Below are 71,331 nucleotides of genomic sequence, written 5' to 3' on the forward strand. Positions count from 1 at the left end.
AGGAAAGTCATTTTAAAGCATATTTTCCCTTTTATCTATAGGAACTAGGGAATTGTTTTGTTTTAGGTGCTGCTTAAATGCTTTTTGTATTTTACCACACTCAATTGTTACAAAATCTTCTGTGGTAACTACTCTTATTATTTGCATTTCAGAAAGACAAAAAAGAGAGGAACAGAGTTAAGTAACTTGCCAGAGGCCTCACTACTAACAAGTAGGAGAACCAGAATATGACCCTCTGGAAGCATAAGTCTTAAAAATTTTCAGTTTATTGTATCTGAGAGCCACATTTATTTAACATAAAGGCTAGAAATACCAGCTACCTAATTAAATAAAAACTTCTAATTAGCAAACATCTATTTAGATAAAACCATTTTGAGAATATAAAAATACAAAGAGATTTCTCTGTTATAATATCCAATCCATGAGAATAAGAACACATCTGGCTCCAATTACAAGCTAATATCTATTACAATCATTTGTATTTTTGTTTTCAAAAAGCAATCACATTAACTCTGTCCACAATCAGCTAAGAGTGAATTATGTTAATTCAGGCATATTGCTTATCACAACATATAACAAAAACAACTTTTCCTGTTTATTTTTATTTTATCAAAGTAATGAATGTAAATGGTAATAAGCCAGAAGGCACAGAAAATCCTATATCAAAAGGCCACAGATTGTGGCTCACTTCACCCTTCCTCAACCCTGAATGCACTACCGAAAAACAATATTTTTTTCATGTTTGGTTCTCTTTTTGACATCTCTGAAAGTATGGATAATATGTTTATACCCGTATTTCTTGATTTGCATCTGTTGGTGCCCTAATAGCCCTGATGTGAAAGATAATTCACATGATCTTTCTTTCATCTGCCTGATTTTTTATCTTTGTTATTTTTAGTCCCCTCTAGTTACCTAGGCAACTTTAAATACTGTACTTAAACTTCTATTTCTAGTTCTATCAACTTCTGATAGTATCTCTTGGACACAATGTAAATACCAGCAATACTGACAACATAGAAGGGTGGGGGATGTGAACAAGGCCAGTTTCTTAGGTATGTGACCTGTGCAGTTACAGAGCCCTGCACTTGGAAGGGTTGTGCAGATTAATGCTGTGTTGCTGTCTTCACAGCCACATGGTTCATAACAGCAAAAACTAAACAGGGATGAGAGGTGGGAGGGACAGGGAGAGAGAAGGGAAATTGCTTGGAAATGGAAGGAGACCTTCAGGGGTATACAAAATTACATGCAAGAGGAAGTGAGGGGAAAGGGAAAAAAATACAAGGGGCAGAAATGAATTACAGTAGAGGGGGTAGAGAGAGAAGAGGGGAGGGGAGGGGAGGGGAGGGGGGATAGTAGAGGATAGGAAAGGCAGCAGAATACAACAGACATGAGTATGTCAATAAGTAAATCAGTGGAAGTGTAACTGATGTGACTCTGCAATCTGTATGTGGGGTAAAAATGGGAGTTCATAACCCACTTGAATCAAAGTGTGAAATATGATATATCAAGAACTATGTAATGTTTTGAACAACCAATAAAAAAATACAAAAAATACAAAAAAAATAACAGCAAAAACTAAAAATTGATAAAAAAGTCCAAGAAGAGGTCAATACAGAAAAATTTTCACAATGATAAGTGAATATAATCTATAAAGGAACTAATTTTAAAATTCAGTTTCAACTTTCTTTGGGGGCCAACTCAGAACTGATGTTTTAAATGTTCCATTACTTCCTCCCTTCTCACAAAATTGGGATAATTGCCAGTTCACATATAGCTATTAACTCAAGTTTATTGATTATGTTATTCAAGTCTTCTATTTATCAGGCAGAAATTGTGTTCAGCTGCTTGAAAGAGAGCAAACAAAACAGTTGCCTAAACAAGATAGAGGTTTATTTTTTTTCTCTCACACACAAAAAAAAGCAATCATACTCCTGGGCATTTGCTCATGAGAAAAAAACAAAACAAAACAAAACAAAACCTTGTGTGTACCCATATATTCTTCACAAATGTTTATCCTATGTTTATTCATAATCTCCCCAAACAGAAAACAACACAGTGTTCCTCAAATAGTGAATGAAATACATAAACTGTGATACACACACATACATGTAATGCACTACTACTCAGCAATACAAATTAACAAACTGCTGATACATGCAACCATTTGGACGAAGCTAAAATGTACTTTGCTAAGTGCAAAAAAAGCTACATATTGTATATTCCAGTAATATGACACTCTGGAAAAGGCAAAACTGTGGGGAAAGAAAACAGATTAGTGGTTGCCAGGGAATGGGTGTGAGAGAAAGGGATTGTGGTTGTGCTACTATGACCATTCAAAACTCAATAAAACATATATTAAAAAAAACAGAAAAAATAAATTATGTAAACTATACCTCATTTTAAAAAAGATAAAGTAACCCAATTTTGCACTCTGTGCTTGTCTGCCTCATGAGCAACACAGTGATAAAGCACAAAGCCCATTACTTTTAAGTAACCTGGTGAATAGAGGCTATACATCGCCTCAAATGTGGATGGAATACAGTTTTGCCAGAATGATAAGAGGTCAATCAAAAGTTGACATTCCTACTCAGCCTTGGATGGGACCCAGGCCATTAATATATTCTTCAGGAATTTCACTGCTTCAGAAAAACCCTTTTCTTGAGGCTGGTAATACTAGCAGTTCACATCTTGCATGTCCAATCAGCACCTGTTTTTCAGTGGCAATCTGACTTGGGGGCAGGGCTCAGTCAAGTCTGTCTCCCAGAGTTCATTTTCTGAAAAGGTTTTTGTGTTGTTTTTCTTTTTCCTAATTATAAATCTCTGTGCTTGTGAGCTGGGCAGTACAGCTTTGCCTCCACCAGTTTTTATCTGACTTCTTTAGTCTTTCTGACTCATGACATCCTTCATTGCAGCCGGCTCTAGCTGTGCATGCAGGAGGAGCCTATTGTGACCTGGTAGGAGGAGGAAGGCAGGGGTTCTTGCATGCCTTGCTGAGTTTATTCCTCTCCTGTGTGTCCAGTGCCAGACTACTACTGCATTATCAATACAATAGATTTACCTCCTGTCCAATACTCTCCAGGTACCACTCTCCCATCTTTTATAATCTACATTTCCCCAAATTTTATTAAACTTTTATTAAAGAGGCAGTCCAAATTCTCCATATCCTGGCTCAGATACTACAGCCTAAAGCCAATATTTTAAATTATTCTAACAGGAAGAAAATAAAAGAAAAGTAAACTATTCCTTCCCCAAGACTATGACCTTGGAGAGGAACTACTCTGTAACAAATATCTGAACTTTTAGACAGCACTCCCATCCACAATCTCAGTTGCATCTCATTCCAGCAAGGTCATCTTCTCCCTTAAATAAAATCATGCCTGAATTAAAATAAATTAAGTATTTAATCTTCTCAAGTTATAAAATAAAGGAGCATTTTAATTCTTTAGTTAAATTGCCTCAAAGCCATTTCAGTTCATTATAATGGGGAAGCCTAGATCATTCTGGAAATGCTGAAACTTAGAGATTAATTTCTCAGGCCCATTAAAAGTCCAAACATTGTCTGATCTACCTGCCAGAACACTGCATACATTTATTCATCTTTTGATCAAAATTTCAGGCAAAAATTATATTTATATCATTAGCCAGTAGAAATTTCATATCTAATTTACATTTTTGGAGGGGTCCTAGTATATGAAGAAAATCATTTCTGAAATCATTTTCTCTATCATAAATAAACAAAAATCACTTATATAAATTAAAGAGCTCAAAGATTTAAGCTACTTTTAAAGGGGAAATTTTAAGACATATTTAAAAGATTTGCTCTTAACCAAAATCTTTAACTTGAAGCCAATTTCTTCCTTAGTCACGTTTTCAGGGAAAGTTTTTTTTAAAAGGTTTTTAAATTTTATTAGTATTACTATTATACTTTCCTGCATTTAAAACTCTGGCTATCTATTTAAATCCTTAGGTTTTGTGATCTCGTGCTTCACACCATTTCTACAAGGAGAGTCAGCTCTGTAAAATTTAAAGCATTTTCATCTCTGCTGTCACCACTTCTCACTTCTTAAAGCCCTAGCCACTGTCAAATCTCTCTGAAAGGGAAACAAGGAAAACTACCCCATTTATAATAGCCTCAAAAAAATACGTGGGAATCAACTTAATGAAAGAGGTGAAAGACCTCTACAATGCACACTACAGAACACTAAAGAAAGAAATTAAAGAGGACCTTAGAAGATGAAAGGTCTCCCTTGTTCTTGGATAGGCAGAATTAATACTGTCAAAGTGACCATACTACCAAAGGGCTATCCAGATTTATGCAATTCCAATCAAAATCCCAATGACATTCCTCATAGAAATAGAAAAAGAAGTCATGAAATTCATCTGGAAAAATAAAAGACCCAGAATACTAAAGCAATCCTTAGCAAGAAGAGTGAAGCAGGTGGCATCACTATACCAGACCTTAAACTACACTACAGAACAACAGTAACAAAACCAGCATGGTATTGGCACCAAAATAGACTTGTAGACCAATGTTACATAATAGAAGACACACAGACAAATCCACATATCTATGGTTATCTTATATTAGACAAACATGCCAAAAATATACATTGAAGCAAAGACAGCCTCTTCAACAAATGGTGCTGGGAAAACTGGAAAAATGAAATTAAACCCCTATCTCTCACCATGCACAAAACTCAACTCAAAGTGGATCAAGGACCTAGGAATTAAACCAGAGACACTGCGCCTAATAGAAGAAAAAGTAGGCCCAAATCTCCATCATGTCAGATTAGGCCCTGACTTCCTTAATAAGTGCAAGAATTAAAATCAAGAATCAATAAATGGGATAGATTCAAACTAAAAAGCTTCTTCTCAGCAAAACAAACAATAAGTGGGGTTAAACAGAGCATCTACATTTTTGGAGCAAATTTTTACCACATGCACATCAGATAGAGCACTATTCTCTAGGATATATAAAGAATTCAAAAATTTTAACACCAAAAAAATAACCTAATCAATAAATGGGCCAAGGAACTGAACAGACATTTCTCTTAGAAGAAGATATACAATCAATCAAGAAATATATGAAAAATGTTCAACATCTCTAGCAATTGGAGAAATGCAAATCAAAACTACTCTAAGATTCATCTCACTCCAGTCAGAATGGCATCTATTAAGAACACAAACAACAATAAGTGTTGGTGAGGATGTGGGTGGAGGGGAAGGCATACTCATACATTGCTGGTAGGACTGCAAATTGGTGCAGCCAATATGGAAAGCAGTATGGAGATTCCTTGGAAAAATGAGAATGGAACTACCATTTGACCCAGCTATCTCACTCCTTGGTATATACCAAAAGGACTTAAAAACTGCATACTACAGGGACACAGCCACATCAATGTTTATAGCAGCATAATTCACAATAGCTAAACTGTGGAACCAACCTAGATGCCCATCAGTTGATGAATGGATAACGAAAATGTGGTATATATATACATAATGGAATACTATTCAGCATTAAAATAAAATAAAATCATGGCATTTGTAGGTAAATGGATGGAGGTGGTAAATATAATGCTAAGTGAAGTTAGCCAATCCCCCAAAAACAAATTCTCTGATATAAGGGGGCTGATTCATAATGGGGTTGTGGGGGGAGCATGTGAGAATTAGATGAATTCTAGATAGAGCAAAGTGGAGGGAAAGGAAGGGAGGGGGTATGGGAGTAGGAAAGATGGTGGAATGAGATGGACCTCATTACCCTAAATACATATATGAAGACACAAATGGTGTGACTCTATGTTGTGTAGGCCAGAGAAATGAAAAATTGTGCTCTATAAGTGTAATATGAATTATAATGAATTCTGCTGTCATACATAACAAATTAGAATAAAAAATCACTTAAAAAGTTAGCAAATGCTCATTTGTTGGGGTCCTGAGGTAGTACTCACGACCTCCCTAATTTCCTTTCTACCATATTTGGTATCAGGCTATGAGGCATTTATTTGAGGTAGCTCTTTGGGGTTCTAAATCTTTTTTTTTTTAGTTGTTGATGGATCTGTGTTTTATGTATTTATATGTGGTGCTGAGAATTGAACCTAGTGCCTCACACATGCTAGGCAAGTGCTCTACCACTGAGCCACAACCCCAGCCCAGGCTTCCAACTCTTTTGCTTTTAAAAAATAGAAATAATAAAATATGAAATAGATTTTAAAAAGAGGACAAGGAAATAAGATACTACCATGTTTCTAGAATTGAGAAAACTAGAAATATTTGCTAAAGAGCACTAATGGTAATTACAGCATGGAAGCAGATGCTGGGGATGCAGATACCAGTAGTATTTTCCATGCAGAAAAAGAGTCTGAGTTGTTTCTACATACATACATCACTACCCTTCTAATTCTCAGGCTTACATCATTGCCTGGACTATTTGGATAGTATAGGTATTTTTCTTTAAGGCAGTGTTCACAAATATAGCCAATTGTTGGTTCTTAAATTAGCATCAATGATGGCCCAAGGCAGTCAGTGTCATAAGTAGTACCTTGTACCCCAACTTTTTGATGTTCTGGAAAGCCCATCTCTCCTCAATGACTCTTCTCACTAACCAACTAGGCACTTGGTAAGCTCCTTCAATCTACAGGCTCAGGTATGTATTCCTCTGAGATTGATTTTCTTCTGTTATTTCTTTACTATTGACTCTCCTTCATCTCTTCCTTTCTCTCCTCCTGGATTTCCCATCAATTTGAACACTATGTTTCCTATATCTGTCTTTCAAACATCCTTTCTTTTCTCTCCTGACTGCCATCTCCATCTTTTGTGCTTTCTGTTATGTTTCAAGTCACATGTTTGTGACTTGAAACATAACACAAAGAGTAATAGTTCTGTTCATAAGTTTATTCATTATAGTTTGGAAGTTAAGTTATATAGTTTCACATTTCTCATTTATGCTACTCTTAGATTTCTTCAAATGGTCTTGTTATTTTCTATTCAAGATGTCCTGTACTTCTAGAAGGTCAGTTTACCTGGATGTGTAGGATCTTCTTTTCTCTGGCTGTGGGGTCCCTGAACTGGAATTAATTTTGTTACGACAGTTTATCCTTTGGGGTTCAGTTCTGGATTTTAGAAATCCCTAAGTTAAGGCATATCTATAGGGTGAGTCAGGTGAAAAAGATTCCCTGCAGGTTAACAATATGGAAGCAGTTGGTTCCTTGTGAGCAGTCACTGAACATTTATCCCTTTTGTTATAACCACCAAACTTTTCCAGGTGTATGAACACCGTGTTCTCTCACTCAATGAAGGGCTCCTGGATGTTGATTTATAGGTATTCCTGTAGCCCATGGAGGAGAAAATCCTATACAAGTCCAAGGTTTCCTATGTATCCAACAGTTGGAGGCCCCATCATCTGCTTCACTCAATAGAGAGAAAATGAAATTGGATTGTATACATCCAAAGTTCTTCTCTTTACTTCAAAACTTTGTAATGCACTAATATTAACAATTTTTAAAATTCTAATCCACAAGTTGACTTAATTTTAAAACTCTTCCTGATTTCCCTCCAGGTTTATTACAAGCATTTTCAGAAACTTATTTTGATGGAGAAATTGATGATGATTATGATGGTGATTATTTCCTACTGGGGAATGAAGCCAGAGGGACGTTACCACTGAGCCACATCCCCATTCATTTTTATTTTTTATTTTTTTTTATTTTGGGACAAGGTTTTTCTAAGTTTATTTAGGGCCTTGATGAATTGCAAAGGCTGGTCTCAAACTTTTGATCTTCCTGCCTCAGCCTCCCCAGTCACTGGAATTACAGGTGTGTACCACTGCACCTGGCTAAGAAGTTTCTGATTTTAAAAAGCTACAAGATTTGCATCATTTTTAGGGTTTATATAGTCTTTTTATTAGAAGACTTAACTGTCAGTGGTCATATTAACACTAGTTCCAAATCTTAATTTTGAAGATTTTTTCTGAATAATTAATTAAACTCTTTCTATGAATAATAATGGACTGATCCAAATGTACTTTGTTATTTTCTTATTCATAAGACAAGGTCACCATTTACTTGAAGAAATTAACATTATCAAACACATCTATTTAAAGTCAAATTGACTTTCATTTCCTTTTTTACAATATTATACTTTGGTCAGCATTTATAAGTCACGTGTTTCAGTACTAAAAGAACCCAACAAGTAGATATAAGTTGTACATCAAGACTTTGCAAAATATATTTTTGTATAAACTGTAATTCTCAGGGTGTACCAACCTAGATGTAAAAAGGGAGTCACAATATTAGTCCAATATTAGTATTTCTCTGACCATGTCCCTGTATACTTCCAAGGAAATATTAGTCTCTCTTTTCTTAAAAATAATCCTGATAGTCTCCTGAAAATTCTTCATTTGTTCTACTAGAACCAGTCTTCTAAGCTCCTGTGACATTTTCTACTTCCCTTTTCCTCTACTGACTTCTCCTATTTCTAATACTTCAACCAGAAATACCACAGCAAATGTTTCTGCCCTGTAATTAGATCATTGGTACTACTAGTGTCCACCAATACCTGTGTAGATGCTCAGACCTGTTGCTGAAAGTATGCCATGAACAAATCAAAGATGCACACTCAACAGGTGGTGTTATCTCCATTGCTTGCAGAAGATCTTAGGCCAAGTACAAGGTGACTTATATCCTAAGTATTTTAGATTTATGATTTTTTTTTGTTTTCTTATATCTAGAACTTCAGCATAGGTTCTGAATCCAGAACAAAATCTAAATGACTAATATTACATTATAACTAGAATCAGTCCTCCTTTTCCATTCTGGCCTCTATACTTGAACCCATTTGTTTAATCTCTCTACTCTAAATACTATTTCCTAAAAGGCTCCTCCTTCCTTATGAAAAATAGATTTATGGTAGTTCTTTCTCCCATCAGACTCTTGGATATGCCTAAATTCCAGCTACAAAAATACATTAGGCTCATACCAGAACACTTGAATCTCATTCATTCTACTTTTAGTTGCCATGCTTTATTTGCAGTAGTGGAGACAGAACCCAGGACCTTTCACATGTTAGGCAAGCACTCTACCATTGAACTACATCCCTAGCCTCATCACTGTTATTTAAATATAAAAACTTATGTTGTCATATAATAAATTATTTCCTTAAGCATTTCCTTAATTTTTAGTATATTTTATATTTTGGTATGGTTTTCAATGGACAAAAAAAAGATACAAAAAGAACATAGAGTTCCTATATAACTCTCACCTACTTTCCCCTAATGTTAATATTTCACATTTTATTTTTCACAATTAAAAACCTACCTATTAACTAAACTAAAGGTTTTATTCAGACTTCACTACTTTCCAACTTACCTTCCTTTTTCTCTTACAAGATTCAATCCAGAATACCACATTGTATTTTTGTCATCATGTCTTTTTAGTTTCTTCTAATCTGCTATTATTTCTTGATATTTCCATGATGCCTTAATTTTTAAATGGTTGAAATATTTTTATACCAGTTATAAGAAAGGGTCTGAGGCCTACTCTGGCTAGGTACTATGAGTTATAGAAAACATTTCTCTGCATTAATATTGAAAAGTCTTATTTGTCAATATCAAGGAGAGCAAGAAAGCTTTACAATGTTGTGTCAACATATGATAGTCACAGATTATACTACTGAAATTAGACTTTCTTCCCTCAAAACTGGCAACATTTTCATAGAGACCAAGAGCAAATCACTCTAAGCTCAACCCACACCCTCTGCTCTATTGAGGAATTCACCATTGCGAGTCACTGGATATGTAGAATGTAGTACTCACAGCTAACTGCATATCCAACATTTGTCTTACCTTCTTCCCAAAGAAATTCAGTTCATTTAGGACAGCAACATGTCTGGCTATCATCTTCAGTCTTTCTTGCCATTATGTGTGGCCATGTAACATTATTCTAACTAATGAAATGTAAACAAAAGTCTACTAGATGGGCTTCTGTTAGAGACAATTATTTTCTTCATTTACAAAACAGGAGCAGCTGGCATGTGCTTTTTGCACCCTGTTCTTCCCCAGTTTTCCTGCATAAAATGTAACCTCAAGGCCTGGAGAAGGAATAATCAACTTGGGAATATGAGAACAGCAAGGAGTATGAGTTAGAAGCAGAAGGAGTATCCATACCAGCTCCTCACTTCCTGTCTCCAGAGTTTTTGTTATGTGAGAATAATAAATAGTATGAACTCTTTATGTAAGTAAATATTTGTCAGGTTTAAGTGGAATGTAATCAAATGTAACAATATTGACAAACAGAGTCACACTTTCAGTGCATCGTGACCCAGCATAAGCAGTAAACAGCCTTAATAACCACTTTAAATAATCTCTGAGAGACCAAGAAGGATGAGAAAAATACACTTATTGTGTGCAGACACAACACTCCTAATGAGGAACACACTTTTATCCCCATTATGTGGATACGGAAACTGAAGCCTAGAAACATCAAGCTGCTGGCAAATTTGAATTTACAATCAAAAACCCTTCCACATCTCATGTGCCATGTGGATAACAAGTAGCAATAAGCAAACCTCTAGTCCTTGGGATTTCAACAACTGTTTAGACTAATCTCTGCTTTAGTTCTTTGATTAGATGGGCCTCAGAATGAGTCTTCCATTCTAGCCAAGATTACTTCTGATTTTCCTAGTATTAGTCTGATTTCTTGGTTTTGTACCTCAGATTCCATATAGATTAGGTATTTCATCAGTCAGAAATGCATATGGGCTGCAGGTTACAGGAAAGGCAGCTTAGGAAGGCTTACTCAAACAAAAGTTTATTTTTTCACCCAAGAAGTCTGCTGGTAAGTGGCTGTTGGCAAAACTTCAGTGATGCTATGGTAATTCTCTTGGCCCCATCCTCAAAATTTCCCTACCTTTGGGCATCATTTCCATGATGAAAACAAGCATAACAGGGGAAAAGGTACCATAAGCCAAGTTTGACTCATATATCAAAGAAAAACAGCAAAAACTTTCCAGAAACTTTGCAGTCGATTTTTATTTACGTCTTATTTGAAAAAATAAAAAAAAGTTATTCGACCATTCTTACTGCAGAGTTGGTTGGAAACATGCACATTTACATTTTCTAGTCTCTTAGGTAAAAGAAAATGAGTCTGGGTATGGGAGTTGACTCAGGCAACTCAGTGTCTGCTACTGACTACATGCTTACCTGTCCTCAATGAATAAAGGGAAAATAATAAATTATCTTATAATTAAATAGATACACACACTTTTAAGATTAATACTTTTACTCTTTGGTAAAATGAAACTTGTTGAGGCTATGAACATGAGCCCTGGCACTCAACCCTAAGCTACAAAGAAAATTCCAACTCACATGTCAAATATCAAGCTCTGACACGTGGAGAGCTTTTAAGTTGTTTCTCCCATGCTCATAACAAGAAAAACATTGAAAAAAATCAATGTATTTTTTTAGACCCAGAGATTTTAGTTCACAGGACAAACCACCAGCCCAAAATCTAGAGACAGCTGAAAACAGAAAATCAGAACACAAATCAGATTACCTGAAGCAAAAGCTGCTGGAGCCAATTAGTGGTAGAAAAACCTAAACATTAGTTTTGATGACTTGTGTGAGGTTGTGGACTAAGTTAAAAATTCTTGGTGGGGGAGCCTGGGTGATAGGGCTACATTTTCATGGGTTTTGTCTCCAGGAACCCCACCAGGTTTTCACAGTGAAGACTGGAGAAAAACTCTCATTCTGGTTTCCAGAGGAGGAGGGGAAGAAACCATGTAAGACAGAAACCCAAGGATAGCAAAGGCAACAAAAATAAGGACACTAAATGAAACTGAAGCATCTGGTGCCCACAGATGCTACAAACATTAAACACAGTCCAGCTCCTATCCAGATTAACATACAACCTCAAAGTAAAAGCTTAATCACCTCAGTTCCTATTACCCAATATATCATGCTTGACTTTCAAGAAAAAATTGCATGCTAAAAAGCAAGAAAAAATATAAAGTCTGAAGAGACAAAGCAAGCATAGACTCCAGATTAATATGACACTGCTTTTGAAATTATTGAACAGGGAATTTAAAATAACTAAAATTAATATGTTAGGGATTCTAATGGAAAAAATAGACAACCTGCCAGAACAAATGGGTAATGTTAGCAGAGAGAGGGACTCTCCAAGAAAGAATCAAAAAGAAATGATATAAGGCTGGGGTTGTGACTCAATGGTAGGGTGCTTGCCTAGTATGTGTGGGGCAGTGGGTTCAATCCTCAGTACCACATAAGAATAAGTAAATAAGTAAGTAAATAATAAATAAATAAATAATGGTATAAAAAGTAAGGATACAAACAAACACACACTGTAAAAAATGAAGAATTTCTTTGATGGGGGCTCATTAGTAGAATGTATATGGCTAACAATATAAACTTCCCAAACTGAAATTCAAAAATTAAACATAATGGGGGAAAAAACAAAATATCCAATAACCATGGCACATTTAAAAAGGGTATATACAATATGCACAATAAAAATGCCAGAAGGCAAAAAAGGAGCAGTAGAAATCCTTGAAGTAATTAAGTCTGAGAATTTTCCAAAATTAACGACAGACACCAAACCATAGACCGACCCATGAAGCTCAGAAGATAAATACCAAAAAAAGTAAAAAGGTCCACACCTAGTGACATCATGTTTAAACTGAAGAAATATGAAGACAAAAACTTGAAAGATGCCAGAAGAGAGGAGAAATTTATTAATAGAGGGACAAAGATAGCTCATCAGAAACCGAGTAAGCAAGAGGAGGCTGGAATGAAATACTTAAAGTGATACTTGAAGAAAGAAAAAAAATCCCTAAAATTCTCTGTCTTGTGAAATTGTCTTTCAAAAGTAAGAAAGTACTGTCTCAAAAAAAAAAGAAAGAAAGAAAGAAAGAAAAAGAAAGTACTGTTGCAGGTGAAAGTAAGAGAATTTATTATCAGTAGATCTGCCTCAAAAGAAGAGTTAAAAGAAATTCTTCAGAGAGAAGGGAAATGACAGATAAAAATCTCAAATCTACCTAAATAAAGGAAGAATTTTCAATAAGGAATGAGTGAACATTAAAAACTCTTAATTTTCTTTACCTAATAGATACAGAGTAACTAATGGCAAACTAATGGCAAGAGTGTATTTGGATGATTATATTATATGAGGAGGTGAAATGACTGACAGCAAAGTTATGAGAGACAGGAGGTATGAATTGGAAATACTCTGTAATATGGTATTTGTTCTAACAATGATGTCATTTCAAGGGGGAATTAAATTATATACAAATATATATTGCAAAATCTAGAGAAACCTCTATTATCTAGACACATAAATAGAAAATAGAATAATTTAAAATATTCAATTAAAAGCAGAAAAGGCAATAAAGGAAACAAAGAAGTAAGATAAATAAAAAGTTACATACATGGTAGATATTGATCTAACTTTATTTATTATTACTATAAATGAGAATGGTCTAAATACATGAATTAAAAGATAGGGACTATAAGAATGGCTTAAAAAGGAAGACCCACAAATTCATTCCTTTTTTTATATTTATTTTTTGGTATCCGGGATTAAACCCAGAGGCTCTTAACCACCGAGCCACAATCCCAGCCTTTTTGTATTTTTTCACAGTTTGAGGCAGGTTCCCACTAAGTTGATTATTGCCTCACCATGTTGCTGAGACTGGCTTTGAATTTGTGACCTGTCTGCTTCAGCCTCAGGAGCCACTGGGATTACAGGTGTGTGCCACCACACCTGGCTCAAATTCATTCTTATGTTTGAAGAGTTCAATACCCCTCTGTTAGTAAATGATAGATCTAGCTACAGAAAATATATAACTAAAAAGAACCAATAAAATAAAAATAGAAAATGAATAAAGATATGATTGAACTGAACAGCCTCCATCAATTGACTCAATCTAACTGAATTAGTTCATCCAGCAATGACAGAATACACATTTTTCCCAAATTCATATAAAATATTCACTAACATAGATCATATTTGTTTTCATAAAATACAACTTAAAAATTAGAAGAATAGCGTAGCAACTCAGGAGGCTGGGACAGGAGGATCATGAGTTCAAAGCCAGCCTCAGCAAAAGCAAGGTGCTAAGCAACTCAGTGAGACACTGTCTCTAAATAAAATATAAAATAGGGCTGGGGATGTGGCTCAGTGGCTGTGTGCCTCTAAGTTCCATCCCTGGTACCCCCCTTCCAACCAAATTAACAGAATGGTAATCAAACAGTATATTTTCAGAGACTACAAAGAAATTAAGTGAGAAATTTAAAAACATAGAAATATAACTGAAAACTCTCCCCAAACAGTTGGAGATTAAACAGAAAACTAAATAATAGATGGGCCAAAAGAGAAGTTTTGAGATATATTAAACATATTTTTTGAACTAAACGGGAAAAATACAAAATTTGTGGAATGCAGCAAAAGCAGTGGTTAGAAGAAGATTTATGTATCAGTGATTGGAATTTAAGTTTAAAAACACTATACTGGACCCTCACCCGCTGCCAAAATGTCTGAAGCTGTGCCTGCAGGTTCCAGTGCTGCCACTGGCAGTAATTGGAGAATTCAACAGACACAAACTCAAGTAGATGAGGTTGTTGACATAATGAGAGTCAACATGGACAACGTGTTAGAAAAAGACTGGAAGCTTTGAGACAAGTGCTGCCATGCCGCAGTCTGGCTGGGCACAAATAACCGAGCTGCCAAAAAGCCTTGTAGGTTCAAACAGCAACTCTTTATTCCCGAACTCTCACCGGCACTCTACACACACTTCCTAGGAACACACTGCCTCCACAGGGCTCCGCGTGCCAATTCTCTCAGAACCCCGCGAGAACTCAACTGGAACTCCAAAGTAGCAGGCACCAGAGGCAGCAAGATCCACCCTAATCCCAGCAGGATCCACCCTAATCCTGGAGCCGCCCTAATCCCCGGAGCAGGGTCACCTTTCAACCATTCCCTCTGGCAAAAACGCCAGGCATCATTCTGACTAAACTGTGGCTCTCAACATCACTGTGGCTCTCAACACTGCCAAGTTTAAGATAAAATATTGGTGGAAGAATTGCAAGATGTGGGCAATAGGAATCAGCATTTTGGTCATCATCATATCATCATCATCATCATCATCATCATATCATCATAATATGGAGCATCTCTTACTGAAGAACTAGCGAAACTGAAACCTGCTGTCCAGGAAACCTCTTCAAGACTTTTGACTTAGAACCTGCTATATTATCCAGTTTACCTACTGTTATTTTCAAAATGATTATTTTTGTTAGTTCATATAAAGTTTGGTTTCTAGGCTATGTGCCTGTGTTTTTTAATATGCACTCCAAACCAGAGGGCCAGCCCTCCCATGTTTTGCACAGTGCCTGTACAGATTTACCTATGAACAATAGAGGATGACTGGACAACAGAGTACTATAATCTAGACTTAATGTTGTCACTAATTCATTACCATTGATTCTAGTTAAGGGAATCCATTCCAAGTTCACTATCCTGGTCATTTGATATTATCTTCAGAGCCACATTTTAAACTTTTGGGTAATCAGATGTCCAACTTGTACCTTCCAGGAAGAACACTACTGCTTAATACTGACCTGTGACAATAACAAGCTGTGCCTTATTTTGATACTTTTCTGGTTCCCTGTAAGCCCTCTTCTTTTTGTAAGCACTACTGACTCATCATAATATGAAGCATTTAAAATAAGATGCCGGTTAAAAAATGCCCTTTTGTTAGGAAAAAGAACCAAAATACCACTTACATCAACATCAAACCCCAAAATATTTAGGCACAAATATCACTAAGCATTTTAATGTCTATATGAGAAAAACTATAAAATTTTGATGGAAGAAATAATATATCTAAACAAATTGAGAAATATACCATGCTCACAAATAAGACTCAGTATTGCTAAGATATTGCTTCTTTACAATTTGATCTATATATTCAATGCAATCCCAATCAAAATTACAGGAAATTATTTAGTACATATTGACCAATTAGGTTGTGTTTTTTTAAAAAATATTTTTAGTTGTATAAGTACCATGCACTAACCGATTGTGACTCTTCAACAAATGGTGCTGAGAAAACTGGAAATCCATATGCAACAAAATGAAATTAAACCCCTATCTCTTACCATGCACAAAACTCAACTCAAAGTGGATCAAGGACCTAGGAATTAAACCAGAGACTCTGCATCTAATAGAAGACAAAGTAGGCCCTAATCTTCATCATGAGGGATTAGGACCCAACTTCCTTAACAAGACTCCTATGGCACAAAAATTAAAACCAAGAATCAATAAATGGGATGGATTCAAACTAAAAAGTTTCTTCTCAGCAAAAGAAACAAACTGTGAGGTGAATAGAGAGCTGACATCTTGGGAGAAAATCTTTGCCCCTCACACATCAGATAGAGCACTAATCTCTAGGGTAAGAGAAAAAAAAAGCTAAACACCAAAAAATCAAATAACCCAATCAATAAATGGGCCAAGGACATGAATAGACACTTCTCAGAAGAGGATATTCAATGAATCAACAAATATATATATAAAAAAATGTTCATCATCTCTAGCAATTAGAGAAATGCAAATCAAAACCATTCTAAGATTTCATCTCACTCCAGTCAGAATGGCAGCTATTATGAAGACAAACAACAATAAATGTTGGCGAGGATGTGAGGAAAAAGGTACATTCACACACTGCTAGTGGGACTGCAAACTGGTGCAGCCAATATGGAAAGCAGTATGGAGATTCCTCAGAAAACTTGGAATGGAACCACCATTTGACCCAGCTATGCCTCTCCTCAGTCTATACCCAAAGGACTTAAAAACAGCATACTACATGGACTCAGCCGCATCAATGTTTATAGCAGCACAATTCATAATAGCTAAACTGTGGAACCAATCTAAATGCCCTTCAGTAGATGAATGGATTTAAAAAATGTGGCCTATATACACAATGGAATTTTACTCCGAAATAAAAGAGTATAAAATCATGGCATTTGCAGGTAAATGGATGCAGTTGGAGAAGACAATGTTAAGTGAAGTTAGCCAATCCCCCCCACAAAAAAAGGAACAAATGGTGATTTTTTTCTCTGATATAAGGAGACTGACTCATAGTGGTGTAGGGAGAGGGAGCATGGGAGGAATAGACGAACTCTAGATAGGGCAGAGGGGTGTAAGGGGAAGGGAGGGGGCAGGGAATTAGCAATGATGGTGGAATGTGATGGATATCATTATCCAAAGTACACATATGAAGACATGAATTCATGTGAACATACGTTATATACAGAGATATGAAAAATTGTGTACTATATGTGTAATAAGAATTGTGATGCATTCCGCTGACATGTATTTAAAAAATAAAAGCAATTACAAAAATTAAATTGAATTTCTGAAATTTTAAAATAAAAACATTTTTAATTTTCTTTTTCTTTTCTTTTCTTTTTTTTTAAAGAGAGAGTGAGAGAGGAGAGAGAGAGAGAGAGAGAGAGAGAGAGAGAATTTTTTCCAACATTTATTTTCTAGTTCTCGGCGGACACAACATCTTTGTTGGTATGTGGTGCTGAGGATCGAACCCGGGCCACACGCACACCAGGCAAGCGCGCTACCGCTTGAGCCACATCCCCAGCCCCATTTTTAATTTTAGATGGACACAATGCCTTATTTTATTTGTTTATTTCTTTATGTGGTGCTGAGGATTGAACCCTGTGCCTCACATGTGCTAGGCAAATACAGTATCACTGAGCCACAACCCGAGCCTTTCACTGTAGTTTATATAGAAAGTCATACATCTCAGAAGAGCCAACACATATTTTAAAGAACAAAGATAAAAGACAGACAATATCTGACTTCAAGATTTACTATAAAAGTTATAGTAATCAAGACAGTATGGTACTAATGAAAGAACAAATAGGTCAATGAAACAAAACAGGCTAACATTAGACATATGTATATATATATATATATATATATATATATATATATATATATCCAACTGATAATTGTCAAAAAACAGACAATTCAATCAAGAAACTATGGCTTTCTAACAATTGGCGCTGGTAATCTTGGACATACATTTATAAACAAACAAACAAAAATCTAGACACAGACTTTATACATCTCACAAAAATTACTCAAAATAAATCATAGGCCTAAATGTAAAACACAAAACAATAAAACTTCTAGAAGTTAACAAAGAAATTCTAGGTGAAAATAGGTTTGATAATGACTTTTTGGGGACAATATCAAAAGTATTTAACTTTTTAATTGATTTTTTTTAAAAAATCAATTTAATTTTTAACTTTTTACTCTGTAAAAGATACTGTTAATTAGGAGAAAAAACAATACAATGACTAAGAGAAAATACTTGCAAAACACATATCTGGTAAAGATCTGGTATCTAAAACATAAAAAGAATTATTAAAACTCATAAAGAAGACAACCTAATTTAAAAATGGGCAGAAGATCTGAGCACATACCTTATCAAAGAAGATATGCAGATGGAAATAAGCACATAAAATGATACCCAATGTCATATGCATTAGCAAATGATAAATTAAAGCAACAATCAGATTCTACTACATACCAGTTAGAATGGCCAAAATCCAAAACACTGAAATACCAAAATCTGGTAAGGATGTAGAGCAATAGGAAGTCTCATTCATTGCTGGTGGGAATGCAAAACGATGCAGCCACTTTGGAAGAGCATTTGACATTTAAAAAAAAATCCAAATTTAGTTTTGCTATATGACCCAACAGTCACTTTAGTTGGTATTTACCTTAGTGATTTGAAAGCCAATGCTCCCCCCAACACACACACACACACACACACACACACACACACACACGAAACGCACAAGAAAGACTACAGCAGGTTTACTTATAATCAAACTGGAAGCAGCCAAGATGTCCTTCAATAGGAGAGTGGAAACCAAACTATTATATCAATACAGTAGAATATTATTTCACAATAAAAAGAAATAAACTATCAACCCATAAGAAGTCATAGAGGAATATCAAATGAATATTGATAAGTAAAAATAAAACACAATGAAAACTACATTCTACATAATTCCCACTATGGCACATTCTGAGAAAAGTAAAACTATGCTGACAACAAAAAAGTGATTGCCAATGGTTAGGAGGTAGTGCAGATTAACATGTGAAGCACAGGGAATTTTTTATGTAGTGGAATGGACACATTAGGCAAAATTCACAGACCAGAACAGAACAAATAGTTAACCTTAATGTAAACTATACACTTTAGTTAATCATGGTGTATCAGTTGTACTAAATGTATCACACTAATACAAGATTTTAGTAATAGGGGAAACTGCATGGGACAAGGTGTGAGAAGAGTAGGAACTGTGCTGCCTGCTCACATTTCCTGTAAATCTAAAAGTTCTCATTGCATTTTGACTAATATCTCATTCAAAGGAGAAGTCAAGGTGAGGTGAAATTGTCAGAGAAAGTGTCATGGAAGAAGGAAGACAGCAGAGTCCTGAAGGGTACATAGGATTTCCCAAGTTGGAAAGGGCAGAAGGCATTTCAGCGGGGATTGAGGCATGAAAAAAGACTGAGGGCTCAAGTTGCAAAGGAGCAGAAAATAACACAGAATTAATCAATGCAAAGACAACAGGCAGCAATTTAATGGAAGGCAGTGGCCAAGGCAGGGATAGAAGCACTGAAGCATCTTTCTAATATTATTAGGAGCAGACTTGACCTTGGCTAAGTCCTCAATACCTATTCATCAATTCACTCATTCACCCATTCAATAATATTTAGTAAACATCTAATATGTTCCAGACATCATGGTAGGCACTGGGGATCAGCTGTAAATGAAATAAATGAAAATCTCTGTTCTCATTGAGCTTACATTCTACTGAGGGGAGACAGATAGAAACTATCCAGTATTTTTAAGAAACAGCAAAGAAAACACTGTGGCTGGAATGGAGTGAAGGAGGAAAGTAGAAGGTGAGACAGAGGAGATAACAGAAGCCAGAGCTTCTGTGTAGCACACTGAGGCTGGAATAAATAATTAATGACTGTGGCTTTTGCCTGAGAAATTGAGGGAGTCCTTGGGAGGTTTTGAGTGAGGAGTGACTTGCTTGATACCTGAAGAGGGTCATTCTCTTTTTTTATGTTGGGAGTTGACAGAGAAATGACAAGAGTGGCTACACTGAGACCAGTAAAAAGTTGTAGCCATTTTCCAGGTAAGAGAGAATGGCGACTCAGATCACAGGTTTAACAGTGCAGGCGATAAGAAATCAATTCTGGACTCTGAAAGGATTTGTCATTGGATTAGGTGTCTGAGATAAAGAGAGTCAAAATGACTTAATTTTAAACAGCCTGAGCAACAAATGCAAAGGCAGGTGTTGCCAGTAACAAAGTGGGAAGACTTTGGGCTATAAAGCAGGTTCGTGAGCAAGGCTGAACCCAATGTCTGAATTCAGATGGTCTATCTTGAAAAGGGGAAAGTAAAAAGCTAGTGATCAGAGCAAGACTGAGAAATGGAGTGAAGAAGGAAAGATTAAGTCAAAGTGTGTGAACGTAGTTGGGATTAGCTTTTATTCATTCATTGAACATATACTGAAATAAAATATTTTTTAGTATGCCTAGAGCCCAAAGACAAGACAATTTCCTTGCCTGAAGGGAATGGAGAGTCCAACCAAGGAAACAGAAATGTAGATAAATGAGTCTAGTACTTTATGCGTCATAATAGAGGCATTCAACATCTGAGTCCCTGCTATATAGGCAGTACAATGAGGAAACAGGAGGTATACACAGTGTTCTTTAAAAGCACAAAGAAATGTTTGCAAAGGTCCATAAATTAATTCACAAGGATTTTCACTATAATATGATATCAGAGAGTTGGAAATAATCTAGATACTGTACACTAGGAATACATATCAGTAAAATCTATGGCATGTAAAAAAAGCAATTAGAAATAACAAACCAATTGTACCCACAGCAATGTGGATATAGCTCAGAAACAGTGTTAGTGGAAACAGTTTCCATAAATGCAGAAGACGTATACAAAACACGATTTGTCCAAAATTATCAAAAAGCTATAGCAAACATGTTGCAGATTATGTCTAGAAGACAATGGGGATTGAGAATGATGAGGAAAAATAATGTCAATAAAAAAATATAAACAAGAGGAGCCAGGTAGGAACTGATGATGATAATATGCTGAGAATTGAAGAGCAAAGTTAATTCAACTCTTTGCACGGGAGGTAAAATAACTACCAAATAGGAATTCAGCTGATAACCTTAAGGGGAAGGGTATTTATGGGGCCTGCAAGCATGTCCAGGCACATGAAGGCATGAAATTGCATCTTAGGTTAAGGAACAGTTGTAAAGAGCCAACATGTTTCAAAGCCCTGGGCAAATTGCACAACATCTTACGGAAGGTATAATCTTTCCAATATGTCCCCTTTTACTACGTTGGAGTTAAAGATAACACTCTGCTCTCTTTCAGACTGTGGTGAGATTCTATTTCAGCCCTATTAGAGTTTTCATATATTGTGACTACGCCAATGACCCTAGTACAATGGGGCATTTCTGTTTCCTGTAGCCTCAAGGATTGTGGCCCTTGATCTACTGCTTTAAAGCTGGAGTTCCACCAGCAAGGACATTGTTGTTCTTTCTGTGAGTCAGGTGGGAAAGGAACTGGAGGACCAACATGCCTCTCATTTTAGGACACCTGCCTGAGGCAGTTCACTCCACACACACCCCTACCCCCCCCCCCCCCCCCCCCCCCGTGCTGCCAGTTAACTCTTACCTCTCACATTCCCACAGGAATCATTCCCTTCTCTAGCAACACCCCTCCTGCTCCCCAGACTGGATCAGGTCCCACTATAATAGGTATACCTATTCTTCATAGCCCTTATCACAGTTGTAAATCTATATTTATTTTGTGATAATTTGATTTACGTTTATCTACACCTCTAGATTCCAAGTTCAATGCTGGCAGTCATTTTGGTTACCAATGTCTCACTAGCCCTTACCACAGTGCTTGCCACATGGTTTGCACTTAATAAACTTCTTAGTTGAATGCAAGTCTTGTAGACAAAGGGAATATGGGTCAATGTGGATATGAGCTCAGTGAAGAGGCAGGAATGGGAAAGTTATGGTTGGCGCTACTGTAGAGGGTAAAGGCGGAGAACTGCAAGAAAAAGGTGCAACTGCCCCTGTAGACTGGCCAGATGAGTGCTACATACATGCACACCCTTGGTGCAAGGTAGGCATTGAGAAGGGCAGAAACGCACTGTAAAGGAATTAATAAGCACAAAACACATTCTTTTTGCATCAAGGTCAAGAAAAATATAAAAATGAATTGAGGAAAGAGGAGTATGTGGTCCGGTGCCACTCAGAAGGTACAGAATGTACCCACAAGACAGCCCAAGATCTCTTAGTGGGGAAGGATGTTATTCTCTGCCCTGTACCTCATAGGGTCAGTGTGCTTGCCACTGTTAAAGTTCAAAGTCTTTTCAAATCTAATTCATCACCTTTCTTGTCCCACCTCCAATTCAATCAGGCTCTGCGCTACTTTGGGGAAAAAAAAAAAAAAGTGAACCAAATCAAAGCCCCGTCTAATCCTTGCCTGGCCCCAGGATGCAGTTGATCTCCATAGGAGGCCCTTTCCCATGGCCCCCTTGGAGCTCTACACAAATCGGCGCTCTGGCCCTCCCCAGTAGAGGGAGGCTAGGCCGCGCGACCTGTCACCGCCCTTCGCGCCTTCCCGCCCTCCACCGAGCCCGCGCACGTCCAACCCGCGCGCCCCACGCCGGACCGGGTCCCAGCTAGTTCCCAGCAGCGCGCACGCGCGCCCTCCCCAGCCCGTGAGGAAGAAGAGGGCGGGGCCGAGGGGGCCGAACCCGCGGGGGGAGGGGCGGCATAAGTCACGTGACGCGGTTTCACTGTTTACACGAGGAGCGGGCCGAGCGTTCCGCCTCAGTCAGGCGCTCGTCTCCGTTTCGGTTTCACTTCCGGTGAAGGGGCCGCCTTAGAGCGGGCGGCGAGCCGACGGCGAGCGCGGGCGGCGGCGGTGACGGCGGCGCCGCTGCCGGGGGGCGTGCGGCAGCGCGGCGGCGGCGGCGGCGGCGGCGGCGGCGGCGGCGCCTGGGCCTTGAGCGCCCGCTGCCCACCTCTCGGGGGCGGGCTCCCGGCGCGAACAAGGCTGAAGAGAAGATGGAGGAGCTGGTGGTGGAGGTGCGGGGCTCCAATGGCGCTTTCTACAAGGTACTTGGCTCCAGGGCAGGCCCCATCTTCGTCCTGCCTTCCCTCCCTTTTCTTCTCGGTGTCTCCAGGAAGGCAGGCCTGGGGCCCTCTTTCGGAGCGCTGCTCCCGGTGTCCAGGGCGCGCTCGGCGGGATGTTGTTTGCGAGGGAAGGACTAGACTTAGGGCCTGTAGGAAGCCCCTGGAGCTCCGCTCGGTCTCCGATTAGAGGTCCTGGAGCCTACCGGGATGAGAAAGAAGCAAGGAGAAGAGGGAGCCCTTCTGAGGCCAAGCCCCGCCAGGGAAAGAAATGGGCGAGGGCCGGCGGCAGGTACAAACGAGATCCCGGCGGGAAGGGCCAGAATGGGTTCTAAGTGACAGGAAACGCTTATTCCTTCTTTCCCAAATGTACTCTGTCGGTGGTATCCGGGCCTGACGTGTGGGTAGTTGTGGAGGAGCTGGGGGCGCTCCATCGGGGCTGCCTCCTGCCTCGCCAAGAGGGTTTCAGGTCTCCTTTGGATCCAGTGTTCTGGCCCAGCATTGGGACTTGGGAGAGCGCCCCTGTTCTGGAAGAGGGGTGTGGAGAAAGATTAGTAAGAAGCAGTAGTCAGCACCATATCACAATGGCAACTGTTTTTTGGTGGCCTGTTTTTGTGAATTTCAGAGAAAATTTTAGACCTAAAAGTTTCAGGAAGGCCTTAAGATATCTGAGCGATGCATTAAAGAAGTTGGCCATCGGGAATTTTCCTGGACCCCCTCCCTTTCTATAAATAGGGATAAATTCAGGAATCCAGATGCTTCAGCGCCTAAAAACATTAGCAACTTTGCTACTTAAAAGAATTCTTTGTATTTAAGTCCTCAAAGACCTGAATATATGCCACGAAACTTCAGGAAATTAACTAGGAGTGCATAACTACTAGGGAATTTTACTAGGGGATGTTTGGAAATATTTTTTTGTTTTTAAGAACTTGATTTTTATTCTCTTTGATTCTGTAGAGTTGCGGTGGCCTGTATTAGTTGTGGTTTTAAATAGGCATTTGTAAGTTTACTGCATTTTTTTAGTTCATTGAATATCAGCTAATATCTTTAATTTTTAAATATTTGGATGTAGCCATAGTGCGTGCATTTGTACCTTCTTCCTGTAGATCTAGTAATCTATAAATTCTCATCTCCTCTTGAATGTAACTTCTGTAAGTAATATCCAACCTTACTACAATTTGTTGGCAACAGAAGATGCACGTGGAAGGAATCATGAAAAATAGCTATTTCCATTGTGAAACACAATTTACAAACGTATAGAAAAATGTTTCCAGTAGAGCATGTTTGGCTAGAGGACAATATGTGACTTCAGTATATATTTTGTGCTTGTCAATTTTATGGGGACGTTGGAGAAAAATATATTTCATGAAAAAGTAAAGTATGCAAATAGTTCCATACTTTCAGCAAAAAGGTATGACCTTCTCGAAAAAAATAAAAGGCAAAAAAAAAAAAACCCTCCACATTTATGCCCTTAAACTTACCAATACAGAATTGTTTCATTTGACTCTGCAGTCAAAATTTTCATTTCAATTTACTAGAGTAACTTTGTGTAGAACCATTCTGGGTCCTAGATTGGTAGTTTTGGTCACTAGAGATTTGGCATTAACTATAATTTATGAGCAGGGACTAAAAGTTAAGCGGTATTCTAATCTATGATAGTTTAGATGCCAATCTTACTAAAAGGTGAAGCTGGTTTGCCTTAGAAGACAAGTAACACACCTTACTGGCTGTAGTGATTTTGCTTGCAAAGTGACTGACTTGGAATATAAGAAATATCCTCTCTTTTTGCTTTTTATCTCCCACATTCTTAAAGCAAGTTACTTAATTTGAAGGTGGATGAAAAAGAATGGTTGACCTTTGATTCCATGACAGAAAATTTAATTCTCGAACAAATGTATGTAGAAAAAGTGTTGTTGTGTTTTATTTAATTAAGGTTGATTTTTAAGAAAACCCCCAAAGATCTGTATTGATGGAAGAATATTTTCTATAATGAAAAAGTTTTAAATAGTCATCTGACTTAGAAAATTGCTGTAGATTGAGTTGCCTTTCTGGTGATGTGGACGGGAAAGATGGGAAGTAAAGAACAATTTTTTAAAATGAACTACTATTGAGAAATATTACAATTATGGAGTAAAATGGGAACTTTGTTCAACAAATTGATAGAATAGCCTTCAAAAACTAAATAAGTCAAACAGCTTCATAATAAATGAATTCAGACTTTGACAAAAGACAAAGTACCATATTCCAAAGTAGAGTGCTGTCTCTCCTGAGCACATTGTTGAAGTTTGCAGTATAATCTAGATAAAATAAATGCTAGGAATGATTTCTTTCTGAAAAACTGGCTAAAGCTCAAACTTCAGAATTAACAAAAATCAAGAAGCCTAAACCCTAAGATTGACACAGCTCTGTTCACTTTTCATTTTTGCCTTTGGTATTTATTATGAAAAATTTAAAAGTTAGACTTAGTAACAACCAGCGTGACTACTTTAATGCTTACATATTTCTTTTAACTTAGAAAGTGTTGGTCACAAGTACTACTTATAGAGCCCTGTGGGTATTTTATTTAAGATATGAAGAAACATTGCCTTGTACCTCATAAAATCTTTACAAAGCATTTCCTAAGCGAATAGTAATGTTAAAATACAGTCTTTATTCTAGGGCCATCTGCTCCAAATATGGTTTTCTTTGGATTAAGAGTTTTGATGTGTTCAGAGTGAGTCCATTTTAGATGTAGGATGCATGTCATTCCAGTATGAAGGTACTGCATGTATACTTAAGAAATATTTCTAGGTTTTATGCATTAGTAGGAAAATTACTAAAGATGGATAAATTGAAAATATAGTGGCTAGTATCCATTCATTAAAGTAATATGGTGTCATTATGCTAATTTGTAATTGTAATTACAGATTGTACTTTAATATATCTTACTTTTTAAGTTTGGTATCTAAAGACATACTTTAATTTCCTGAGGATTATTACTATATCTAGCAACTAAGAAATGTAAAATGTACAGTCAAGAGGAAATATTTAAAGACATTGGTGGCCTTACATGTTTTAGCTACATTGCCTGCTATAAATCAGTTTTATTACAAATGAACTTGCATAAAGTTTATAAATTTACACACTTCCATAAAATGCAGATAAATGTGCATTCATGTTTTCTCTGAGTTCTTCCCAGCTAACTTTGCATACATGTGTAATTCTGCACTTTGAGGAAGTGAATTATTAAGTCAACCACATTTTATCCTTAAAAATCCACATACTCTTTTTAGTGTTTGTATACATGGATTCATCATCTTTCCCCCTTTGAATGGCACATTTTCCAATTTCATACTCTTAATAACCTCAAAATTATTAATTAAATGCAAAATTCCATGGTCTAGGACTTGAAGTTCTCATTCCTGCCCAACATGGGAATCTGTTTCCTGAGATGATTAGCATCATAATTATGATAATAGGTAACAGGTGCTGAGTGTTTGCAAAGCACCAGACACTGTACTAGGTGCTTTACCTCTTTCCATTTATTAATTCCTTCCCCAGAATCATGAGATATACTGTTGGTCTCACTTTTTATATAATGGTGTATATAGAAGTTAGATAAGTAATTTACTAATAAGTGTCAGAGTTCTTCAGGCTCAGACCTGGGATTTGAAATCGGTCATTTGACTTCTTGAAGAAATTTAGCTTAAAGAAATTAATTGGATTTGATATCCTGCCCAGTTTTCAATTTCATTGTAATTTTTGTATTTGTTACTGTAACAGTACCTTAGCATCCTATAACTACAATTGTATGGTTATGTTGCCATTTTCTACTGTGATACAAGCTATTAGAAAATGTTCCATTTATATATCAGCTCTCTTTATTAACTCTTGCATATTTACATATTATACTGTAATTCTTTATTTGAATGCCTATTAAGGAAAGATAAAGTTAGAATTCTTTGGCCCTGCCAGGACATTTGCTTTTGTTACTTACACTGGGAGCTCATAAAACTGAAGTATGCAAAAATTAAAACACAGGGAAAATTACTAATTCATTTAATACTGTTTTATCTATATCTGTGTTATCTTTTGATCAGGACAAATAAGAAAGAATCATTTTTCTCAGAATTATGGGAATTGCCCATATGAAGTCTAATATTCTGGGTATGTGCTATGGTTGGAAGGAATGTTGATGAGGATTATTGTATTTTCCCCTTTCTGTTAAGTTTCTTTACATTGTTACTGCCCGTATACAAAGGGATACAAAGTGACAACTCACTTTATATTTGAAGCCTTGGGTTGGAGTCTTATTTTGTCCCATTTCATGTGTTCCTATCGTCTCCAATTCTAGGAGGGATATTTTACAATCTTGTTTTCTCTAAAAACAATTTTTTAAGACTGCATGTGCTGTCATCCGTAGAAACCTACTGATATGTAGTACTTGTGTTTAGTGGTGGGATTTACCTGGAAACTTCTCTATACATTAATCTTTCTTGTGACCAGTGACTCCTATTTGTAAGATAGTTTACCAAGTTAAGGGGTATGAGGTATAATAGGAGAACGAAGAGTTTACCCAAATACAGATGGGTTTTCTCACTCTCATTCTTCAGTCCCAGTAATGTAATGTTTGAGTTGGATAGCTCTAGTCATTACGCACTTTTATAAGTATGGTTTTGTGATTACCTCTTTGGCTCAGTTGTCAGTAAATCAGGGATCCCAGGATCAGTGATTTAAATTTTCTACTTATTCCTCTGGTCAAAAACCTGTATCAGTTTTTAAATGTATTTTATCACCTTTTTCAAATCCCAAAGATTTTCATTAACTTTTTTTTCCTCCAAAATCTAAATATAAACTTTTAGTGTTCAGTGTCTTTGTGGAAATATCCTTTTCCTTTTCTATCCAAATTTTAAAATCCTTCTTTTTCAGACTTACTTACTTTCCCATATCACCAATCATGGTTTATGCTAAGTCATATCTTCTAAGGAAAACTGTTGAGTGACTATGACATCTGTGGTCATAGACCACAGTCTTTGGTCATAGACAGGGGCTCCTGGTTTTGCAGCCCCATTAAAGCCTTTTTTAAAATGTGTACTTTTGTTGAAAGGTTACTTTTGCAAATCCAAAACATTTATGGTTCTGCATCTTTGATGAAATATGCCTCTCTTCCTTTTATCATTTATTGTCACCTATGTGTATGATGTTATTACTCATAACAACTTTAGGCTGGTCCAGTTCTTAACTTGCAAATGAGGAATCTGCTCATGATTGGAGATCACTTATTGGAGATTACCACAGCTATAATGTGGTAGAGCTAATATTTTGAACCTAGGTTAGATTCAGAGCTAATATTTTGAACCTAGGTTAACTGTGTTCAATAACCCCAGTTACAACCCTAGCTTTCATACAATATAGTCAAACTCCCTTTGTGCTTTCATTTAATACTGTTTTATCTATATCTGTGTTATCTTTTGATCAGGGCAAATAAGAAAGAATCATATTTTTCTCATGAAATCTGCTACATTTTGGAAGCCTCACGGGAATCTTCCTTAGCTTGTCTTCTCTACAAACTTTGCCTGATTGGTAGTGACCACAGCAAAATGTAGTTTTCAAGTTGGTAGGTGGGATGATAGTACTCTGGAGGCAGCTAGAGAACAAGACTATGAGTGTGGATGCTGGAGCGGGTATGAGAGGGCAGGGACAAAAGGAGAGTTGTTGGAGAAAGTATGAGGAAATGTAGAGAGATATGGAACTCTTGGAGTGATGCTTTAGTGAAACATTTTACACTCACAGGATATACTTGTCCTTGGTGGGTGGGTGGGTGGCTGGGTGTGTGTGTGTGTGTGTGTGTGTTTGCACACACACACAGGCTAGAGACTACTGATCAATTTCTTTTATTCTACTTACTAAAGCAGCAACCAGAAGGTATTATATGCCTTCGGTATTCATTTAATATGCAAACATTGACTAGAAATGACTGATTTTGAAACAATCATGCAAATATCTATATACAGATAAGCCTCATTAACTCAAAGGCAGCAGGCTTGTTGGCTGTGATGATTACTCAAACCATTTCTGACACTCTACATCCGGAATTGCATTCAGAGTCTATGAAAGCTTTTTTTCTTTCTTTCTTTCTTTTTTTTTTTTAATAGTCAATACTTGCGATCTTCCTCCTTTGAGGGAATATTTGATTTTAGGAAATAGGCAGTGTGGTGAATAAGTATGATTAAACTGGGCAATAAATTTTAGGCAAGTAAGGAAAAATAAGTAAAGAGCAATGTACTAATAAATCTAAATCTGACTAAAGGACTTCTTTGATGGGTCTGAAAAATCAACAGCATTAAATGTTTTAAGTCATTGCTATCCACTATAGCACCCATTGAGCCTTATGTTGCTGTTGAGCACTTGAAATGTGGCAAGAGTGAATGGGAGAATGATTTAAATGTTAATTAATTTTAATGTAAATAACACGTAACCTGTAACTATAATGATAGCACAGATTTAGACAAGGGCAGCAGTACTTGGAAGTCACTTGACTTACTGAGAATAGTGCTTCACCCAGCTATAACAAGGTTCTGTTTTCTGACAACAGGATTTACCATTTTTAGCATATTATTTACAGTAAAGAACAAATGTTAATCACTGCCAGAACATGCAAACATTATAGAACTTTAGACAAGGATGGAGACAGAAGCAGTGGCCCTTTGTAGGAAATAAGGGATCACTCATCTAACAGGAATCTTAACTTTATTTATTTTATTGGTGCTTGGGACTGAACCCAGGACTCTTTACCACTGAGCTACATCCCCAGACCTTTTCATTTTATTTTGAGACAAGGGCTCTCTAAGTTCACAAGGCTGGCCTTGAACTCATGATCATCCTGCCTCTTCCTTCTGAGAAGCTGGGATTATAAGCATGTGCCATGATGCCCAGCTGAGTCTTAACTTTAGTCAGTGGTCTAACACCATCTTCCAAATGTAGATTGTTAATTTGGTGTTAGCTGTCATGTAAAGACAAGGGAGAAATGGGGGCTGGAGGATCTTCCCCTTTCTCCATAATTTTTATAACATACTTTATAAAATGTTAGAGCCTGAGTGACCAACTCATGTATCTCTAACTCAGTATCAAGCCACGTTGTTGCTGAAGTAATAGGCAAACAACCTTTTAGAGCACTGGGTCATGTACCATTATGAAAAATCTGGTGTATTCCAAAATATCGTGCCCATAGTTTTCAAAATAGATAATGTTGGTAATTTAATTATAGTTGAGGAAAAATAAGCAAGATCAGCCAGGCTCAGTGCTGCATGCCTGTAATCCCAGAGGCCCAGAAGGCTGACGCGGGAGGATCTTGAGTTCAAAGCCAGCCTTGGCAACTTAGTGAGCCCTAAACAACTCAGGGAGACCCTGTTTCTAAATAAAATATTTTTAAAAAGATGTGACTCTGTAGTTAAGTGTCCCTGGGTTCAATCCCTGGTACCAGAAGAAAAAAAAAAGGCAAGATCAGAATGATGGCAAGAAAATGTGGGTTTCTTCCCCTTTAAACCAGTAACTAAAAGGATATATACCACACCTAACCTAAAAATAATTTAATAATTTACCCACCTTAGGTATTGTAGAACACAGAGATGCCATGGTAGTCCACCCTTATCTTTCTTACAAGGAAACTTTCTTTTACACATAACTTTATTTTTATTCATCCTGTAATTATTGCCAAAGTTTAGTGTCTCTGTTTATAAATTGCTTCCATATCAGTATTTTCCATGGTCTTGACTCAGCTTCCATAGTTTTTTCTTAGTAACTGTTAGTTAATGTTTGACTCACATGCTTTAATTTGATATTAAAGGGAGTTTCATATTTTAAAGAATCCTTTTGCATCAGACTTTTGAAGACATGTTTGTTTATCAAGACATTTATAAGATGCCCACTATATGCTAGAAATTGTGCCAGTTACTGAGAGTCCAGACATTGAAGAATGGTCTTAATCCAAACTAATCTTCTTTCGAATAACCAATATGGATATCTAATATCTCAAATCACAAGGTTTTCATGTTTTTCCCTAAGAATTTCATAGCATTAGCCCTTACATTTAGGTATCTGATGTATTTTAGTTGATTTTTCTATGTGGTGTGAGGTAAAGTTCAAAGTTTATTGTTTTGCATGGATATCCAATTTCTCAACACCACTTATTGAAAACACTTATTCTTTCCCCATTGAGTTTTCTTGACTTCCTTGTTGATAAAGAATTTATTTCTATCACACTTAAAGCTGTTTCTCATAGTCTGAGCTTTTGTTCTTTCTGCCTCTTTGACCTGGTAGAATGCTTCTGCATCCTACATTCTCTTGGTTAGCTAATTCTTCCTTTATTCTTTGAGGTTTAGTAGAAACCTGACCTCTTTCAATAAGTTTCCCTTATCAGTCTACTACCACCAACACCACACACAGTTTTTCTCAGGGCTGGGAGAGCAACTTCTTAGGCAGTTATCTGCCTAGTACCTAGTAAGTAATCATTGAGTTAATACTAGGCACTCTGGAAAATAACTAAATAAAATAAGACCTGGTGGCATGGTGGCATATGCCTGCAATCCCAGCAACTCTGTGAGGCTGAGGCAGGAGGATAGTAAGTTGGAGGCCAGCCTCAGCAACTTAGCAAGACCTTGTCAAAAAATAAATAAATAACGGAAGAAGAAGAAAGGGGATGTATTCATTGGTAAAGCACCCCTAGGTTCAATCCATAGTGTAAGTAAATAAGACCCCAAAACACCCAATATTACTGTTAGTGAGAAAATGAACAATAATATAGTGGAGTAAGCTTATAGTAGGGATAAGCACAGAATGCTGAGAAAGCAGAGGATAGGGATTTAACCTAGTCTAGGTTTTCATAGAAAGGGGCATCTGTATTGAAACCTGAAAAATCGATAGAAGATAACTAGGTGAAAAGAGGCGAAGGTCAATAGGAAGGAAATAGCATTTGTTCATAGACTGCAACACATCTATGCTGGCTGACATATGGCTCTGGAACAAGTTTCTTTTTAAAAAATATTTATTTTTTAGTTGTAGTTGGACTCAATATCTTTATTTTACTTATTTATTTTTATATGATGCTGAGGATCGAACCCAGAGTCTCACATGTGCGGGGTGAGCACTCTACTGCTGAGCCACAACCCCAGCCCCTGGAACAAGTTTCTCAATTTTGAATAATACTATTCCAAAGTGTACTTCCAACTTTATACTCACCACCACATTGTAATTTTCATTGTACTTAACTCTTATGAGATTCTGACCTCTGTGGAGCAATTTTTCTTGTTTAGTGTTTGAACTGTTTCTATTCCTAGAGTACACCATGTAGTAGGTGGCCATATAGACGTGATAAATGGATGAATAAACCTCAAAAAAAAAAAAAGTGTTCCTCAATGCTCTGTTTTATTCTTCAGCATAGAATGTTTGGTATCTCTAAAATTTAACTAAAAATGGTCTTGAGTTAATTGTGTTTTTTTTTACAGGCATTTGTAAAGGATGTTCATGAGGATTCAATAACAGTTTCATTTGAAAACAAGTAAGTGTCTTAATATATAATTTTAATGTTCAGATCATGTAATATTTTATGATGATTTCTCTGTTTGCTTTTTATCTTTAAAATTCAAGTCTAGTCTGAATGTTTTTTCATATTACTGACCAAGAAGTTCCTGAACAACTGTTAAATCAGTGGAATGACTGTTCTTGTTAATGACTTAGGAGCTCCCTATCGTATAATCTTGATGCTTGATTTAGTCTCTTTGACTGTGAAAAAGAAACCAGAATCTTCTGTATTAGTAAATAGGAATATTTGTAATTTTTGTAAAAGATGAAAATGAAGGGATTTATGGATATTGGTCACAAAATCATCTGGATTTTGTAACATTAAATCTAAAACTAATGTTTTTAGTTGTCTAGTATATTTTATCAGAAACAGTCATATTTACCATTACCTTAATATATTTATAATCAATAATAATAAGATCTTTTCTGCATTCTTTAGTTAGATCAGAAAATAAAAGATATTTATCTGGAAATATTAGTTGTACTAAAGTATAGATGTTAACATTTTATTGGGGGACACAAGTCTTTTGACACATTTTTTGAATACTAACAAAGGCTATTTTCGTAGTAATTGTTCAATATACTAAAGTACCTATAAACTAAAGTGTAAGTGGGGTCACAATTTTGGGATTTTGCTGAATACTGATAAATGACCAACAGTTAGTAGTTTGGGTTTTTATGTACTAAGAGAAGTAATAGTATATCAAAAGCAGGCTACAAATATGTAGAGACAGAAAATTGATTAGTGCCTGCTTAGTACTTGTCTGAGATGATGAAAATGTTCTAAAATTACTAGTAATGATTGTGCATATGTGTGAACATACTGTAAGCCACTAAATTGTACACTGAAATTGGTGGATTATATGATTTATGACTGTTTTCTCAATAAATCTGCTAAAATGTAGTACATGACCCAGATGTACTGAGCAATAAATAAAAACATGCTCTAAAAAATTAAGTGCAAGTCTGCATTTAGTGTCTAGCAACTCTTGTAATTAGATTGTAAGTTGGTTCTTTAGCTAGCAGCAGGACAAAGTAGTAGTATCCTTAGATGCCTGAGACACATTTAGAGAGATGGAGGTAAAAGGGTTGAGAATATCCAAACCTGTTCCCTGGTAATCTCAGTCCACAATACAAGTTTGAATAATAGAATGTCTTTTTCTTTGCATACCTAAACCCCAAAGTTTCAGCATTTGCCACTTTTCTTTTTTGAGTATCTGGTTGTATAGTAGGCGACAATATTATCATACCTCTAATGGAGGAATCTTTGATAACTTGGAGAGTAATTTTTCTTGCAGTTATACTCTTATCCCTTTACTAGGTTAACACTGTTTGCCATAATAGGAGAGTTAGTTTCTCTGTAATTTACAGTATTAAGCAAATACTCATTACCTTCATTTATGTCAAAAATGTGTCTAGTTTATACATTAATTTATCAGATCAGTTCTCTTTGATTTTTCAACCAGATTTCTACTGTAAATATAAAATTATTCTGTTCCCCTCCTAATTATTTATCTCCTGTATCACATCTGCATAAAAGTATCTCTTCAAGCTGTGTCTGTAGTCCTGAGAATTTGAAGTAGAGCATCAGTTTTTCCTTGTCTTCTTGGAGAATGTTTGAACAGTGTTTCAAAGAACTTTAGTTGAGATTTATTCTTCCTTTCCTGTCAGTCATAAAGAAACACTGCTTTACTATTATACCAGATTGTTTTAGGTGCTTTGTTTTTACCTTCCATATTTCACATTTTTAAATAATGAATTTGAATTTTTATCTCTATACACTTAAGAATTTAAATAATTTTCCTTCATTGGAATCAAGAAAATTATATTTTGCATTATTACATGCATTACAAATTTACTAATGGTTTTGTAACATGTTAAAGCCTCTAATTTTCAGTTAGTATAAAAAGGCTTTTCTCAAGTAAAGACTGTTTTTTAAAAAGTTTCTATAGTTTTCAAGTGTGTGTAATAAGTCAGGGGGAGGGTTCTGCTAATTTCAGTGCTATTCAGATGTCTACAAATTCTGACTTAATCACTTGCCCTCTTATATCCTTTTTAAAAAAATCAGCACTTTTCTCAATAGGATTTTACTAAGAAAGCCCCTTAACATAACGTAGACTTTAGACATAGAACAAATTGTAATATTTGCTGATAAGACACCCCAGAAAGAACCCAGAAGTGACTGCTCCAGAAGTTGAATCCTCCAGTGTTTTACAAATTTTCTTTTAATAATTTATAATCTTTTTGGGTATGAAAGAATAAGTTGGTATCTTTCAAAGTTTTCCTTATCATTTTAAATTACAAAAAATAGACAACTTAATTGAACTCCTATAGGCTATCTCCATCGGGTTTCTGTGGTTTAGGAGACCCCCACCAACCCAGTGCATGCTGATACGTCATTCTGATCAGCAGCCAGCTACCCATGGAATTGACCGCCTCGTGGGATCTAAAATTTAAAGGGGGAAAAGTGAGTTGTGAATTGCTAATGTGCTGACTGCCCCATTTTGCTTGGGAATTAGAGGGCAGTTTCTTTGATTATTGGAATGTGGTTAAAATTCCTTTGCAAGTACAAGTATGTTGATGATATTACTAACAGTTATTGATACTAACATTTAATTTAAGCATCAAAGGAAATTTCTGTCCTTAATATTTAAAACTAGTAGAAGTTGAAATTATTGAAGAAAGACTTTTTTTGAAAATAAAAATTGTTGATCTATTGTGTTTAGAGAAATATTCCAAGTGGAAGTACAAGGCTGCTATGCTGCATGCAGACTTTGTTGAAATGTGTCTATATTGCCATTATACTCAGCAAAAACTGGCCATTTTAAAAGCATTTGCTTCTTTAAACTAGAAATCGAGGGTTACACTTAATCAAAAATTAGTGGCAGTGAGGTCACTGTTAGATTTACACACCAAAAGCATGTTAAATAATTCCATGTTTGTTTATTTTCAGCTGGCAGCCAGAGAGACAGATTCCATTCCATGATGTGAGATTCCCACCACCTGTAGGTTATAATAAAGATATAAATGAAAGTGATGAAGTTGAGGTGAGTTCCCCCTGCCATAACATTAAGTATGGAAGGAGTTGTGTATTTAATTTTTAATTTGCCTTTGCTTTTTATATATCTATCTCTACCTTGCTTTATGCACTATTTAAGCTGCCTTGAGTTTCATAACTGAGGTAGATATGTGCTTTTGACTGGCCCTTCTTAATAATGATTTGAAATAATATAAAATTATACAATGCTTAAGGTTGTCTATTTCAGTAGAACTCAGGGAATGTCTTTTTTTTTTAAGTACTGGGGATTGAACTCAAGGCTTCACACATGCTAGGTCAGTGCTCTAGCACTGAGCCAACATCTCTAGCCCCCCTCAGGGAATGTCTTTAAAAGTCACTGCCCCAAGTTCTTTTGCCCATTAGTACTTTTCCCTTTACTTCCATATGTGAATTTTTATTTAAATAATGTTTATTTATAACTGTATCCCTGTTTTAAGCAAAATGTATTAGGAAAATTTATTTTACAAACAAAACAAATCATTCTGTTTAATAGAGCGGTGACCTGAAATTTATTTCTGTAGCAGTGAATTTTCCTGATGTATTTTTTTAAAACCTACAGCTCTCAGTTGATACATATGGATAAAATCTTTTTCATAGAATATACTGTGAACAACCTGGTCATCTGCCATTGAGCTGTTTGACTAAAAGTTGCTATGGAGATTTAGCACATGATCAGAATCATTGTGTTTATGATTCTCTGTTCATTAGAAATTGGTTTTGTATTTAAGGCACTTATAATCTCCTTTGTGTTAATTTGTGTAGTAGCATCCATTTCCTTCCTACCCTTTCATATTTCATTGTGAGCTACTTCTCTTTTTTCTGCATAACACTTAGCATAATGCCTTATTAGTAACTGTAACTTCATTTGTATTTAAAATATGAAGAAAGCAACTAAGTGCACATATGTAGAGGTAAGGCAAAATGGTACTAGGTCCTTCTACTTGAATTCTTATTTTCTACTCTAGGTACCAAAGGTGCAACAAAACAGGACAGAGTCTCAGCCTTTGTTAAGGTCACATTCTAGTGAGGATAGCTATTATCATGGCAAGTGAAAGTCATGAAGGAAAAAAAAGCTGAGATGAAAGGTAATATAGGCGCAGGACTGCTACTTTAGAGAGTAATTAGGGAAGGTCTCAATGTCCAGGCCTGGTTCGTTTTCTATAATTTAAAAATATAAATAAAGTATTATTTATTTACCAAACATGTTCTGAATACTTGCTAGGTATAAGCAATGGGGCTTGATTTTGCAAGGGATCATAATAGGGAACAGAAATGTTATCTATATTTCAAGACTTTTCACTGTCTACTTACCCAGAAGATTACAAGCTCTCTGAAAACAAGGGCCAAGTCTTTTGGTCTGTCTGTATCAGTAGTACTCATAATAGTGTTTGCTGAAGGGGTAAAGTGGACCTTTTTGTTTTTCTCTGTAGTCACATGACATGTGGAAGTCATTGAGATGCTGTTGCTAGGATAACCTCACTGTATTACGTAACAGTTCAGGTTATTTCTTTGGCTAGAGCAGAGTCTAGAGAGCAGTGGAGGCCAGAAGGAAAGGTACGTTAAGTTATATAACCATTAACTCTAGTTGTAAAAGGGAGACAAGTTTGAGCCTTGACCTGCTTGTCAACCTTAGATTCGGTACCTCTCTCTCCTCTTGGGGCCTTTCCTCTCTACCCCTCTTGTCCTCCCTGCTTCTACTTTCTGCTTCTGAGTATTTCTATCTCTCAACATATATATTGTATTGTTTCTTTTCCTATTAACCATGATTTGCTAGTGTCTTCACCAAAGGTTCCATGCTGCACATCGTAAGTGAACTTTGAAGTGGTCACCAGAGAGATCGGTTAGAAGAACTGGTCCACAGTGTGTGAGAGAGCAGGAATGTGATATCCAGAAGATTGCCAGCGTGGATTTGTCCTTTTTAGTGGAGAGGAGGCAGGAGTCCCAACAGTAACCAAGGATCTGTCCATTTAGTCCTCAGAAAACAAGGAGGACAGGGTGGTATCCCTAGTGGGCTGAGTGGTTGGTCAGTTAGTGATCTTACCCGTTAGTGACAAGGCAGTAGGCCATAGTCAGTAACTTCTGATTAGTTTAGTTGCTTATCTGAATAAAACAAAAGCAAGTTTGTACATTTTAGATACATTTTTGTAGTTCAATAGGTAGCTAAGGAAAGTGCCCACATTTATGAACAATAAGACTTTCTTAAGCATGCATGTTCAGAGTACTGAGTATTACTGAAGTAGAACAAAGAACTAGGTGAACTGCTTTTAACAGGGAGCTCCCAGGCAATCTCAGGTAGTTTCTGATTATGTATCTTTGTCTAGCTCAGGGTAGAGACAAGGATACAATTTGTTTGAAAGCATATGGCATATGATTTAATGACAGGCATTTTAAGAAAATTTCCTCAATGTCTGATAATGTATAAATTTTTATATTATGTTAATCATAAATATTCTGTGTTGCAATTTTTGTGTAGGTTTATTCCAGAGCAAATGAAAAAGAGCCTTGCTGTTGGTGGTTAGCTAAAGTGAGGATGATAAAGGGTGAGGTAGGAAAATGCTAATTTAAATTTTTTTCTTATACTTCTCTAAACCCAGACACTACATTTCAGTTTGAATTTGTATTTGAATTAATACCAAATTTGAGTCACTTTTCTATAATGTTTTCTCTATATGTTCAGTATATTTAAGTTTATTGATTTTTTTTCTATAAAGAATTTATTTTGAAAATAATTCAATAGGTATAAGTTTTCGCTCTTGATTTAAAAAAATTAAAACTGTGAGCAGGAATGATTTTATGTATTTCTCAGTTTTATGTGATAGAATATGCAGCATGTGATGCTACATACAATGAAATTGTCACGATTGAGCGTCTACGATCGGTTAATCCAAACAAACCTGCTACAAAAGATACTTTCCATAAGATCAAACTTGAGGTGCCAGAAGACTTAAGACAAATGTAAGTTTATACACAAGAAATGGTGAGAATATGCAGATGATATGCAGTGAATTTAAAATAATATAAATTTTAAAATAGTACAAGTCAATTTTTAAGTTCAGTAAGCTTTGGCAAAAAATGGTTTGGTCTGAAAAGTAATTGGAAAATAACTTTTTTTGTTTTCTCTAGTTATATAATCACAGCCAGACTTGGTGCTTGTTTAAACTTAGTTGGCTAGATATACATAACTAATGTACATAACATATATTTGTTTTGTAAAATAAACTAACATTTTTGTAAATTTCAAGATTTCAGAACTGATAAAAACAAATATTACGATTTTGACAAATCAAATTCTAGACTATGAAAGTTTCTCCAGATTTTTCCCCTTTAGCTAAAATATTTTTAAATAAATATGCACTAAGCAGAGTTAAAAAAGATTGAAGATATGTTTATAATATTTGATATGGAGTAATGGCTAAAGACTTCAGTAAAGAGATTACTTTTTAAAAATTTTATCAAGGGCATATAGTAAGTTTGATTTGGACATACTCCAACTTAGATAAATTGCAGATCAGAATACATAGAAACCCTTTTTTATTCTAGAGGTTGTATTTATATGTAAATTTTCTGCCTTCTCATTCATACTTCTTTTTTACTTCCTTCAAATTTAAAGGAAAACCAAAACAAAATTGGATACCCAGTAGCTATCCCCATAAATTTTTAAATATTGACTCAAGGAATCTGCTGACTTATATGTAACCAAAATTGGAAAGCCTACAGAGAAGAGTGGTTCCCCTAAATATGTTTCCTTTGGTAATCTAAACCCACAAGTAATTCCTTTAGAACATAAATGTTTCTTTTTTTCTTTTTTTTTTAAATAAAATCAAGTGTTTGATTTGACTGTTTCAAGATATACAACAAAGGAACTAATCTTTTAAATGGATATAATGTATTTTGCATAAATAAAATTTAATATGAATCCATGATTCTCCTAAGTAATAAATCTGAATATATTTTTGTCAGTAGTTAGTAATCACTCAACAATGGGTTTCTTTTTATTTCTAGGTGTGCCAAAGAATCGGCACATAAGGACTTTAAAAAGGCAGTTGGTGCCTTCTCTGTAACTTATGATCCAGAAAATTATCAGCTTGTCATTTTGGTGAGTGTTTCCAAGTTGTCTATTTTTGGTTTATTTCACTTGGGGAATTTGCTTTGATAATAACGTTGTTAACTTAATCATTTAGTCCATCAATGAAGTCACTTCAAAGCGAGCACATATGTTGATTGACATGCACTTTCGAAGTCTGCGCACTAAGTTGTCTCTGATACTGAGAAATGAAGAAGCTAGTAAGCAGCTGGAGGTATGTCACTTTTCCTAGCACTACTTGTAAGGCTACCTTGAGTAAAATGTATAATTCCAAAACTTGAATATGGGCAGCTTGTCATTCATTTCGTATTTCTTAATAATTCATTTTAGCTTAGAAAGCTAAATTGTATGAATCATAATCATAGTAAAGTTTTCTTGCCTAATGTTTCAAAATTAAGCAGTTCATATATTTGATGGGACTTCTGGTCAATGCACTTTTACTGTAAGTTTGTCAAAGCTGCTAATAAAATGAGGTAATGCTTCTTCCATATAACATGTTATCATTAAAGTACTAGAAATTATTAAAATATCTAATCATATTCCTTTCATTATGTATGTTTATCTCTGTTTAAAAGGGTATAGAACTTCTTCATTCTAATTGGTTGTCATTCTTTAAAACTCCTGTCTTCAGATTCCTGCCAGAGGCTATTTCCCTTACTTACTATTTCGTCTCTTAAGGTGCATTTTATCTACTTTTATTAATTCTCCTATAATTTCCATCATCATACATTTATTTTCATTGATAACAGTCTAGTATTTCCATCCATTACCATAGAAACTAAATGGATTATGGTTCAATGTGCCAACTCAAGTAGATTACTGTCAAAATCCAGATTTCCTTATCATTATTCATTTCATCAGGGGGAAAGCATCAGTTGAAATATATATATATATATAAAAGAAGTTCCAAACTGAAGTTTTGGAGAGAAGGTAGTCAAGACTATATTCTTGTAAAACCCTACAAAATTTGATACATTCTAACTTGATGTGTGATTACTGAACTGTTAGCAAGAGAGGAAAATTTTACTTTGTTTTCCTTATGGCCATGGAGGTCTGTTTGATTGGTTGTTTTTTGTTTTGTTTTGTTTTTCTCATTCTTTCTCGATATCCCTGTGCTCACAATTTTGTGGTTTCTTTAGTGATTGTCTTATAATTTATAGGCCAGAGCAGCCTTCTTACTTTTATTGTGAGTATTATAAAATATACGCATATGCCTCTTCTTAAATGCTCTATTACCATATCTTTGGCTTACCATTTATCAGTGAATCATCAGTGAAAAGAAGGAACCAGGTTAATGAACCCGTACTCAAAAAGCATGACTTCTTGGAAAGTCCTAGAAATATTTAATGAATTTTACTACTCTAATCTAAAAAAAAATGGAAATTGTACTTATAAAATTATTTACATTTAGGTATATTCATTCAATTATCAGGTGTGTTGAATAATGAGAACTAGTGTGCATGCCTATCTTCCTTCACTACTAATATTAAAGAGATTCACATATTCCTATAAGAAATTCCCATTTTCAACATGAGCCACTAATACGTTTGGTTTGCATTAATGGCATGATAGAACTAAACATTAAAATTTTATATACTATTTAAAAGACAGTGATTATCCACAAGTTTGGGGTATCAGTGGAATTTAGTTTTGTCATTACTGAATATATTTGAAAGAGCTCATTATACTTGTGGATCCAGATCACAAGGTCTTACAGACTCTGCTCTAATTTTAGGTTTCAGATGCATATGTGAGATAAGTTTTAAATCTTTGGCATGCTGTAATCAATTTAACTTCTATGACAGCAAGTCTTAAAATTCCTTTTCTTAGGTTTGGAGAAAAGGGAATATGTTCTTTTGATGCCATCATTTAAAGAGAGGGATGTTTAGAACACAGTACCTAGTGATACTAAGTCCTAAATATGTACTATTTCTAGGAAGAAAAATAATATCCTTAAATAAAAAATAAAATGTTCTATAAGGATGAAATTTTCAGTGTTTTTGCCTAAATAATATTGAGTCTGTCAGATCCAGTGAGCTGGTGTTTATTTGGGAACATTTGATCTGCTTCTTAATTGCTGAATTGTTGATATTGGTTAACTAAGGCAGCCTTGCAAATAGGTTTTCAAAAGTTACCTTGGAAAATTGTCGACAAGCTCTTTCCTTTAATATCAAATGGCATAGACCTTCAGTAATAACCTAAAAAGTACTTATGCTGTGGGAGATCTTTTCTAAAATTAGTTTTCAACTGAAACTAATTTATAGGCCCCTAATATACAGGGTCAAGATAATTTACATGGCTGACCTAAATACAGTTGTCTTAATAGTTGATAAAGCATATTCATCAGATGTGTATTTCTCTTCAGAGTTCAAGGCAGCTTGCCTCAAGGTTTCATGAACAGTTTATTGTACGAGAAGATCTGATGGGTCTAGCTATTGGTACTCATGGTGCTAATATTCAGCAAGCTAGAAAAGTACCTGGGGTCACTGCTATTGATCTAGATGAAGATACCTGCACGTTTCATATTTATGGAGAGGTAAATATTTTACTAACTAGCCCCCTGCCCCAAATCAGTGTTGCTGCTGGTTGATCATTTTGTCTTGAAACTTTCTCCCTTTTTATTAGGATCAGGATGCAGTGAAAAAGGCTAGAAGCTTTCTTGAATTTGCTGAAGATGTCATACAAGTTCCAAGAAACTTAGTAGGTGAGTCAGAAATAACCATTAACATGCACCACAAAAATAAAATTCAGGTAAACAATTTTTATACCAATAGAATCCAATTTTTCCTCACTCAGGAGTATCACTTAATTGAATTGCAATCTTTGAAATATAGTCTGTTGCTACCATGTTGAGAAAGGGTTTACTGGGTATGATACTCAGATTATATTATCAGAATGTATGCAAAGGAGATTGCTTTGGTAGTTAAAACCCAGACTTCCCACTGTATAGTGTCTCTATCTTAAAATTGACTGTTTTTTTTAAATGAATGATAGTTGGTATCTTTATAATTCATAGTAGATAGGTATTTGATTTCCCTAAGAGGGCTATAAAATATAGCATTAATTTTAATTATCTCAACTTGCCAATCTGAATGCAAGTTACTTAAATCTAGTACGTTTTTAAGCCAGAAGTAAATAAATGGCTCTGGGACTTTCTGCAAAGTTACTGGTAACTTCTTATTTTAACTTTTGAGTACTGTTCGATGACCATCACCGTCGTGAGTGTCAGCAAATATCTAAGAACATTTCACCAACCCTCCCAAATGCTGCAGGTATTTTTAGTATAACATATCAAAAGCAGGTGTAATTTTATCAAGGAAATTAAATATGATTTTAATTTGTAAGTAAGATTGAGACCTATTGCCTGTACCTGTTTAATCTTTTAACCTTGAAATCATGATTGTTGTAGGAGGTAATGCAACTTCTTGGGAAAGTTTAAAAAAGAAAACAAGGACGACTTATGCATTTTGTGGACATAGTTTCAGAACTATATAGCTTGCTTTTTATCCGCATAGAGTTTTAAACATCTTTAATGTCATTAAAAAACACTAGTAATGGTATTTTTATCCCACAGAAAATCAGCTTAAAAATAAAGTACAAATTCTAGTGAAATAATGCAGAATTAATAGCTCAGTTGTATACTACAGACAAATTAAAGAACAGGAATGTGTAATGTTATTGAGGTAATTCACATACCAGTTGTGTAGAAAATGTATGTATAGCACAGGGTGAAGTGAATATCTCAGGATGGTGAAATTATAAATGATATTTATTTTCTTCTTTATAGCTTGTCAAGCAAGCACTTACAATTTTAAATAAGAAATATTATTGTAAATTTGGCAAATCTTATGAAAATATAGTATTAGTTTTTTTAAAAAAATATCAAATTGAAGATGCTTATATGTCTCATAAAACATTGTTTTAGAGAAGGCATGATGGTAGGGGAAGGTGCTTGGGCATAGGGGTTGGCTCTGGATTTTAGTCTTTAGCTTCCTTGAGTCTTCTCTCCTCACCTATCTAATAAGTATAAAATATCCACCTTACAGAATTATGTATATGTGTACATGTGAAGTACCTAGTGCAGTTCTGGGCATAATAGTGGACTCAATTCAATTTCCTTTACCTTATTCAAAACAACCTCATTTCAGTAAAGCAGAATTATAGTCAATTGTCTGTTGGGATTCAAAATAATTGTTTAATATTGAATTTCATAATTTGTTATTAAATAAAAGTAGATTCTACCTATAGTCTTAACTGGAAAGAAGAGGATCTCTGAAAATATCTTTTACCAGAAAGCCTTGTGAAGTAAATCATCCTGTTTTTTGTTGTGTTTTGTTTCTATTTAGTAAAGTGAGAGTATTCTGTTTTTGAGAGGGCTTCTACAAAACTGGCAATTTTGGGGACTTTAAGAAAGCATTTTTACATAAGATTAGGCAAGGCAATCTTTAGGGGAGATGTCATAATCAATATTACAAGAGTTTTGTTAAGTCTCACAATATGATTTATTATCTATTTTTCCCAAACTCTCTCTAGTGTGTATAATGATTTCCTTTTCTTAAAATTTTCTTGTTCTTCCCTGGCTTTGACAATGAATTTGTTTAATTATTCAGCTGTGTTAAACTTGTATAATACTTAGGATAGGCAAGATATTATCTTAATAGAAACATGCTAAAATCTCATTTTTCTTTTTTGCTAACTCATTTAGACTTTTATTAAAACCAGCATTGATTCATGAAAATATAGCTATTATAAATAAAAAGAAACTGTGGGCTGGGTAGAGTGGCACAACCTGTTATCCAAGTGATTCTGAAGACTGAGGCAGGAGGATTGCAAATTCAAGGCCAGATTGAACAACTTAACCAGACCCTGTCTCAAAATTAAAAAAAAAAAAAAATGAGAAGAATTAAAAAGAAGTAGTGATAGGTAGAGCATTCCTGGGTTCAATTCCCAGTACCCAAACAAACTATGGGAAACTCCATCCAGGTAGCTTCACTGTCCCTTCTCTTCTCCTTTTTATTTGAATAGGACCAGAAATAATTGTCAAAAGATCCTAGGTCAGGTGTTCTAATTTAATGGCATCTGTTGTTTCCTGACCACTGAGTGGACCAAAGGCTCTGATGCACCTACACACAGCAAAAATGTCAAAGTTGTGTTCTAATTACAAGAGCCACAGGATCCTTCTGTGAGGAGATCTTTACTGAGTTCTTATCTAGGATTGGCTCAAAGCAAATTTTGGCTTACATGTTTTTCCTCAGTTCTGCCTCAGAAAAGCTAGTGGGGCAAGCATATATGGTGGATACCTTGCTGTGCTCTTGAAATAAGATACAGCTCACACACAGATTTCTAGAATTAGTAGTTATTATATTTGTAATGTCTTGCTTTATACTAATGTGTGATGATGGCTCTGAAAGCAGTTATGTCCCAGTGATGTATGTGGCTGGAATTTCCAAAACGAGGGAAAGAATCCAGTGCCTATTTATTACTAGTACTTGAACTCTGGATTTTTAGTGAAGAGTGCTTACACAGGTTTTAAGCTTTTGCTTTTTCATTATGATTTTCATTGTGCTACCTTGATCTTTTATTCTATGATTTTTGAGTACTACACAGGAATAATATTTTAACAGACTGGCATGAGAGATTGTATTCCTTTTAGATCTATGTATACCTGCATAAGCCACTTTTAAACTTAGAGTGTCTTTTATAAAATTCTAAAAATGAGAATGAATGGATAAAGAGGCAGATTTAAATCACATGTAGATAAGAATCAAAATTGTCAGTTGAGTGTGGATATTTACAATTATTCTTTCCTTAATTTCTTTTGTAGAACTTTGCAGAATAATAAAGCACCACACTACCAGCAAGTTTAAATTGTACATAACCTCCTACGTATGCAAAGTAATAGACTATCTTTGGACTTCCTTAGAAGTTTGAATTACCCAATCAGTTCACAAGTATTAATCAACTGTAGTACCTGACCAAAGGCATTTAAGTTATGATGACCTAATCAAAGAGAAAACTAATTTAACTGTCACAACAGGGGCCTCTGTTTGAATCTTACAATTCTGTGTGTATGTGTATATGTAAACACATACATACACAAATACGTGAGATAATTTACAGGAGAATGTGAGTGAATTATTCATTTCTTACTTAGGTAAAGTAATAGGAAAAAATGGAAAACTGATTCAGGAGATTGTGGACAAGTCAGGAGTTGTGAGGGTGAGAATTGAGGCTGAAAATGAGAAAAATGTCCCACAGGAAGAGGTATGTTATATTTCATGTTTCTGGTTTGTCTAATAAAAGTAAAAGTCTTCTATTTTTTATCTGACATACTAACTTAGACCTCTCTGGCACATATGTATATGTGACTGTAGATATTTTGATCATCTAACATGCCTGATATAACTAACGGTATAGTTGTACATGATGGCCTCTATCTGTTGTCTAATGCTGTGACTTCAGATTAGTCATCTTAACCTATGTAAATCTTATTTTCTAATCTTTAAAATGGTTAGTTACAAATTTTTTAATATGAAACATACATCACTGGGTTTGGCATTAATGACAACTTAATGAGATAATGTATGAAAATGCTTTGTAAAGCATTTTCAAATGTTAATGTTGCTGACAAAAACAAAAGTTCCACCTTTGACAGTTTTTTTTTTTAGTTTCAGGATTATGTGTGCTTATGGTTTTTTTATCTTTAAATTTTACATAACTTTTTTTTATAACTTTCACTTTTATTTTCCTGAATATATGCCTTTTGGTAGCAACATTTGAAGTGTTTGTATGGGGTGAGGGAAATGAGGTTAGGCCATTCTGTGCAGTAGTACTCTTTAAGATACTGTCACCTCCAAATGTCAAATTTCACACATCTACCCACTTTTTGTGAAAGGTTCTTTTAGTTAAATCCTTTGCAGTTTTTTAGTGCATGATGTTTATATACCAAAGTACTCTATAAGTTACATTCTTAAAAAAATAATCATTTCTAATGTATGAAATATGATATGTCAAGAGCTTTGTAATGTTTTGAACAACCAATAAAAAAAAATAATCATTTATGCAGTCATGGAGTTAGCAAGTCTTAAAAATGGTTCTTTTTATCTTTTGTGTTTTGTGCTTGTTTTTAAGGAAATTATGCCACCAAATTCCCTACCTTCCAATAATTCAAGGGTTGGACCTAATCCCTCTGAAGAAAAAAAACATTTAGATATAAAGGAAAACAGCACCCATTTTACTCAACCAAACAGTACAAAAGTCCAGAGGGTAAGAATTATTTTTGTCAATTTGGAAAACATTAAAAATAATTTTTTTGATTCAGATGTCACTGTTGGTGTTTTGAATATTTTTTTTTTCTTGGTTAGACTGGTGAACTACTCATGTTCTACTTTTTTAGATCTGCTAGTGAACTGATGAGATACTACAAACCGAAGTAATACATACTTTCTGTTTATTCAGAACGACAACTCTTAACACCATAAACATAATAGGATTGCATTTTTCTTGTGAGGCTGTACTTTATTTTTTCCATGCTCTATCTCCTTTAAGTTTGCAGGCCTTGTAGCTCAAAATGTGCCTTCGGTTAAGCTATTTTTAAAGATAAAAAAGACCAGTTAGAAACTCATTTTCACTATTTGAACTAAGCTATCAATTTAGAAATGGGTTTTAGAAGTCCTACAATTAAGTCCTACATTCAATCTTCTGTATATCATTTGTTAAGAGGTTTTATAATATCACTTGCAATCCTTACACTTCTTTAGGTATTTAGTGGTTTGATCAGTTGTAGTAGGGAATTCCAGAAACCTGAACTCAAGTTTTGATAAGTAGGAAGACACTCATTGAAAAATATATTTTAGGTTTATACTTTAATGTTTATTCCCCTTGTTAAAAAAAGACTATAAATGATCATTCTTGGTTGGGGGCTGGTGAAGGAGTATTTGTGGAAATGTGTATTAATTTTCCTGCAGACAAAGCTCAAGGCTTTCATGCCAATTACTTATCAAGTGTCATCTGTCACCACTCTTCTCCCTTGTACTGTAGAGAAGCTTGAGCCATACTGAAGTACTTGGAATTCTTTGAACATTATCATATTCTGTTGCTTCTAGATATGTGCAGTAGAAAACTTTGTGTTTATGCTTCCCAGAGCACTCATTCTCCTCCATTTCCAACCTCACTTTGACCTTACTCATTTCTTTGCTTACGTACTTGCTTCAGGTTCCCCTTCCCTGAATGCATCAAGAACCTTTCCGTTTGTGCTTCATTGTGTTAAACCATAGCATAGAACTTTTATATGTTCACTTGTTGATCTCCTCAACCACACTGTATAGATCCTTGAGGGCAGCACCCCCTACCTGGCCTAGGAGAGCTGTTTTTGGAAAAGATGTTATAACTCAGAAGAGATTAAAATCAAGTGTCATTTTGCACAAAACTGTAATTTCAAGTGGGTTGAATATTCCTCTCTGCTGGGAAGCCTAGTTCTCATACTAGAATAGGTAATCACTTTTTCCTGGTATCTCTATTAAAGGCCACCATTCTACTTTATTTTTTCTTTTAATTTACTCAGGTCCTCTGGATAGGTACTTAAATTAGAGTAGCCTTTGTTTAGTAAAACAATTTGGACCTGGTGTAAGAGAAAATATTTTTAAATGATTTTCTTCAAGGTCAATCTAACCAAATCTGTAACACAGAATTTTAAAGCTGGTTTTGGTGATTGTTTGGGAAGGGTGTAGCATTCTCTTACATGGGATTTTAGAAAACACAATTAACAGCTGTGTAACAAAGTTAGGTGGCAAAAAAAAAAAAATACGAGTTAAAATGATGTTTTTGAGAAAGGAATTCTGATTTATAGACCTGATGACTCCATACTTTACATGTTACATGTGCAAAAACAAATCAGTATGAAGTCTAGGAGTTTTTATTGGCTCCATTTTAGGTGGCCAGTGCTACTCAGAAGGCAGTTCCTTGCCTATTAGATGAATGTCAGTCTGAAAGTGGTGTTTTTCTGATTCTTCAGTTTTGTTCTTCATCAACAGCCATGCTCATGTACAGGGGAAAAAACCCTGTGCCAGCCCATTCATACATTTTAGATGCTGTATACTGAATGCAAGCAGGTAAAACCATCCCAACAGTAGCAACACTTATCAAATGAATGCTCTTATGAAAGACCAGTGCTTTGCTCAAGGGAGAGCTTCTTGGCTTCTCACCTTTTATCTTTGCCTAGAGAGTTATGTTATATCCACAGCAAAGCTACCATCATACTTTTCCTTTAATCGTTTATAAATATCAGTAACCATATGTATTCAATAGCAAAATATTGAAATATTCTCAATTTTGAATGTATGTCATAATTGCCTGCTTTTTACAAATCTCCCCTAGGCTTCCCTATTGTTTGTGATGAGAAAGAGTTTATTTTCTCATTTATAGTGATGAGTCAGAAGTATAAATATTTAGATTATGCTTTTTAAAAATCTGTTCTCTTTTATTATAGAATATATAATATTACAATCTAACAGTCAATTATATAAAGTATGCAAAAAATTATAACTTTCACTAGTAATTGAGGGAAGTCAATAGAAGGAATCATAATTTTTTACCTATCCAATCAACCAAGAAAGGAAAGCAAAAGGAGAATACAGTGAAATATTCTTTCTCACATTGTTGATGACAGTTTCAATACATGTAACAGTGCAAGAACATTTTATTAATATTTTTCATATATAAAAATGTTCATGTACTTTATTCTCATTGTATGACCCCTGGAAATAGTCTATAAATCTAATACAAAATGAGGAAAAATGTACATTTAGAAAGTTGATTATATCAATCATTTTTATAATTTTTAAACAATTGAAAGCAACAAAAATTTCCAGATACACAGGGGTGTTAAATCCTTCATTATAACATCTATATTAGCAAGGAGTAATTTGCAGACCAAAACTGATTATTTTGAAAACAATAAAGCCACAGAAAATGTTTTATATAGTAATAAATGGAAAGATGGCATATAAATGACATCTAAACTGTAGTTTTAACTATGCCACAACTAAGGAACCGCTAATGATTTTATTTAATAAATATCAAAGTGGTATCCATAGAGAGAAAAGCAAATTTTCCCTGTAATTCATCCTTCTAAAATTTTCAGAATATGTTATTGAAACATATATGGTCTTGCTATTTGGGTCATGAATGTGCCTGTATCTTTTTTGTCTCTCAACTTAATTTGTCAGTGCATTTTTCAATATCCTAATTCTTTTTGTTCCTGTTTTGATTGTACTCTGTTTATTCAACAAAATTTAGGTTTGTTTTTTTACTTTTGAAATCCTGGTATCTAGTTTTGAATTATTAAAGAATTTGATTTAGTAAAACTTGTAGTAAATGAATTAGAGCATTTGTCTATACTTCTCATGTTAATGCTTGCATAAATTTGAATTATATCAGTGTTTTTTGCCAACATTTAATAATTGCTATATTGATCTGTCCTTATTCAAAATAGATGTGTAAAATACATCAACTACTTTTGTTTTTATATATTGATTTGTTTTTTCAACAAACATTTATGTACCTATTGTTCACCAGACCCTGTGGTAGGAATTTAGTAATTACTTGTATTTTTTCAGAGCAGTCATCACTAATTTTATACATTCATTGCTATAATTTATTTTTCAGGGTATGGTACCATTTGTTTTTGTGGGAACAAAGGATAGCATAGCTAATGCCACTGTTCTCTTGGATTATCACCTGAACTACTTAAAGGTGAGGATAGAAAAAATATTTTATTTTTCTGGAAAATACTTTTATTTGTATTAAACATCAACTCTATTATACATTGCTAATATGCTGTGAGAACAGGAAAAATTTAACTTTCAATCCTTTTGCACTAAAATTTAAAAACTATAGTAAATCTTTTAGCAGTTCGGAATCATTCTAGCCTGTGCATAATAATGTATGGCCTTGTAAGAGAAAATACTTAATTTGTTTAACTTGAATATATTCCTTCTAAAAACACAACTTACTTTTTTATTGTAAATTTAAGAACCTAATATTCCATTCTCAATAAATTCCTGTATTTCTGCTTATTCTCTTAAACCCTTACACTCAGTTTTGGTATTCTTATACCTAGCCATTTAATCCAATTGATTCGTTCTAGCTTTTGTGGATTTTTTCCACACTAAATTTTGTGTCTAACACTCACCTTTGTTGTCCCTTTTATGTCATTTATCAAGGAAATTCCAGCATTTCATGAACTACTGTGTTTAAATGTTTGCCCTTCATATTTTCTCTTTATTCTGTTTTTCAAAATACAGACTATTTGTGTCTTCTTGTAATTGCTCATTTTAGTTAGTGTTTGTACAGTTCTACCTCTAGATTGCAAGCTGGGAGGTAGGAACCAAGCGGCTACAAGGTATAATGAAAAGAGCACTGGATTGACAATATAGCTATTTGCTTCTAGTCTCTTTTTAACTAAGAACTAGCTATATGACTTTAGGCAAGTTATTTCCCTAAACTAAATGCTTTTTGAAATTCCTTTTGGCCTATAATATATCCTATAATATAATGAAATATACTCTTACCTCATTTTTATAATTTCTTCTTTGTACTTCTATTTATCAAAATTATAACACAGCTGGCATTAAATAGTCTTTAAAAAGTAATCCAGCTTTCCATTTTTTATGGCACTATCCTAATAAGATTTATTTTGCTGACTTAAATAAAAAGAGAGCAATTATATGTAAATCAGAGTGAAAAGAAGAAATAGTGCAGTAGCTGGGCATTTTGTTCATTCTTAGTGATCATCAGTTAATAATTTAAAATGGGAAGGTTTCATCCAGCAAGGTTTGCATGGGTAGGATACCTTTTTGATTTGCTTTTTGTTGTTGCTGTTATTGTTGTTAACAGTGTGTTTTGTGTGTGATCTGTTGTATGTGTTTTTTTTCATTTCTTAGCTTAAATGATTATGAAGACCTGGACAGTTAGGATTGCACTGTATCAAATCCTTTGTTCTTTTGACTAATGTTCTCTCTCAGATCTTTTGATTTATTCTTCACAATTGAATAACTTGTTGGTTATCAGCAGTTGTCCTGTTTCCATTCTTTCTATCACCAGATCTTCCTTTGATTGGGCCTGGCATCTCTCACCAAAAGGTGACTGTTTTGCCTCAGTGGTATTACCCTGGAATACCATTCTGTTATGCAAGATCCGTATATCCATTCCAGGAGCTATTATTGTACCTTTGGAGGCAGCCACTCACTCAGCTGCATTCTCTCCTTTACTCTTGTATGGTTTAGAGCACAGGTGATCCTTAACTGACCTTTCTTTTCCAGATGCCACACCATATTTTAGGAACTTAAGCTTTTCAGGGGTTTTTCCAGTGACTTTTTATATAGACAGTCTCTACAATGACTTCTACTTGACTGAAACACCCAGTACTTACTGTAGTTATGGTTCTGATTCCCTGTAGCCAGTAAATGAGATATTTATTGGTAGATTGAAAGGACAAGGGTTTAAAATTAGGTTTTTGTCTGGATTTGACAGACTATAGCTTATTGGAAGTACTGTTTATAAGGGTCTGTCAGTAGACCCCAGCTGTATGTTTTAATCATCTGAATATATACTGTTTGTTGTATTTGTTGTAGTAGAGTTGTAGACTTTAAGGGGTTTTCAAGGAATAATGTAGGACTGAACTGTTTTGTTCAGCTATTAAAGTGTTTTCCCCTTTTATATAAGGAATATCAGCATTTTTAGTTCATGGAAAATAATTGTTCCTAACTATATAATCACATCCAAAAATAGTATATGTTCTTTTAAAGCAAAAGATGCCCCAAACTCAGTGATTTGTAAATTGAGATCTTAACTGACAAATCTATTTTAATTAAGATAATTTACAGTGTGTGATTTTTTAGATTAGATGGCTATACTTTAAAATGTCATTTATCTGTATTTATATAGTTTAATATTGCTTTATTCAATATCCTATCATCAAGAAGTCCCCCCAAAAATAGCATATTTGTGCCTTAGCCATAGAATAATTGGATAATTGTGCCAAATCAAATAAACATAAATTTTATTCAGTATAGTTTTAATTCTGAGTTTTTATTATATTTCTAATTCTGGACATCAATAACCTGTTATCTATAGTAATTTTCTTTTTTAAGGAGACCAATTTCCTGATAATTTGTGTAACAGTGTTTACTATAAATTTAGAACTGAAATTTAAATATTTCCAGTATATTTTTTATCTGATAAAAAGGAGAAAGATATTATTAAGAAACATGTCAAATTATTTTTACTGTTATCTTGTATATTTTAAATAGGAAGTAGACCAGTTGCGTTTGGAGAGATTACAAATTGATGAGCAGTTGCGACAGATTGGAGCTAGTTCTAGACCACCACCAAATCGTACAGATAAGGAAAAAGGCTATGTGACTGAGGATGGTCAAGGAATGGGTCGAGGTAGTAGACCTTACAGAAATAGGGGGCACGGCAGACGCGGTCCTGGATATACTTCAGGTACAAACTAAGCATTTTACTCAGTAACTTTATCTGTTCCTAGACCTAATAGCTGCTAATCTCTAATATCATTAGAACCCCATTATAACAACTTCTCACTACATGGTTTCCAATTCACAGTGGGTCAAATTGTGTTTCAAGAGACATAGAGTAAAACCTAATAATGACACACATAGTTCAACAGGGCAGTTCTGAGTTCTGTCCATGTTCTGATTGGGGATAAATCCACTCAAGCCCTTGTGTGTTGATGACTTAAGACCTCTCCTGATTTTATTACTGTATAGCCAAAACTTTTTTCATTTGTGTACTGTGGCTCATTTTTTGTCAGGCATGTGCTGGTCATACTTGCTGGATGGACTATGTAAATCAGGGGTCTGCATCCTGTGACTCATAAGGTGATTTTGAGTGGCATGGCCAATGTCAGCCCTAGGCACAGTCAAGAAGTAGGCGAAGTTTCTCTTTGCCTTCCCAGTTCTTCTGTCCGTGCTTCTATCTTCTTTCCCAGTACCTTTCAGTGAACCCGGTCCCCACCTACCAGTGCCTACTGTCTTTCTTGCTCAACTGTGTATCTACTATGTTACTTGCTAATAATGGTGTAAGGTATAATCCATCTCACAAATATTTGCATTTCAAAAAGGAACTCTTTAAGATGGAAAAGCCTTCAAGATCCACAGGAATGAAGCTATAATGGTGAAGCTATAATTGGTCATTAGCTCCAACAGAGGAAGAGAGGGGGGGTAGTAGAGTTGATATTCTGGAGTCTGGGAGAGATACCTACTCCTAAGGCCAACCTTGAACCTAACCCCTAACCCCTCGCCCAACACTCCGTTCTTTTTACCAGTGAATTTCACTTCACCATGGAGCTCTTTTCCCACACTCCTATCCCCTCCACTATTAACCCCTCAGGCATACTGAGGTTTTCAAAGTATTCCTTTATTAATGATCAGTTAATTCAGTGGGAGTGGGAGGGAAGGTTGTGGGCCAAGCATCGGACAAACACATCCCCCTAAGAGACCCTTCCCTGAGATAGATGTCATGGTGGCCTTCATTGCTGCCCTTTCAGAGGTGACCAAAATGTGTACATTCTCCTCTGTTCCCAGGCCAAATCTTATAACAAGCTCTCTTTATAGATTTTTTGTTTATTAAGGTATTGCACTGAACTGTTGTAGACAACTTTTTCTCCAGAGAGCAGATGTTTAAAGGAGAACAGCTGTTTACAGATATGACATACTCAGGTTTGAATTTAGATAGCTAATAAAATATCTTTTTTAAAAAAATAAAAACCCAAACAGTAACTGTTTATAACCAAAATTACATCTCAAATATTTCAAAGCCCAACATTTCAGATTTTCAATTATTTGTTTTACAAAATGAAAGGTGTTGATACTCTGGTGGGCTTCTAAATTGGGAAGAGTATTGGATTACCCCTGAATCGTCTCTGGAAGCTTCTGTTAACCTTTTTTTTTTTTTTTTAAGTCGGACAATGGTATATAACTTTTAACTCTCGATAGGAACTAATTCTGAAGCATCAAATGCTTCTGAAACAGAATCTGACCACAGAGACGAACTCAGTGATTGGTCATTAGCTCCAACAGAGGAAGAGAGGGAGAACTTTCTGCGCAGAGGAGACGGACGGCGGCGTGGAGGGGGAGGAAGAGGACAGGGAGGAAGAGGACGAGGCGGAGGCTTCAAAGGTACAGAGGTTTCATTATTGAGAAATAATGGTGAACTGTAACAGCCAGCTGAACGTCCATGAAACAGCTTGGAGATGCAATGAAGTACTGTCAAAATCCCGTCTCCTTTTTTGTGCTACCATCATAGGAAAGTATCAGCCTTTCCTTTGTATATTAACACAATATTAGTTTTGGTTTATGTAGAATATATGAAAAAACACAGATAAGTAGCTAATTAGTTATCTTCATTAAGTACTCTGAAGAAAAAGCATTTGATTCTTAACTGAGATTGACCTGTTTATGCTGTATATAATACCTTCTGTTTCTTGGTAACAGAATAGATTATTAACAATTATGTAACTGGAATCACTAGGCTATCAATTACATTTTAGTTTCTGTGGTTGGTCTACATAGAGGACGTGGTATTAGAACTTCCAGTAAGCACTTGAGAATCAGTAACTGTTAAACCTTTTGAAAATCCTCCTGTAGGAAACGACGATCACTCCCGAACAGATAATCGCCCACGTAATCCAAGAGAGGCAAAAGGAAGAACAGCTGATGGATCCCTTCAGGTAAAACTTATGTGACTCTTTCCATAAATTATTTGAATACAGTAATTTCAGTTTTGAGTTTTACTTTCTTTTTAAACATGTTCAAAGATTTCAAATTTGGGAGCATGTGAAGTATTTTTCCTTCAATATTACAGTTGTAGGCAGTCTTAGTCCTCTGTGACAAGTATACAAGTAAGAGGATTTCTCTAGAGAAGATGGAGTCTGAGCATTAGGAAGACTTGGTCAACCACTTTAGGATTTTAATACCATTGAGGACCCCCCTCAAATCCCTAAGAAAAGGAACATTCTGAAATGTACTAAGAGACAATAAGTGAGTACCGTAGGCCCCTTGTCCCCTGAATTTCAAGACTAGGGTATTCTCCTTGAGTAGGAAGTATGAGGAAGCTCTCTCTGCTTGCCACTAACAGTTATGATAGATAGAGCTTATGATGTTCAGGTAGTCTCCAGGCAAAATTAACCATTTGTTTTAAGATAGTCTATTCTGAGGATCTCTTCTCAAATGGTCATTAACAGTGGTAAACCCAGTTTTCAAATAATTTTAAAATTATCTCAAGCACATTGGGCATCTTTGCTAAATGCCTCCTGTGTGTGTTTTGTCTCATTCAGTCTTACAGCTCACTGAGATAAGTAGTTTTATTATTCTGTTTTATACGTGAGGAAACTGAAATCATAGTCCTTTGCCCATATTCACATAGCTAGCATGTTGTGTAGTGATATTCCAACCCTGGTGGCAGATTTAAGAGTTCCCTCTATTGATTGGTTTAGAATCAGCACCCATTATTAGAGATAAATGTTAAGAACTTTATGGTAAAATATTTCTTATAGTTCATATTACCTCTAAGTAAATTTTAACTATTGGTATTTTCCTAAGGAATAGCATAGAAAAGGCCTTGGACCTAGATTAAAAACTTTGGCAAAATATTACCATAATGTCCTTTTCAAAGATACCAGGTATTTCTCTACTAGTTTTGTGCTTCTTCACTTAAACTGACAAGTTTCATGAATTTGACGATGTAAACATATTGGTTAAAAGTATGCATATTTATAATTATAATGGAATACTGAATAAAAATGTTTTCTGTGTGAAAATGCAAATGAATACAAAGCACTGAACCTTTGACAACCAAACATTTAAAACACAGGCCTAAAATTTTAACATACTTTGCAATTGCAGTCATCCATTTGGACACATTTTTAGCTTATACACTTGAAGCACATAAATATTTGTTTTAGGTACACTGGTCAATATCTTTCTTCTATACAGCATCAGGACTTCTGTTAGTAGTTTTCAGAATTAGCACAATATTTTGTAACTTTTAGAATGTTATTCTAAAATTACATTAGTCCTTATACTGTTCTAGGATGCTAGTCCTTCCACAATGTTAGATTTCCTTCTAACATTCAGTTCTTCACAGTTCAAGTTGTAGGATCATCTGAATTGCCTTATTGAAGCACATGCTACTAGAAAGCAGTAAGCACATGCTACTAGAAAGCAGTAGTCATATGCAATGGGAATTTCAGTGCAGAGAAATTTAATTATACCTATGATAGATATAAAGTTGTAAACTAAAGGCTGTCTAATAAGTGAATTAGCTGAGTTCTTATCCTGGTAAATCCCGAATAGGAAGACATTGTTTTGTGTGTCTCCTCCTGGGTTCCACAGTCTTTGGAGAATAGCCTGTTGTTTTTTTAACTCCAGCATTGGCATAGCATGAGGTATGTTTTACACACACACACACACACACACACAGTGCTATATACTCTATATAGCATTGTATCTCTCTTCTGGTGTTCAGTAATACTAATTCATTTTAATTAAATGTTTCACACTGTTTATTCTGTTTAGAAGGAGACATGGTAGGATTGTGAGTTTTTCTCTAACTTTGGATGCAGTGAGATGACCAGTATGCTCCAGTTAAAGAAGAGTGTTTTCAAATCATAAACCAAATAAAGAACCTGCCTTATCTTATTTCTTGCAGTTCTTCTATGCTTATCTCCATTTCCCTTTTGAACATGTGGAATTTACACTTCAGACTTATTTTTCTTGTCAGGCCATTTAAAGATTACAGTAGGATATGGTCTATATATAACAACTATAACTTGTTTTAGATCAGAGTTGACTGCAATAATGAAAGGAGTGTCCACACTAAAACATTACAGAATACCTCCAGCGAAGGTAATCGGCTGCGCACGGGTAAAGATCGTAACCAGAAGAAGGAAAAGCCAGACAGCGTGGATGGTCAACAACCACTTGTGAATGGAGTACCCTAAACTGCATAATTCTGAAGTTATATTTCCTATACCGTTTCCGTAATTCTTATTCCATATTAGAAAACTTTGTTAGGCCAAAGACAAATAGTAGGCAAGATGGCACAGGGCATGAAATGAACACAAATTCTGCTGAGAATTTTATTTTATTTTTTGTATTGGCCATAAGCAACAATTTTTCAGATTTGCACAAAAAGGATCTTAAAATTTGAAACATTGCTTTTAAGTATACTTAGCACTTCAGGGCAGGATTTTAGTTTTATTTTTTAAAGTACTAAGCAATGATAATATTTATTAATTTGGACCATTTTCCTGCATTGGGTGATAACTCACCAGTTCATTTCAGTCTTTCTGAATAAATAGCATTTATGGTAATCATACTGGACTTCTGTTTTCAATCTCATTTAGGAGTCTATGAAATGCTATGTCATTTCATGTCCTGTGTCAGTTTATGTTTTGGTCCACTTTTCCAGTATTTTTGTGGACCCTGAAATACGTGTGATGTGACATTTGTCATTTTCATTAGCAAAAAAAAAAAGTTGTATGATCTGTGCCTTTTTTATATCTTGGCAGGTAGGAATATTATATTTGGATGCAGAGTTCAGGGAAGATAAGTTGGAAACACTAAATGTTAAAGATGTAGCAAACCCTGTCAAACATTAGTACTTTATAGAAGAATGCATGCTTTCCATATTTTTTTCCTTACATAAACATCAGGTTAGGCAGTATAAAGAATAGGACTTGTTTTTGTTTTTGTTTTGTTGCACTGAAGTTTGACAAATAGTGTTATTGAAAGGGATGTGTAATTTTTCTGTATAGACAGGAGAAGAAATAACTATCTTTTCATTTGAGAGAGGCTAAAATGTTTTCAGCTAGGAACAAATCTTCCTGGTTGAAAGTTAGTAGGATATGCCTGCTCTTTGGCCTGATGACCAATTTTAACTCAGAACTTTTTTTATTTTGTCCTCCCTAAGTTTTGTGAAGTTTTTCACATTTTAAGTTCAGGCTTATTTGGGGGAGATAGGAAGGTCATTTTCATGTACACAAAATAATCCTGCAAAGTACAGGTACTTTGTCTAAGAAACATTGGAAGCAGGTTAAATGTTTTGTAAACTTTGAGATATAAGGTCTGATGTATAAGCAGAATTGAAAAGCAGACTAGGATTGGTTAGCAAATAATACATTTTTTTTTCCTTTTTGGATGTGTTGGATTTTGTTTTTGTTTTTGAGTCTTTCTTTTTTAAATGAATGAAATTTACTGAGGAAAAATATGTGAAGGACCTTCACTCTAAGATGTTATATTTTTCTTAAAAAATAACTCCGAGTAGGGGTACCACTGAATCTGTACAGAGCCGTACAAACCGAAGTTCTGCCTCTGATGTAATTTGTGAGTTTGTTTCTTTGAGTTTTCATTTTTGTTACTTTTCCTTGCATACAAATAAGCATATAAAAATGGCGACAAACTGCACATGATTTCACAAATATTAAAGTCTTTTAAAAAGTATTGCCAAACATTAATGTTGATTTCTAGTTATTTATTCTGGGAATGTATAGTATTTGCAAACAGAAATTGGTACCTTGCACACATCATCTGTAAGCTGTTTGGTTTAAAATACTGTAGATAATTAACCAAGGTAGAATGACCTTGTAATGTAACTGCTCTTGGGCAATATTCTCTGTACATATTAGCAACAACAGATTGGATTTTATGTTGACATTTGTTTGGTTATAGTGCAATATATTTTGTATGCAAGCAGTTTCAATAAAGTTTGATCTTCCTCTGCTAAATTGATGTTGATGCAATCCTTACAAATGATTGCTTTTAAAATTTTAAGATAGGAAAAGAAATCTATAGAAAGTGTTCTGTTACAAAATGTAACTGTTGCCATTGGAAATTTCACATGTCATAGGAAGTTAGCCGTTATCTACCAACTTTCAAGGACTTACTGTTGTTTAATAAAGTGAAAAAATATCAGCAAAATGGTACAAAACACAACGTACCATTACAATATGCACTAAGTCTCTTTTTTACAAAGGCTGAATTCAGCAAGGCGCTAACTTGCTTAAATGTGAATTACTAACTTCTAAAACTGTAATTTGATTCACATGTTTTCAAATGGAGTTGGAGTTGATTCATATTACAATATTTGTGTGCTAAATGTGTATGTTTTTCAGTTTGAAGTCATGATGTTTTTAAAATCTTATTAAAGTTTCAAAACTCTGAAGATTGTTTATCTAGATGTAAATTTTTATTAAAAAGTTGCACTTATGAAAAAGCAAAAATATAGTCTGACAGATGTTTGCTCTGGTTTTAAATTTCTATAAACCTAAAAAATATTTATGTCGGGGATATTTATCATGTAAAGCAAATGTGTGATTGCAATTCATCTTTTAGGTGTCCTTAAAAGGCAAAAATGAAGATACTTGAAAATTCTCCATGTTCTCAGTTATAAAATTTAAATACATCTTATAGGATGCTACTAAACAATATTAAATACATACTCCTACCTGTGCACCCATAATGATATCCTCCCTTTATAAAATATTATTTCAGTATAGTTTAAGAATATTTTGATATCAATGTCTTAGTAATAGAATTTAGGTAGAATGTATCTAGGAATTAGCTATTGTGGTCAATTCAAGAAACTCCAGCAAGGTTACAGCCTTAAAAGAGGTACAATTGAGAGTTGACAGTATCACCATTCCATCTGCTATTGGAATCCAGAGTGATGCTAGACAAATATCCTATATTTATGTTTTTGTTTATTTCTGGGGGAGGGGGTATGCCCCTTTGTTTTCTGCTTTTCAAATTTCCTCTGTGGTACTTTTCTGGTTTTCTGATGTTGATTTTGCCTTGCAGGGCACAGTCCGTTTCTAAAGGAGTAGGTAGAAATGCCTTAAGTAACTTGTTTCATAGTAGGTTTCAGCCCTACAAAGGAAAAGCCTATTGGCAGCCACTGGCTTGACACTCAATTTGGCTGACTTAGAAGCACTTTTGTCATCTGATCATGATCTTAGAGCTCCTGGTGGTTTTGACTGTAGTGGCTTTTAGAGTCCATACACTGATTCTAATTTCTATTGAACCAGTTTGTCACATGGCCATAAATGGCATTTCCCGTGTAAACCTCAGATTCTTCTGATAACCAGTTATTCTGAAATATTCATTACCAGATGCTAGTCTTGATTGCTCAGAAGGCACAACTGTTGCCAGGATTTAAATCTTGAGCATCTTTTTCTCAGTGTATTTTTCTCGAGCTTTTTTCTCTCAGAATTTTTCACAAAGAAACCAAGAAAATCCTTTTTTAAAATATTTTTTTTAGTTGTATTGAACACAATACTTCTTTTATTTATGAGGTGCTGAGGATCAAGCCAAGTGCCCCACACATGAAAGACAAGCACTCTACGACTGAGCCACAACCCCAGGCCCCACCGCATCCCATCCCACCTGTCCACTCTTATTTTAATGCTAAGGAGTTTTATGTTACTGGGAAGGCATGAAAAGACTTTGAAAATTGTACTTGCTAAATGATTAAAGACAAAGCTTCAAATTTGAGTCCTTAAACGTCTTCCAATTTCTGTGTACCGTACACTTGATTACAGGGATAGGTTGAAATTGGAAGGAGGGAAGATATAACTGTCAACAAAAGATGGTTACAAGGAATCCTGGGAATTGGGGTTTATTACCATTATTCTGTATCATGCAAAACATGGATGGTTTATGTTGAAAGAACTCATTTGTTCAAATATAAAGTTATTTTGATAAATATTAAGGCATCTTAGTCATATTTCCATGGAGATCAAGACCTGTAAGATATTGTATGAAAGAATAGTGTACTAATAGTGCTCAAGGAATCTGTCCTTAAAACTTGCCAGTGTAGCACAGATAGCTGCATGACAGGAATGAGAGAAATGAGGTGAATTCCACATTTCTACATCAGGATAAGTCATTTCATCTCTACAGATTTTAGTTTCTTCTTGGATTAAGGAAAATTAGTGCTGGGGGTACTAACTCCAAAATTGTTCACACGTTAACGAAGTGTATGGCTAAAGCTACAAAGAGTAAGTGCTACAAGGCACCGCCTACCTGATTTCATTTGGTTCTCTTTAAATATTTATTAAACTTGCACTATATGTGCAGGTACTACAGAAGCTTCTTAGAGATACAAGGATAATAGTACAAGAGCTTGGTGAGTCCATGAGCAGTTTCAGTACATAGTACCAAGATATACATGGTGAGGTGACCCCACATAGAGACATGACCTAAATTGGGGCCTGGCATGGAGTCGGATGAAGTAAAACCTTACCTAAGATTTATACAAAAGGAGTGAGCCTGGGAGCATTGAACTAGGCATGGAAAAATCCAGTGTATCCAGGAAGCATCCAAAAGTTCAGTGTGACTAACAAACTTTGAATTTGAGGAAGAGTGGAGATAGATTGTCAAGGAGGATGTACGGTACCTAGTTAAAGATGCTGGGCTTTAGTGAGTCTTTGAAGAGCTTTACACAATCAGGTTTAATTAACAAAAGTGTGGAGAACCCAACAGGAGCCCCTACCTAACTGCCCAGTAACCAGCTAGCAGAAGGAGGGTGTACACAAACTGAACTCTGTCTTGGCTAGCTGGAGATTTCAGTGCCTTGGAGTGCAAACCCTGCTTCCCACAGGGTCACAGGTACTAGCAGCTAGGGTTCCCCAAAAAAACTCTGCTAACAGTTGGTATCTAAACTCAGACTACTGAGTATGTAAACTTTTATTTGAGTCTCCATGTGCAGTGCTGTTAGGCTTGCTCTTTGGAAAGATAGATGCACAGGGAAGAAATAGTACAGCCCCAAGGTGCAATCAGCAGTGCCCAGGCATTGGCATGGGTGAATGGTATCCGTGCCTCTTTCCCTTCTCTAATGATATCCTCATTGAAATCTTTTATATGTTTCTCTTTGATGTGCCCTAATTCAGCATCTAAAATCACTGGTGAACATGCTATCACAGTGCTTATTTATAACCATAAGTTCCAAGGGCCTTGGAAAGTTTGTTGTATAAGGAAGGCACTTTGAGACAGTGTGACCCTTTGACACTCCACCCACCCTGTGAGCTCTAAGGAGAAAGAAGTTGGGAGAAAAGAGCCCTTGGCCCCCAAGTGCCATTGGAAAAATTGATGCAACCTAACCTTTAGATTTGAAATGTATGTGTCATACAGTGTCACCTATGACCCTTTGGAGAAAATTGAGGCACAACCTGTGGGGCTTTTGTACACTAATGGAATTGGAGTCCATTGAGGCTTGAATTACTTATATGATAAACAGGTTACCCCCAAGAAATAAGTGAAGCTGAATGGCAAGCATTTGGGGTTTCATGCAGGATTATCTTTTTTGCCAAATTAGCTCGGTTGACCACTGGAAAGGGAGCAAATATGGCAGCACTGTCTTGCATTAGATGTCCCAGGAAATCTCATTCACAGCCACTAAGAGGAGACTTGCTGGGATGCTGAATGCACAGAAGAACAATGCTACTGAAGTCTGAACTGCTTTGTGACACCTTGGCATTTTAATATGATTGTATGAAAATCCTGAGTATCTATAATAACTGCCATCAAGTGACTTTAAATCAGAGAATGCTGGAAAAGTTGATGGGATCTTATAAAGACATCCCTCACTTTTCTCCCTCTGCCATCCTTTGGAGCTGATTTATACTTCCCCCCAAAAGGAACAGTGAGATATTGGGCCCTGTGAATGTGGCTCACATCTCAGCAAAATGAAAAGGCAGGGGAGGAGCACCATTTTAGTTTTCCTTCTGAGATTTTCTCAGGCAGTACATTATGGTTCTGGGTCTTTTAAAGGGATTATTAAATACAAAGGTAGTAAAAATAGAGAGGCTGATAAGCAACCCAAGTAACTCAGGAGATTCTAGGGAGAGTACATGGGTTTAGTAGATAAAAATGGCTGATTTTTAGGGCAGGAATTAATGAATCCCTGAAAGATCAAGAGTAGATTTAAGGAGATCCTGGTGGGAGAGTTTCTTTTGGAGGGGGATGCCATTAACTCTCCCCACTGCTTCACCATACAACTTTTGGATTATTTTTTTGTGTGGAATGTCATTGTTATTTTGATAGGTATTGCATACTAGTCCAAAATAAGGCTGGGGTAGGGAGAGGGGATTCCATCAAAATAGAAGATAGATGGGTGGACTAGATGAAGGAGATTGAGGGAGAGGGGAAAATGATGGAATTAGTGAAGACTGTGAAATGAATCCGACCTAACTTTCCTACATACATATATGAATGTTCCACAGTGAATCTCACCTTTATTATATCTACAAGACAAAACCTATAAAAGAAAAAGGGCAAGATAGCAGAAAGATCAGTAGAATAGAGGGAAGGGAACAGGAGGGGTGAGGGTAGAGAAAGGGGAAGTACTAGGGACTGACTGAGAGCAAATTATTTTCCATCCGTTTATAGTTTTGTCAAAATGAACCCTAATGTTGACTGAAAAGAGCCAATAAAAGTGAGCAAAAGACATGAATAGATATTTCTCAAAAGAAGGTATACAAATGGCCAACACTCATGAAAAAAAATGCTTATCATCCCTAAACATCAGGGAAATGCAAATCAGAACTACCAGGAGATTTCACCTAACCTCAGTTACAATGGCTGTTTTCAAAAAGATATCAAGTGTTTGCAAGGACTATTTGGAGAAAAGGAAGCCCTTAGAAACAATGAGACTAAATGAGTACAGTCATTATGGAGTTTTCTTAGAGATCTCAGCCCATAGATGGCTGACTCAATTCCTCAAGGCTTGAAGTAAGGAAGAACATCATGGCAGAAGAGTGTGTTTTAGGAAAGCAGCTCAGAAAATAATGACCAAGAACAAGAAAAACTAAGTTAAGCTCACAAAATATATACCCCAAAGGCACTCAATGACCCACCTCCTCTAGCCACACCCTACCTGCCTTTGGTTACCACTTAGTTAATTACCATTTTGGATTAATTCAATGATTGGATTAAGACTTTCATAACCCAATCATTTCACCTATAAATGTACTTGCATTGTCTCACACATGAGCTTTTTGGGGGGGTCGGGGCAACAGCTGGGGGAGGTGATTACTAGCAATACCAAATTTGGCCTGAAATACAGGCCTGACAAACCAACATTGCAGAACATAGAGTATGCCTAAGTGACTAGGAGAAAATCGAAGATGGAGAGGGATTTACACAGGGGAATACTGGTTGTGGAAACCCACTCGGCTCCCCCGAACCCAGTCTGGCCACTTGCAGGACCTGCTGGGAGAGATTCACCTGGCCAGCAATTTGAAATCCAGAGGCCAGAGAGATTGAGTTAAGAGACTGAACCTAAGAGACCAGGAAATGGGGAGAGGGAGTCCACAGGGGACATGAATTGGCTCCTCTGCCACAAAAGTAGAACACAGGGGAGATCCCTAGGGTGCAGTCTTCTAGCGTGGACTGGCAACTGCTGGGCCCTGAATGTGTGCTGATTTAAAATCTTCATACCAATCACCACTCAACAAACAACCTTTTTAAGCCTAAACCCCAACTTTAAGAGCTCCACCTATGGGATTTACTCTTACACTCCAGTAACCCCAACCTGAGGGTAGACCAGGCATCACACTCCAGCCCACTGCACCTAGCACTGCTGAGAAGGGAAGCCAAGAATATTTTGAACTCCACCAGAAACCACTCTTAACTTTTCATCAAGATCTTTTTGTTTTTAATTTTTTCTTTCCTCTGATTAATTTTTCCCTAAATGTTTCATGCACACTTATACATTCATATTTATTTTTCTCTTATTTCTAGCATTTTTGAAGTCAGCTATTTTTCATGGATCATTATTTTGAAAACATGGATGCTTGGTTAGTATATTTCAGTTTTGTATTTAAAAAAAAATTACTTTATATAGTTTTTCTCTCATTTATCTGTTTCCCTTGATTGTCTTTCTCTCTTCTATTAACAGCCAATCTCTATTCTCTCTTTCACCCTTCGTTTAATATTTTACTTCTACTTACTCGCCTCCTACCTCATACTTATCACATCCTATATCACTTCTGTTCTCTCCCTGTCCATCTTTTAAAATTGTAAGCCCTTTTGTAAACTTACTGTTATTACTGTGGGCAATAACTGAACACATTATTTCTGTTTATTGGACAATTAACATTGTAGATGTCATAGTAGGAACTATTTGTTTTAATTCTATATATTGTTTGCATTGGTTGTTATTATTTGCCGGCCCCTAAATGGTAAGGTACAGGAAACTTTCAGGGACACTATCAGTCCACAAGGTAGAAACTCTACTGCCTCAGATCCACACTATTGGATGGGTAGACACACAAAAAACATGAAAAATCAAGGGAACAAAATGCCCCAAACAGATTAAGACAATTCAATAACAAATTTCATGTGGAAGAAATGTCAGAAGGAGTTTAGAATCGTCATAGTTAAACTGAGATAAAGGATGATGTAAGGAGTGAAATCAGAAAATACAGGAAGTGAAAGATCAATAAAGAGAGATTTTGAAAAAAAAATCAAGTAGAAAGCCTCACAATAAAGGAATCAATAAACCAAATTAAAAATTCAATAGAAATCATCACCAGCAGAATAGACCACTTGGCAGAGAGTTTAAGGCAATGAAGACAAAATATATAATAAAATAAAGTTGACCATGGAGAAAAGATGTTAAGAGACCATGAACAGAACTTCCAAGAAATATGGGATAACATAAAGAGACCAAATATAAGATGTATCGGGATATATGAAGGCTTGGAGATAGAACCCAAAGGAATACATGATCTTTTCAATAAAATAATATCAAAAAATTTCCCAAACCTTAAGAATGAAATGGAGAATCAAATACAGGATCCTAACTATAAAAAGTTATAACAAGGGGCTGGGGTTTGGGCTCAGCGGTAGAGCACTCCCCTAGCACGTGCAAGGCCCTAGGTTTGATCCTTAGCACCACATAAAAATAAATATGATAAAAATTTTTTTAAAAAGTTATGACAAATCCACACCAAGGCACATTATTATGAAAATGCCTACTATACAGAAAAATGTTAGAATTTTAAAGGCTTCCAGAAAAAAAAAATGACAGGTCATTTTTACAGGGAAACCAATCTGGATCTCAGCTGATTTCTCATTATAGACCCTAAAAGCTAGGAGGTTTTGGAATAATACATACCAAGATCCGAAAGAAAATGAATGCCAGCCAAGAATAATATACTCAGAACAATCAAAGTTCAAAATTGGTGATGAAATAAAAATCTTCCATGGTAAACAAAAGTTAAAAAAATTTACAACTAGAAAGCCTGCACTAAAAAACAATAAAATATTTCAAGAAAAAGAAATGAAAATAAAATTGAAAACCAGCAAAGGGAAAAATTACACTAGAAGAATAGTTAATCAAAGGGAAATCTAATTCAAAATAAAAACTAGAAATCAGTAAAAATCACAGGGAATAAAAATAACATCTTAATAATAGCATTGAATGTAAATGGCCTAAACTCATCATTCAAAAGACATAGAGTGGCAGCATCTGTTGTGGCTGATACAGTAGGATTGTGAGTTCAAAGGCAGCCTTAGCAAAAAGCAAGGTGCTAAGCAACTCAGTGAGACCCTGTCTCTAAGTAAAATACAAAATTGGTTTGGGGATGTGGCTCAGTGGTTGAGTGCCCCTGAGTTCAATCCCCAGTACCAAAAAACAAACAAACAAACAAAAACAAGACCCAACATATACTGTCTCAAAGAGACTCATCTCATCCACAGACTGAAGGTGAAAGGATTGAAGAAAACATATCATTCACATGGATCTCAGGAAACAAGCAGAGGTTTCTATCTTCACATCAGATTAGGTGGACTTCAAGCCAAAGTTAATGCAAAGATACCAAGAAGATCATTTCATACTGCTTAAGGGAATTATACATCAACAAGACATAAAAAACATAAATATTTATGCCCCAAACAATGGAGCATCGATATACATTGAACAAACCCTTTTTGATGTCAAGAATCAAATAGACCATAACACAATAATACTGGGTAACTTTAACCCACCTCTCTAATCACTAGATAAAGTCCACCAAATTAAAAACTAAATAAAGAAGCTATAGAACTTACAAGTACAAAATTAATAATTTAGACTTAACAGACATATATAGAATAGTTCATCCATCAATGATTGGATACACTTTCTTCTCAGCAGCACATGGATTCTACTCTAAAATTGACCATAGTTAGGCCACCAAAAAAACTCTTAGTAAATTCAAAAACAAAGAAACAATAACTTGCATTTTATGAGATCATAATGGAATGAAATTAGAAATCAAAGATGAAGTTAAAAATAGAAGCTACTGGGCTGGGGATGTGGCTCAGGCGGTAGCGCGCATGCCTGGCATGCATGTGGCCCGGGTTCGATCCTCAGCACCACATACAAACAAAGATGTTGTGTCGGCCGAAAACTAAAAAATAAATATTAAAATTATCTCTCTCTCTCTCTTTAAAAAAAAATAGAAGCTACTCTAACACCTTGAGACTAAATAATATGCTATTAGATGACCAATAGATATCAGAAGAAATCAGGGGTGATTTAAAAAAAAATACTTAGAGGGCTAGGGTTGTGGCTCAGTGGTAAAGTGCTTGCCTTGCATGCATGAGTCACTGGGTTCAATCCTCAGCACCACATAAAAATAAATAAATAAATAAATAAATAAATAAACAAATCTATTGTGTCCATCTAAAACTAAAAAAAAAGTAAAATAAAAATTAAAAAAATACTAGGAAGTAAATGAGAATAGCAATAAAACATAACAAAATATCTGGGACACTATGAATAAAACATACTAAATCTATGGGACACTTTCTTAGGAAAGTTCATTGCATTGAGCTCATTCATTAAAAGAATAGAAAGTCACCAAATAAATAATCTAATATTACATCTCAAAGCCCTAGAAAAAGAATAACAAGTCAACACCAAAAGCAGTGGAAGACAGGAAATAATTAAAATCAGAGCTGAAATCAATGAAATTTAAACAAAAAAATCAATGAAACAAAATTTAATTCTTTGAAAAATAAATAAAATGGGTAAACCCTTAGATAAGCCAACAAAGAGAAAGAGAGAGAAAACTCAAAATTAATAAAATTAATAAAACTCAAAATTAATAAAGCAAAATATGATGGGTGTTACTAAAATACAAACAATATTCAGAAAATATTTCAAAAATTTACAGTTCAATAAAATAGAAAATTCTGAAGACATTAACAAATTTCTAGAGACATATTACCTACCAAAATTTAATCAGGAGGACTTAGAAAATTTAAACAGATCAATTTCAAACAATGAAATTGAAGACACCAACAAAGAAAAGCTCAGGACCAGACAGATTCTCAGCCAAGTTCAAACAGGCCTTCGAAGAAGAACTAACACCAAACCTTCTCAAATTATTACATGAAATAGAAAAGGAGAGAACCCTTCCATACTCATTCTATGAAGCTAGTATCACCCTGATACTAAAATGAGACAAAGACCTATAAAGGAAAGAAAACCTCAGACCAATATCCTTAATGAACATACCTGCAAAAATTCTTAGTAAAACAAATAAATCACATACAAAAACATATTTAAAAGACAGTGCACCATGACCAAGTGGAGTTTATCCCAGGGATGCAAGGTTGTTTCACCTTATGGAAGTCAATAAATGTAATTCATCATATCAATAGACTTAAAGATAAGAATCCCTTGATTATCTCAATAGATGCAGAAAAAGTATTTGACAAAATACAGCATCCATTCATGTTCAAAACACTAGAAAAACCTAGGGATTGTAGGAATATATCTCAATATTGTACAAGACACGGATGTCCTCTTTCACCACTTCTATTCAACATAGCCCTTGAAATTCAAGCCAGAGCAATTAGGCAAAAGAAAGCAAGTAAAGGGATATGAATAGGAAACAAGAGCTCACACTATCCATATTTGCCAATGATTCTATATTTAGAAGATACAAAAAACTCCACCAGAAAACTTCTAGAACTCATAAATGAATTCAGCACAGTAGCAGGATAAAAGTTTAACACCCAGGAAAAGCTGATGGCCTCTCTCTTTGGTCAGGTCATTAGGCCACCCAGGATGTGACTATTGAAGTCATATGCATATGGTGCTCCCTAAGTAAGCAGACAAAACTCATCCATAAACTCAATTAATAAGACACATGTATATTTATCTTCTAGAAAGGACTACATCCTGAGAAAACCAAAGAATCTGGAATGAGAAAGTCAGTTGAGCCTGCAAGCTATCCTATCCATAGTGTCCTAGTGAATTCATGTTCAGACCCACCATTAAGGGCTGTCATTTAATATACAAACAAACTACTGACACCCCCAGATGCACTCTTGGGTAATTTCACAAGCATTTAATTCAAGGTGAACACAAATCAGGAATGATTCATGCTTGCAGATTCATTTATAGGTCCACTTCTTCTACATAGGAGCATGTAGTGGTTTCTGACTGCTTTGAATACACTATCAGGTTATTGTTCACTTCCCCTATCAAATAGTACACATGGATATAAAACTTTATCTTTTTCAGGTATGGTGACTCATGCTTATAATCCCAGAGACTTGGGAGGCTGAAGCAAGAGGATGACAAGTTCAAAGCCAGCCTCAGCAATTTAGTGAGGCCCTAAGCAACTTAGCAAGAACCTAAGCAAAAATTCTTAATAAAACAAATTTTAATTTTAGTTTTAATTTTAATCTCAAAATTTAAAAAAAAATTATAAAGAGATGGGGATGAGGCTCAGTGATTAAGGGCACCTGGGTTCAAACCTCACTACCAAAAAAGCAAAAAAAAACTTTATCTTTGTCGTGTGTTGCAATTTCCTTACATGATACAATATGAAAACTGAAGCTATTTATGGCCACTGTCAAACAGCAATTAGTAATGGGTGTATCAGCATGGAATTCATTGGCAGTCCCAAGCATCTTTCGATTTTCATTCAGCAAGTACAACTTAGTACTAGAATGACCAGCTCAAGGAACAACCATGTTGGCCACTTCCACAACAGGCACTATAAGTGTTACTATCACAACTCTCCTTAGCTTTGTACACAACCATCTTCTATTCTGAGACAAAATCACCTATTAAAGGAGTTCCACTCATAATAATGGCTGTGCTCAAATATTGGCTGGGAGTAGCCTGCAGGAAGCAGGACCTTGGTGCAAATACTGTGATGGATCCAGAAGAGTAGCAGCTGGGGCTATCAGTAAGCATGCTCTCTTCAACAGGAGATCATAGTGGCACACTTTTATGGCCACCACAATATATAATAATAA

General features: G+C 35.4%; 1 protein-coding gene across 11 annotated transcripts; it reads left to right on the top strand.

Moving 5' to 3' along the window:
* Positions 1 to 22,972: 22,972 nt before the first annotated feature.
* FMR1 (fragile X messenger ribonucleoprotein 1) lies at positions 22,973 to 59,795 on the top strand. Of its 11 annotated transcripts, XM_081276870.1 has the most exons (18): positions 22,980 to 23,273; positions 32,771 to 32,823; positions 35,181 to 35,313; positions 35,800 to 35,893; positions 37,335 to 37,458; positions 38,378 to 38,449; positions 38,711 to 38,859; positions 39,907 to 40,000; positions 40,086 to 40,202; positions 42,354 to 42,524; positions 42,614 to 42,692; positions 46,143 to 46,252; positions 47,120 to 47,254; positions 50,654 to 50,740; positions 53,299 to 53,494; positions 55,006 to 55,188; positions 55,657 to 55,739; positions 57,849 to 59,795. In XM_081276870.1, the coding sequence occupies exons 6-18, from the start codon at positions 38,435 to 38,437 to the stop codon at positions 58,008 to 58,010; spliced, it is 1,581 nt and encodes a 526-aa protein (XP_081132996.1). In that variant the 5' UTR covers positions 22,980 to 23,273; positions 32,771 to 32,823; positions 35,181 to 35,313; positions 35,800 to 35,893; positions 37,335 to 37,458; positions 38,378 to 38,434; the 3' UTR covers positions 58,011 to 59,795. The 11 variants fall into 11 exon arrangements, with proteins under 11 accessions (XP_081132992.1, XP_081132993.1, XP_081132994.1 ...); XM_081276869.1 differs by lacking the exon at positions 37,335 to 37,458; XM_081276861.1 differs by lacking the exon at positions 37,335 to 37,458 and having other exon boundaries at positions 35,210 to 35,313.
* The last annotated feature ends 11,536 nt before the right edge of the window (positions 59,796 to 71,331 follow it).

The sequence above is a fragment of the Spermophilus citellus genome (assembly GCF_964194105.1).
Source record: "Spermophilus citellus genome assembly, chromosome: X".
Classification (NCBI taxonomy): domain Eukaryota; kingdom Metazoa; phylum Chordata; class Mammalia; order Rodentia; family Sciuridae; genus Spermophilus; species Spermophilus citellus.

What these genes read in the sequence shown, in the direction of transcription:
- FMR1 (XM_081276860.1), top strand. Translation starts at nt 23,223, where the DNA reads ATGGAGGAGCTGGTGGTGGAGGTGCGGGGCTCCAATGGCGCTTTCTAC. An exon ending in CCAATGGCGCTTTCTACAAG is followed by an intron (nt 23,274 to 32,770) that starts GTACTTGGCTCC and finishes TTTTTTTTACAG; the next exon opens with GCATTTGTAAAGGATGTTCA. An exon ending in ACAGTTTCATTTGAAAACAA is followed by an intron (nt 32,824 to 35,799) that starts GTAAGTGTCTTA and finishes GTTTATTTTCAG; the next exon opens with CTGGCAGCCAGAGAGACAGA.